Consider the following 72,089-nt stretch of genomic DNA (forward strand, 5'->3'; position numbering starts at 1 on the left):
TATGCAGAGGTTATCTTTGGGAAATAGATGTACGAGTGCTGGCAGCATTGCTGCAGAGGTTGAAGGGGTGGGGTGGGGGGTTCAGCCTGTCAGTGCTTAGACTATATGCCGCACACTACATCAAATTGGTCGTCCCAGAAGGAAGCCTCTTCTAAGATGATGCACAAGTTTGCAAACCGTTTGCTGAAGATAAGAAGACTAAGGACATGGATTACTGGAACCATGTCCTGTGGTCTGATGAGACCAAGATAAACTTATTTGGTTCAGATGGTGTCAAGCGTGTGTGGTGGGAGTGTCTTGGTCTGGCCTGCATGAGTGCTGCTGGCACTGGGGGGCTAGAGTTCATTGAGGGAACCATGAATGCCAACATGTGCTGTGACATACTGAAGCAGAGCATGATCCCCTCCCTTCGGAGGCTGACCTGCAAGGCAGTATTCCAACATAACACACCTCCAAGATGACCACTGCCTTGCTAAAGAAGCTGAGGGTAAAGGTGATGGACTGGCTAAGCATGTCTCCAGACCTAAACCCTATTGAGCATCTGTGGGGCGTCCTCAAACGGAAGGTGGGTGAGTGCAAGGTCTCCAACATCCACCAGCTCCGTGATGTCATCATGGAGGAGTGGATGAGGACTCCAGTGGCAACCTGTGAAGCTCTGGTGAACTCCATGCCAAGAGGGTTAAGGCAGTGCTGGAAAATAATGGTGGCCGCACAAAATATTGACATGTTTTGCGCCAGATTTGGACATTTCCACTTAGGGGTGTACTCACTTCTTGTGTTGTGTGTTGAGTTATATTTGAGGGGACAGCAAATTTACACTATATACAGTGTTATATAGTTTCTACTTAAGCTTCCTAAGGTAAAGATAAATAAGACATATCAAAAGAGCTTGGTGGTGTACTAGCTGTTAACTGATTTATTTAAGGAATTATAAGCGGGAGTAGTCCCAGAAATTTGCGAATGCTGTGCCCATTTACAAGAAATTAATGGAAACTATGTTAAAGGGATAGGGTTGTTGAACATTAAAAGTCTAGATAGGTGATGTTATGTGTATTTTTAGTTTGGAAGAATGTATATTTAGGTACTTAATAACAGCGTAAAATAATAAACTGCCACATTAAACTTCCTTGCATGAGGCCTCCAAAAAACAGGAGCTCTGTATATCTACCTGTAGCTTTCCTTGTTCCTGTAGGACAGCTCAGAGATTTGGGATCTAAATCCCACCACCTTGGGTAATAATCTTATGTCTACCACACATACTGCATATAAGAAATGGAAGCTTGAAGTGATTATGGGTATGAATATAATTAGTAAGATTTTAGTGTCTGTGAGACCCCAAGTAATTGTTTATGTATCTAACCCGTTTTAAGCACTAACTGCTATTGCAGTTCTATTGATAGAACCTCAGATCATGCAAGTATTTGTGCATACAAGCTGTAGATATGCTCCTGGCCCTCCCTCTATTATTATGTGAGTTAGTAACTGTCAGCTGATGGCTGCTTGCTCCAATTTATAACCGAAAATAGAAGAGAAAGCAGCGCTGCCATTGGTTGGCCCTTATGCTGCAGATCCAGGTGGCACGGACAGCTCCATGTCACATGGTGGCTCTGCCTGCTTCACCACATTGTTTCACAGTGTCATTGAACGCAGGCATCCTGCTGCTCCCAAGAATGTCACCCAGGAAGGTGTGGAATTAACAACCAGGACTGATTTATAGCAAAAGGCATCTTCATTTTGCAGCCTCTCTGCCCCCCTTCACATTGATCAACTTGACACTTTGTGGCCCAGGAGATGCATGGTCACAGTTGTCAGGAGAGTATAGTCAGGTGATATGATACTTATTTAAGAAGGGATCAAAACTCTGCTGGTGCACAGCACTGTCATCACAGAGCACAGGCTTTAGCTTACTGTTGGATAAATCACCAACCTTTAGAAGGAAAGGGCTGTTTGCAGACTCTCAAGAGTCCGCTTTGGTTAAATGGATCCCTGTACAAAAGTACAGCTTTTGCCCCTGGCACATGAAATGCTTAAAGTGGCTATTCTGGTCTGGATTGCATTGAGCACTTTGAAACACAGCCTGGACAGAGTATTGTTCAGATTACAGCTCCTCATGCATCACCTGACAACCTTGTGGTTTCAGCTGAGCATGGTTTATTGCTATTTTTAACAACTGGCTGGCAGTCTGCACATTTTGGGTCTCTTTTTTTTTATTTTATTTTTTATTATTTATTATTTCTGGAAAAAGTGGAGCTGCAGATCAAACCAGGATGCAGTCCAGGTACCGTACAAGAACTTTTGATTTATTTTTAAATCGCTGAAAGCATATGTAATAAACTTTAATAGGTTAAATTATTATTTAAAACAAGAGGTCGTTTTTCTTTTTGTAATAACTGTATTTTATATTTTAATATTGTCTTAGGAAATTGGACTTTTTTTTGCACTTTTTGGACTTTTTTTTTGCACTTTAACTAGGTATGCCATAAACCCCCCTGATATGCCATAGTGCACTCATAGATTTACAGACTCATTCACAGACACAATACTTTTATAAATAAATACAGGGTTAATCTTCACTGCCCCCAGGATTTAGATTCCCCTCAGTTTGCTCCCCTTTCCCTCTAACTGCACCTTAAGTAAACCTTATTAAATTAATTAAATTAACCCTCAGTCCTCAGCATTAAATTAATCCTGAAGAGAAGACCCCATTAACCATAACTGCCCCTAAATTAATCCTGAAGACCCCATCAACCACAACTGCCTCTAAATTAACCCTATACACCCCATTAACCTTAACTGCCCCTAAATTAACCCTAAACACCCCATTAACTATAACTGCCCCTAATTTAGCCCCCACCTCCACTAACTTTCAGCAGCCCAAATATTAATTTTATACTCAGATGAGTTCCTGAGCCATCTGGACGCTATAGGAAATGGGCAGGGCCAAACATCAATTTGGCCCCACCCCTTTATTTCTCTCGGTCCCCCTTGCAGCCAATCGGCAGTGACTGCAGGGAGGGACTGGTAAGTAGGAACTGCTGTGAGTCACACTGAAACGGATTATAAAACGAGGGGTATTTTTCAGAGCGTTTGCGCTGAAAAAACCCTTTTATAATCGATTCAACTAATCGATAATGAAATTGGCAACAATTTTCATTATCGATTTTATCGATTAGTTGTTGCAGCCCTACTAACATCAGGCTTTTTAATGGTGATGTAAATGACCCCTGTGCAAAGTGGCGTGCTGCTTTGTCATAAGCCATGTGACAGACACACCTAGCTTACTCCTGACCCTAGGTAATTGTAACACTACATGTTTGCAGGGACATATCAGTAAAACTGTGAACAGTCAGTCAGTAGGATCCCTTAATGCCATTTGATAACTAGTAAATAAATCTACTTTTGGCTAGATATTTTACTTTTGTATTTTTCTTTTGTAAGAACCTTATATAACAGGTGTATGTTACCTGTGTTTTGTTTTCTCTTTTTTAATATTTTACATATTTTCAGTAGGTTTGCAAAGGTGACAGTTGCAATTCTAAACCTAGCCACTAGGGGTTACTGTGTTTCAGCACACACTTTTTAGGCCTGGCAGGAAGCTGCTTCGGAAAATAAGTTTGTGATGTTTGCAAGAAGAGCCCCTTTGGTAATAGTGAATACTAAAGCAGTGTTTATAACACACTCACACATTGTATTGCTGAAGTTTCAGAGATAAGCCAGCTCTGTTTTTCATTTTGATACATTGGTTATAGATGTGACTGCTGGTGTCCGTATTCAGGCTATTTTAAGCAAGGTCTATACTGTCACGAAAACTGTACTTATCTAGCTTTCGATAATGTATACTCCAGATAAGCAGTAAGTCCTTCACTTTTCTCAATGGCTGTTTGCCACATTAGGTAAACACAACACAATGTGCAGTACCATATGAGAAAAAAAGTAATCCTCTTCAAAATATCTTCCAACATGGCCACTTATGAGACACAAATTGTGGTTTAGCACATTCTTGCCACCCAGTGATTGCAAAAACATTGCCTTTAGTGGGTTTTTTCCACCCCGTGGCCACCACACATAGTTTTGGCTTTATTTTATACTTTATTTCCTATGTCTATATGTGGAACAATTGTTTAGATACATAGTGTTATGTAAATTGATTTTACCAGGCTAAGGCAAAGGGGTATTCTGTGAAGTTTTTATATGGTAGGTGAGCAGGGGAACCATGGCCGGGGGGACATATTTGAAATATACACATCATACTTTTATATAGTAGCCCATTTTCTGTGTTAGTGTACAACTTTATATAAAGACCTGTACTTAATATATACTATTAACATAAAGAAATGTCACATGGGTTCTTCTGCGGCTGTAAATTTATGTTTTGTATATTTAAATGGGAGTATGCATAGTGCAAGTCATTCCTGTCGGGTCATAGTCGGCAACAGCGTATACCTTAATCAAGTTTCCTTTAAAGTATGAAATAAGAAACTTATATTTAACTCTTGGATCAGCGCTATCATGTTTTCAAAATTTATTTGGATTCATCTTGTGTAAAGATTGCCATGCCAGATAAGCAGTCCTGTCTTTATTTCCACAGTTGGCCTTCCCATGAATTTGATCCAAGCCAAATCCGCCTGATTGTTTATCAGGACTGTGAAAAACGAGGACGAAATGTCTTGTTTGACTCCAGTTCCAAACGCAAGACAGATGATCTTTCTGTGTCGGTAAGTTGTGTTTTAAGTAAAAATATATTAGAACTACTTCACTAGTATATAAAAAAAATGCAGGAGTACAAATTGGAGATCTGCTCTACCAAAAAGTGATTTTTTTTCTTTAGCGGTAACAATTGTGAATGATCATTACCTAGCGAAGAAAGTATCTTCATAAATTCTAAATAAGGCTACTCAGAGTCCCTTGGTGGGGTACACCCCATTCACCTGCCTAGGTGCAGCTCTGGTTGGAGATACGGTTATGGCTGCAGCTCTCATACTACTGCAGATCTCAAGTTAAATTTTTAGGGTAGTGTTGTAGAAAAATACAAAGTGTGTGTTGCTATTTTTTTTATTTTGTTTCTTTACAAATATGGTCATTTTCGCAGCTGTGCATTTTTTTTTGTTTTTTTTACTGTTTTTTAAATTTTTGTTTATAAAAGCATAAAACTAATGGGACTTTGGCACATAATGCTTTGCCTCTCAGTCACATGCTACTTGTTTCTTGCCAGCACTCTGCATTTTAGGGTGATTTGTTACTTGAAAGTCGCTGACATGTGGTATCCAGAATATGCTGACAGCAGTTCTGCTGGGGTTCAAATATTTACACTAAAGATCATGTGCATGGTGTAGGAGGAGCAGTTAAGTGGTTTATGCACTGACCTCGTAAGTGGCAGATCACACCTTGTGACCTTGTCAAGACATATGATCTTCTCCCTGACTAGACTAAATCTGTTTTTAAAAACGTATTTATAACCCAGACTTAACTTCCAGATATTCACAGTTCCTGGTAGCCAGTTCCATGCTGGCCATTTTTAATTACACACAGAAACACACACATGCAAAATGGGCAAGTTTCACATAAATTAAATATGAAATTAGTTGGCACATGTAAAGACATCTCAAATAGGGTAAAGTGGTTTGCTCACTCCACAGGCATTGCAAGAGTGGATGAAAAAGTGTTTTCATTATTTGTAATTATTTTCTTTTCTTTTGGAATTATCTCCTAACAGTTATCTAGTGAAAATGTTTTCCATGTGGAAAAACATGGTGTGATGTATAAAAAAAAACAACTATATTCTCAGTGTTTTCACAACAGTTCTGCAGACATTATTCAAGAGCACTCATTTGTGCTCTTTGATTTAGTGCCTTTGTCACTCTGCCTATTCTTAGGTCAATTTTAGGAGCCAGGTAAAAAATTTCTTGGAGTCTGATTTCTTAGACAGTGGGGATAGAGATCTCAATTGACATCAATATGAAATAGTATGGACATTTTAACATCAGCAGTAGGGTTTTTGGATCCTTTGCTGCCTAGTTCCAGGGATTTGTCCGACCAGTCCCTTGATTTTTTTCATTGGCTGTTTACTATGACCTTACCCTTAAATGAAAGCTCCTATGCTGCATTAATATATTCCGTGTATCTGTGCTTATTCTTATTTAAAGATATAGCATAAACAATAGGTATGTGTTTAATATTTATATATAATCTAGGGCTGCAACTAACGATTATTTTAATAATCGATTAGTTGGCCGATTATTTTTTCGATTAATCGGATAAAAAAATTTAAATTTTTTTCAATTTAAAATAATGTAATAAAAAACGTACAATTTACACTTTCATCTCTTTATCACAATGGCCTCTCTCTATTCACCTTCTTATTTTACTGACATAATAATAAAAGCTACAAGAACCCAAACACAGTGTTTCTCAAACTAGGTTTTAATACAGTTATTAGTAAATATTAATTCATATGTTAACTATTTTTCATATTTAATAAAAACTATGAGAAAAAAGCCTTGTTTATATTTTCTTTTATTTACCAAACTGCCCACAGTTATGCACATCTGACCCCCATCTTGCCACTCTGCCCCCATATATGCCTTATACCTCTTATATGCCAGTGATATGCAACTGAGCCCCCTGATATACCTTTTACCCCCTGATATGCCTAATATCGATATGCCTTATACCCCCTATATGCCCTGAAATTCATAATACCCCCCAAACACCACTCTGGCTCCTCCCCCTCCCATACACCACTCTGGCTCCTCCCCCTCCCATACACCACCCTGGCTCCTCCCCCCCATACACCACTCTGGCTCCTCCCCCTCCCATACACCACTCTGGCTCCTCCCCCATACATCACTTTGGCTCCTCCCCCTCCCATACTCCACTCTGCCTCCTCCCCCTCCCATATACCACTTTGCCCCCTCCCATACTCCACTCTGGCTCCTCCCCCTCCCATACATCACTTTGCCTCCTCCCCCCTCCCATACTCCACTCTGCCTCCTCCCCCCTCCCATACTCCACTCTGCCTCCTGTCAGCCACGGAGGTTCACAAGACACCAGGGACCCGAGTGGAGAGGCAGAGTGCCGTATGGGAGGGGGAGGAGCCAGGGTGGTGTATGGGAGGGTGGCTCCCATACACCCCTCTGACTCTGCCTCTCTACCCGGCTCCGTTACTGACAGGAACTTTCACTGCAGCTTCATAGAAGCCTCAGCGTAAGTGAAGGTGAGTAACGGAGGCTGTCTGTGCGATGCAGACCCCCACCGGCTGACAGAGAGGATGATCCTCTGTCAGCCGGTGGGGGTCTAAACGATGCGCACAGACAGCCTCCGTTACTGCCCTTCACTTACGCTGAGGCTTCTATGAAGTCCGTAACGGAGCCTGGTAGAGAGGCAGAGTGATGTATGGGAGGGGGGAGGAGTCAGAGGGGTGTATGGGAGGGGGAGAGAGACGGAAGTGAGAGACCGGCCGACAGTGAGGGGAATCCAGGTCCCCTGCAGCGTTGCGGGGGATCTGGATTCTAGTGTTATAATCCGATCTCTGTTTGAGGTCGGATTATAATTTTTATAATCGATAAAAATCGATACGATTAATCGATAATGAAAATCGTTGACAACGATTTTCATTATCAATTTTATCGATTAGTTGTTTCAGCCCTAATATAATCTCTTTAAAATGTTGGTTGGTTTTGAGTTTTTTCAAGATCATCCATGTTTGTTGTCTGATGTAATTCGTACACGCCATAATTAATACAACCCTTTGCTAAAAAGGGCAACCAAATTAAATAGTCCCCAAACCGTGCTGTCTTTCAAGTTAAAATTATTGTACTAAAAAATAAAAAATAAATTTTATAGCTTAAATAAAATAATCCTTCTTTAAATGGCTTTTGGGGTTTGCTTTTTTGGCAAAATGATACATTTGTACGTCTCAGAATGTGCCGTGAGACAGACAGAATGTGCAGGATAGACAGACCATGTATGTATCTGATCTCCCATTCACAGGTCTCTTGTACACATACACACTCAGTTATTTATGGTGGTTATATGGTACTCTGGTTCATTCTTCATTAAAAAAAAGGTTACCAGTTTTTTGTTTTTTTTTATATCTAACAGTAAGCGTAATTATAGTTAGGAGGTAAATATGAAAAAAGTCCATAGTGTTCATCATGGAATATATTCATGATCTAGACTTGAGGAACAGGGCTATTTAAAGGTTACATGCTCATGAAAGAAAAGTTGCGCAGGGTAATGACTGAGAAGCTCAGCATGCTTTATTAAGTCCCTAGGGTTACAAGTAAGCAGTTGTCCAAAAGAAGGCAGAAGCAGAGGGACTGACTTTGGACACATGGTGTGTGTGGTTTTGCATGTAAGAGTTGTTGGTTGCCGGCCGAGTCAGTCACATGCTTGGTGCGCATAGCCTGGAACTTTGTTGGGTCAGAGATAAATTGCAATTGTAGCTCACGAGTTTCAGCTGAGATATGAATTTCTTACAAGGACTCCACCCTTGTGTCTGACAAAAAAATTATGAAGATGGAAGAGCATTTTCTTGTATATTGGTTTGAGAGTTTTTAACTTCTTTAAGTTACTTTATTCATCTAAATTGCTTCATAAACGAGAAAAATACTGCAGTTATGCAGAATAAAGATGTGCTCCCTGCTTTAGAGAAGTTTTTTGAGTTTGTGCGTAACTTCATATTTGCGTTGAAATGGGTCCACTAAGGACTGAATTTAACACAGAACTAAAGTGGCAGCTGCTTACGGCACAATCACTTTGTAGGGCCCTAAAACATTTAAGTCTTTTGTTGTTCCAGTGAATGGAAAAACTCTGCACAGCTTTATCCAGACTTTTAAAACACAGCCCTGTGAATCACTTTATATGTGAAACTGGCAGTCAGACCGAACTCAATCCTTTTTTTTTTTTTTTTTTAAACCTTAGTTGTTTTTTTTTAATCTAAATCCCTCCATGCTTTTCCTTGAGCAGGGATGTCATACCAGGAGTTTTTGGACTCCACTAACATTTTATTAACCAGTCAGCCTTGGCATTATGTGAAAACCTATTTCTATGAAAGCCAAAGGAAAGAAAATAAATGTTTGTGTTTTTGCATTGCTAGGTTTGATCCTAAGTGTCCTGGCCAAATGGTGTCCAGATTCGCATTAAGCAGCTGCCAGATATCTCGTGACACAGCCGGGAAAACATTTAGAGAGACGTTTATTAGATGTCTAACCCATTGAAGGACAAGTAGTAAAAAAACCCAAAACATACCTGTTTACCTGTGGTTTGTATCAGGTATTGGCAAAATATGGGTGAAACAATTCTCCCAGTGGCCAAATTCAGAGCTGAACTATTAAATCATTACATTTTATTTTAAAAAAAAATATTTTAGATGATAAATGTTTAACTTTGAACGCAGAAGCAAGTCCTTAAGGACCAGGACAGTTATGAATACTCTTTTCCACAACAAAGTGTGGACATTTCCAAAATGGGGTAGAGGGCAAAGGGATTTTTTCCCCAATGTACCATGTGGTTTTTAGGGAGAAAAAAAACCAACAAATCTGCCAACCATCAGAGACCACTTATGAATGCATTTAAGCATGTTACATTGATAAAATAAATATTCAGAATTATTTGCTAATGTTGCCAAGATCGACCAGACTGTAACCTTGGAGCAGTTGTGTGAATTCTCCAGCACATCTTTTGTAAACTGAATCTTCACTGTGATGTTGCTGTGCAGGATCCATCTTACAGAGCTAATTATGGAAACTGCGTGTATAAACGTATGCGTGTACATTTAGACATTTCATCTACAGCATACTAGAAAGTTAATTTAAAGTGCACCTGTTCCTTTTTATAGGGGTTGCAGGCACCAATTGCGCACAAAAACTTTTTGACCCTCATTTGTGACAGCGTTTTTCACGTAAAATCTCATGTGACACACTAAAAATGCATGGGTTTGGAAACACCTGAACTGAAAATGTAATCTGAATTAAAAAAAAAAAAAAAAAAATTTACTTTATGGTTGCTGATTCCCCCTACCCCATCTTTGAGAGGAAGAGAAAAAAACATAAAAATTAAAAATGTTATAAATTGCGAGTTACTATCTTATCCATTCAATACCAAGAAAGTGTGCTATTTCAGTTGCTTTCAAAGGCTTATTTAGTCGCATAATTTTTATTAGGGATGTAAGAAGAGCCTAGACAGTATCAACGGTATCCAAGGCCTATTGATCTTAAAAACGAGACAGTAGAAACAGAATTTGGCTACTCAGTGACTAGAGGAGATATTGACTTTTGTGGTGCAAACAGCGTAGCTTCATTCTTAAGTGTGTATGTACAGTATGTTTATATACAGAATAGTGTGTGATATACATAACATACATACAAGGGACGTTCAAAACTTTTCTACATAGTCACTTTCCTTTGCGATACAATTTTCCCAACGTTGTACTTTTTCCCAGAAGATGGTTGTGACGGCCCCGGGTGAATCGGTACCGTCTGTGATAGTTCTTGTTTGTGATACCTGCATTTCCCGGTATATGTTGTAATTATGGTGTGTGCTTTTGTTCCCCTTGTTTGCTACCCTGTCCAGGTACCACATGTCCTGCCCCCTCCCTCCTTACACAGACTACAGTAGAGACCCCCTACTGGGCTGAGTGCTAATACTCAGTCATATGCAAAGGAGGGCAGGATGTAATTCCCTTGTGTCTATTGGATGCAATTCCCTTGTGTCTATTGGACGCAATTCCCTTGTGTGTCTATTGGACGTAACTCAATCCCTTGTACTGTTTAAATACCCCTGTGTTCCCAAATAAAGGGAGTTCCTGTTTTCACCTCAACATGAGTGTTGCCTGATGCTTGGGGTGGGCTGATATGATCCTGTATTGTCCTTTTCAGGACAATAACCACGCTGTGTAGCTAAGCTTCGGCTAGCCACAGCGCCAAGGTAGCTCCGGTGCAGCGAAGCCCACCCTTCTATCTACACCGCTGGTTCTGCCTGGCGCTGAAGGGGTTAATTGTCGGTGTCCCGGCAAGAGGAAGCAACGTTTGGCGGGAGTACCCAGTCGGGGTACAGGTCGGTCTCGTCACATTGGTGGCAGTGGTGGGATGCTTCCTCAGAACCGGGAGATCCAAACCACCAACGGGAATCCACTCCAGTGAATGGAGCGTCGTTACGAGGGCTTGAAGAGGCAGACGCTGAAAGACTTATTGGAAGCCCGTGGGCAGACGGCCAGCAACAAGTCAAAGGCTACCTTGATCGCGGAGCTAATGGAGGGAGACCGGAACAGCCTCGCCTCATCGGAGGGCACTGAAACTTCAGAGCTCCAGCGAGAAATCCGGTGGCGTATCAGCCTCCTGGGATCAGAACCGCCACAGGCGCTCATCGCCCAGATAGTCAGCGAGGCCACCCAGCTTCGCATCACAGAGCTCCAGAGAGATAAAGAACGGGCGCCCACGACAGATCGGAGCGGCCCCTCGAACAAAGCTAAACTACCCTACGACGCCATTCCCCGATTTCAAGATGGCGTGGATGAGATAGATAGATACCTTCAGATCTTTGAGCGACAATGCGAGTTGCAGGGCGTGGAAGCGGCAGACTGGGTGACACTACTGGTGAGTCGGCTGTCGGGACGAGCCTTGGAGGCTTATGAGGCCACCCCAGATGCGGACAGTACCAATTACTATCGGGTAAAGGAACGCTTACTAGCTCGATATGGTATCACCCCCGAGGCCCACAGACTGAAATTTCGGAGCCTCCGACGTGCAGATGGGCAGCCCTTCACCGAGTGGGTGCATCGCATGACCCGGGCAGCCGAAGGGTGGATCCACGGGTGCCAAGCCTCCTCCGTCATAAATGTCCTCCAGCTGATCATACTGGAGCAATTCTATGACTTGACCCCCCCTGCAGTAAGAGACTGGGTACGTGACCGACGACCCCACACAGCAGACCAGGCAGCAGTTCTAGCTGACCAGTATATTGACTCCCGGAGGTCTACCCCACTGGAGCACCGATCAGGGGCCCGCTATGTACCACCCCCACTTCGGCCACCTCAGGCTCACCGCACCGCACCTCGACCCCCGGCACAACAGCGGCCCACTACCTTCCGGGACAGTCGACCTTCGGGTGTCCGGTGCTTCGGATGCAATCGAGTCGGACACATACATAGGGAATGCACCGCTAACCACGCTGCTAGACCGGGAGGGCGCCCACCAGCTGGGCCCATCCGGGCAGCTGCTAATTGCCTGGAGGCTCCATCATCCTCCCCACACCACGACTGGGTCGAAGAGGATTTCGGGGTACTATACGAGGCCGACCCGGTGCAGGCCGCCGCCTCGGACAATCGACATCATCACCGACAAGTCGTATGGCTTAACGGTCGCCCTGCTCAAGGATTACGGGACAGTGGGGCTACCATTACCTTGGTACAGCCACAGATGGTCGCCGCGACCGAGCAGACCAGCCACTCGGTCGCTGTACGGGTGGCGGGAGGAAAGGTGCTCCGAATCCCAACCGCCCGGGTGCATTTGGATTGGGGAGCTGGCGCTCGCGAAGTAGTAGTAGGTGTCATGAAGAACCTACCCGCGGAAGTTCTACTGGGCAACGATCTGGGTCACCTAACTACCGCGTTTCACCCGGATGACACCGCCGAGCAGTGTGGAGCCATCACTCGCCAGCAGGCACGGAAGGCGGACCACGCCCTCGAGGACGAGACCCGGGTGAGTACTGTTAACCCTGACATCCCTCCCGACTATTCCCCGACGGCCCCTACTTTGCCCTGGGCCTCCCCCGCTGACTTTGCCCAGGAGACCTTACATGACCCGACCTTACAGGGCTATAGGGACCGGGCAGGGGCGGATTCGGGTGGGGACAAGGAAGACAGAATTGAATGGAGCCAGGGGCTATTATACCGACTTACGGATGGGCAGGGAGAGACCCGTGTGCCCAAACGCCAGCTGGTCGTGCCGCAAAAGTATCGGCAAGAGATCATGCGTATTGGACACGACATTCCCCTGGCAGGCCATTTGGGGAGGCGACGGACCCATCACCGAGTCACCCGGTCCTTTTTCTGGCCAGGGCTGTCCAAGGATATCCAGCAGTACTGTAGCACCTGCGACACCTGCCAGCGAATAGGGAAGGGGCGTGGCCAGACGAAAGCCACATTACGCCCGCTACCCATCATAGATGAACCCTTCAGCCGGATAGCGGTGGATATAGTAGGGCCCCTACCCCGGCCTAGCCCTTCGGGGAAAAGGTACATACTGACCGTGGTAGATTATGCTACCCGGTATCCCGAGGCCGTCCCCCTGTCCAATATACATGCGGAGACTGTAGCCGATGCCCTACTTCGGGTCTTTGCCAGGGTAGGCTTTCCACAGGAGATAATTTCCGACCAGGGGACCCAATTTACCGCGGAGATTACCCAGCAGCTGTGGAGGTTGTGTGGGATAAAGCCTGTGTATAGCGCCCCTTACCACCCCCAGACGAACGGGTTATGCGAGAGGTTCAATGGAACACTGAAGCAACTGCTTCGGACGTTCGCTACCTCTCACCGGGACTGGGAAAAGTACCTACCACACCTCCTGTTCGCGTACCGGGAGGTGCCCCAAGAGTCCACCGGGTATTCTCCCTTCGAGTTGGTGTACGGGAGGCAGGTACGGGGCCCCTTAGAGTTGATCCGGAGCCATTGGGAGGGGGGAGTAACCACCGAGGGCACCCCGGTTATACAGTATGTCTTAAAGTTCCGGGAGCGGCTGAAGGCACTCGCCGGAATGGTTCGGGAGAACCTTCAAGCCGCGCAGGGGCGGCAAAAACGGTGGTACGATCGCACCGCCCGAGACCGCACTCTGCAAGTTGGGCAAAAAGTTCTTGTCCTCAAGCCGGCTAAGTCTGATAAATTACAAGCTGCCTGGCAGGGTCCCTACCAGGTAGTGAAACAACTGTGTGACACTACCTACCTGGTAACCAAATGCTCCGATAGGAGGATTCAACGAGCCTTCCATGTAAACATGCTTAAGGCTTACCAGGAACGGCCCGACGAGGTGGCCGCTATCTGTGCCCCTGCCGCAGAGGATTCAGAGGATCTTCCGCTACCAGAGTTACCCCAACGGGGCATAGAGGCTATCCGAATTGCGGATCAATTAGGGGCGACCCAGCGGGAACAGGCCCGGCATGTACTGTCTAAGCGCCATCAAATGTTCTCCACTGCCCCTGGGTACACTACTGTAGCAGTGCACCAGGTGGAGACCCCGGGGCAGCCTCCCATGCGGCAAGCAGCTTACCGGGTACCCGAGACTGTACGTGAAGGTATGCGGTCCGAAATACGAGAAATGTTAGATCTAGGAGTTATTGAGCCCTCCAGCAGCCCTTGGGCTTCCCCGGTAGTGCTAGTGCCGAAGCGAGACGGCACGACCCGCTTCTGCGTGGACTACCGTAAGTTAAACGACCGGACTACAACCGACGCTTACCCCATGCCCCGAGTAGACGAACTCTTGGACCGCATTGCTAGGGGAAATTTTCTCACTACTCTAGACCTGTGTAAGGGTTACTGGCAGATCCCCCTGGCCCCAGAAGCCATTCCGAAGTCGGCCTTCATCACCCCTTTCGGTTTATACCAGTTTAAGGTTATGCCGTTTGGGATGAAGAACGCCCCGGCGACTTTCCAACGGATGATTGACCGGCTACTTGATGGCCTCCAGGACTTTGCTTGTGCATACCTGGACGACATCGCGATATATAGCGACAACTGGGACGAACACCTCGTTCACCTGGGAGTTGTATTAGATCGCATCAGGTCTGCGGGTCTCACCTTGAAACCAGACAAGTGTACGATAGGGGTTTCCGAGGTATCTTATCTAGGCCACCGGGTGGGCAGCGGGCGACAACGACCTGAACCTGCGAAGATAGAGGCAGTGGCTAACTGGCCCACCCCTACAACCAAGACACAGGTCTTAGCCTTTTTGGGTACAGCGGGTTACTACCGACGGTTCGTCCCCAACTACAGCGCCATTGCCAAACCCCTGACGGACCTAACCAAAAAAAAGTTACCCCGACAGGTCCTGTGGTCTCCAGAGTGCGAAGCCGCCTTCCAGCAGTTAAAGAGTGCCTTGACCTCCGCCCCAGTACTAGCCGCGCCTGACCCGTCCAAGCGTTTTTCTGTCCACACAGATGCCTCCACATTCGGGCTGGGAGCAGTTCTAAGCCAAGTAGGAACTGACGGCAGTGAGCACCCCGTAGCCTACATCAGCCGAAAGCTGCTACCCAGGGAAGTTGGGTACGCCGCCGTGGAAAAAGAGTGCCTAGCGCTGGTGTGGGCTCTAAAGAAACTCCAACCCTACCTGTACGGGCAATCTTTTACAGTGCTTACCGACCACAATCCCCTCATTTGGCTGAACCGTGTCTCCGGGGACAATGGGCGCCTGCTGCAATGGAGCCTAGCCCTACAACCCTACAACTTCACGGTTCAGTATCGTCCAGGCAAACAAAACGGGAACGCTGATGGACTCTCACGGCAAACCGATCTCGTGCCCACCTAACTTCCCCGGACAGCCACACTCCAAAGACTGGGAGCAGAGACGACCTAATGCCCACCTATCTTTCCCGGACAGCCCCAAGCCGACCCGTTAAGGGTCTAGCCGGGTCTGCTGGACTATGGGTCGGGGGGGGAGATGTGACGGCCCCGGGTGAATCGGTACCGTCTGTGATAGTTCTTGTTTGTGATACCTGCATTTCCCGGTATATGTTGTAATTATGGTGTGTGCTTTTGTTCCCCTTGTTTGCTACCCTGTCCAGGTACCACATGTCCTGCCCCCTCCCTCCTTACACAGACTACAGTAGAGACCCCCTACTGGGCTGAGTGCTAATACTCAGTCATATGCAAAGGAGGGCAGGATGTAATTCCCTTGTGTCTATTGGATGCAATTCCCTTGTGTCTATTGGACGCAATTCCCTTGTGTGTCTATTGGACGTAACTCAATCCCTTGTACTGTTTAAATACCCCTGTGTTCCCAAATAAAGGGAGTTCCTGTTTTCACCTCAACATGAGTGTTGCCTGATGCTTGGGGTGGGCTGATATGATCCTGTATTGTCCTTTTCAGGACAATAACCACGCTGTGTAGCTAAGCTTCGGCTAGCCACAGCGCCAAGGTAGCTCCGGTGCAGCGAAGCCCACCCTTCTATCTACACCGCTGGTTCTGCCTGGCGCTGAAGGGGTTAATTATCGGTGTCCCGGCAAGAGGAAGCAACGTTTGGCGGGAGTACCCAGTCGGGGTACAGGTCGGTCTCGTCACAATGGTCAACATCAACATTCCTGTCAGTGGTTGCGTCTTGAATTTCTTTGCTACAGGAGATGATGGATGCTTCCACTGCATACTCTGCGGCATGCTTTAGGGCTTGTAATGGTGAACCCACATTTCATCACCAGTGGATATGTTCTGCAGAAAATCATCACCTTCTTCACGATAACGGGCCATGTGTTGGGAATAAACGTCTATCCGCTTGCGCTGTTAGCTGCTTAGGCACTCACCTGGCACACACTTTACTGAACTTAAGGCTCTCATGAATCAGGGCATAGGCAGATCCAACACTCACATCCAGCTTTGCTGCAACTTCTTCAACTTTTATTTTTCTGTTTTCCCAGCACTTCTCTCACCCAAAAAAAGTGTATGACAGAACTCTGTTCCTCTTTGGTGCAACTTATAAGTTTTGCAGCCATCTTCACCCCAGGGTGAAAACTCTTATATTAAACTGCAAGGGCAGCCTGCTTGCCAGACAGAACTAGTCACATAACACAGTAAGACACAACCAATTGCTACTCTTCCCGCCTTCACCATTTCCAATGAAAATTTAAAAGCGTGGAAAATTTTTCGAACGTCCCTCATATATGAATACTAAATGCACCAATAAAAATATTATTCTGTCAAGTGTCTGAACCTTTTACTGAAATAATTGTTTAGTCATGTAAAATTTTGCTTTCAGGCACAAGAGTTGTTGCCAGAGAATTTTTTTATTTTTTTTTAATGATTTAACATTTTTAATATGTTTATTTTTTAAACTAAACCGATAAATTTAATCCAGATTTTTTTTTGTATCTGCAGAAACTTGTAAGTGATGCCCCGGTTAGGGTGTTCGGAAAATGCTGTCAGCTTAGACCAGGAGGGGACAGCTCCACTTCTCTGGACAGCTCATCAAATTGTCTGGCTTCCGACACGAAAGAGCAATGTTCAAAACTCCAGGTGCTTTACGTTTTCCTTCTATCAGTGTATGTATATGTAACATTTTTAATTTGAAATCCTCAGTGACCTTCCTTCTTTTGTGCCCTTGGGCTGTCTCTTGTCTAGTTACCAGATTTGTCATGAACCTTGCATTTTGTCATATGTTTCCTCCTTCCCATCAGCAAAAAAGAGCAAGTACATGTGATTCTAAAATTCCACTAAGTGTTGTACTGGGATCTCCTCGCTTGGATTGAGTTAAGTTTTCTTGCTCTCAAAGAAACATAAATAGTATATAGGCCTTGGCTCCAGCAAACATACCAAGTAAACCAGAATTTTATTTCTTTATTATGCTACAGATTATTGAAGAATCGCTAGCAAACTTAATATTTTAAAGTGATTTATCTTATACATTATATAATTATAAAGGTTCCTTTTTTCTTTTCCCTCTTAAAAAGTGTGCATAGTACTATTAGCAGATATCTGCTCTAAATGATATGACAAAGCGATGTTCTGAAAACATGATTAAAACAAAACAGGACTCAGAACTGGTACAGGCAGACACATTTATGTAGAAGGAGCCATACAGACATGTTTAGTAGACTACACATCCATAGTGATCGATATAAACCAGCAGAGCAATTTAGAATTGTCATTGATACCGGTACTTGTGGTTTAGTAATTATGGTACATGTGGACTTTAATTCATTTAAAGGGGTTGCTTACTGTGGATACAGGCAATACCATTTACTGTCACTTTGCCCTTCTGCCCAGAATTCTTATAAAAAGTTATGTATGGATGTGGATATGCAAAATAAAGTCATAAAGGTACTCGAAAAGCAGACAATCCTCATCAAAAGTTTATATTTTAACTAAACCACGGCTTAGCAGTGACCTACCACATACCACAACAAACTGTTACATAGGTATTTTAACTGCCTTCTCATTTACTGTGTAATTTTCTTCTTAAGAATTCAGAATTAGCCCAGAGGAATGCTTTATTATGCTTATATAATAAAATACTTAATGACAAAAGTCATCCACCATGGCAAGACTGAGCACAGCAACAAGACACAAGCTAGTTAGACTGCATCAGCAACTGATAAAATGCATTTCTTGTCTTTATTTCCCAACCAGCCCCACCAATTTATGCACATTTGAGCCCAGACATGCCACGCTGCCTCCCACACATGCCACGCTGCCTCCCACACATGCCACGCTGCCTCCCACACATGCCACGCTGCCTCCCACACATGCCACGCTGCCTCCCACACATGCCACGCTGCCTCCCACACATGCCACGCTGCCTCCCACACATGCCACGCTGCCTCCCACACATGCCACGCTGCCTCCCACACATGCCACTCCACGCTGCCTCCCACACATGCCACTCCACGCTGCCTCCCACACATGCCACTATGCCTTATACCCCCTGATACACCACTCCATCCTCCCCAGACATGCCACGCTGCCCTCCCCACATATGCCTTATATACCGTATATGCCTTATACCCCTACCCCCAGATATGTCACACCATCCTCCCCAGATATGCCTTATACCCCCCAGATATCTCATAGTCCCCTCAGAGTCACAGACCTGTTCACAGCACACTGACACCATACTTTTATGAATAAGTACTGGGTTAATCTTCACTGCCCCCAGGATTTAGATTGCCCTTAGTTTGCCCCCCTTTACCTCTAACTGCACCTTAAGTTAACTTTATTAAATTAATTAAATTAACCCTCAGTCCTCATCATTAAATTAACACTAATCACCCCATTAGCCATAACTACACCTAAATTAACTCTAAATACCCCATCAAACACAACTACCCTAAATTAACCCTAAACACCCCATTAACCACAGCATCCCCTAAATTAACCCTAAAGACCCCCATCAACCACAACAGCCCCTAAATTAACCCTAAACACCCCATTAACAACTGCCTCAAATTAACCCCAAACACCCCATTAACCACAGCTGCTCCTATATTAACCCTAAACACCCCATTAACCATAACTGCCCCTAAATTAACCCTAAATACCCCATTAACCATAGCTGCCCCTAAACACCCCATTAACCATAGCTGCCCCTGAACACCCCATTAACCATAACTGCCCCTAAATTAACCCCCACCTCCCCTAACTTTCAGCAGCCCAAATATTAATTTTATACTTACAGTTAGATGAGTGTCACAGCCATGTGGTTCTGGCCTTCTGGGAGAAGGAAGGGGGCGGGGCCAGTTGTCACAGTGATTACAGGGAGGGACTGGAAAGTAGGAGCTGCTGCTGTGAGTCACTGAAACGGATTATATAATGAGGGGTATTTTTCAGAGCGTTTGCTCTGAAAAACCCTCATTTTATAATCGATAAAAATCGATTCAACTTTATCGATTAGTTGTTGCAGCCCTATATTATTGTCTTTTATTTATATAGCGCCAACAATTTACGCAGCGCTTAATACAATACATATTCAAGATGAGAATTGACAAACGGATACATTAGGTGGAGAGAGCCCTGCTCGCAAGTTTACAGTCTTGATATCCTTTTGATGATGATCTATGCATTTTTTTTTTACTTGATGCTTTCTTTAAATTACAAATTAAATTGAGAAGTTGGAATAGTCTTGAACTGTTAGATGCAAAAAAGAATCAAAGAAAAACTGAACTGTAAGGACACCAACCAGAAAATGCAGAAAAAAACTAATGGCTACCTCCTGTATACTGTGTTTCATATTACCCCTGGTTCATAAAATTAGAAATTACATTGTGATAACTTGTGGAGTGTTGCTTAACCAACTTTTTTAGAAGTTACGTTTTCTAATTACCGTATTGGCTCGGATATAGGCCGCGCCCGTATATAGGCCGCACCCTAAAAGTTTGGTGCTTTTTTAAAGAAAATTTTTTTCTTTAAAAAAAAAAAGCACCAAAAAAACATGCTGCCACTCTGTCTCCCTCCCCCGAGATATGCTGCCTCTCCCCCCCCCGAGATATGCGGCCACTGTCCTCCTCCCCCCCCCGAGATATGCTGCCACTGCCCCCACTCCCCGAGATATGCTGCCACTCAGCGGATGTGCCAGCACCGGAAGTTGTATGCGCGTATTGCGTAGATGTCCCCCGGCGGCCCCGCAAGACACCAGAGAGTCTGCTCTGGTAAGTCTTGGGGGCAGAGGTAAAACGCATCGTGCGGACGGTCACCGGCTGCGGCGATGCGGGTAAACAACCTCCGCAGCCGGTTATCGTCCGCACGATGCGCTTAGAAAACCTCCCGTGGAAAGTGCTGGCAGGGGAGGCTGTCTGAGAGTATCAAACAAAAGATAGAGTGCAGCGCTCCGTTTGTAATAACTCTATATTAATAGTGTTATGCAATACTTGAACATATCCGTCCTTACAAAATAACACCCATCGTGCATAATAAATAAATAAAAAAAAAAACAAAAAAAACCCCAAAAACAAAAAAAACAGGTATACTTAGATTCAAATCACATGTGATGTCTTCTATGAGACTCTCAGCAGGTTCACATGAAAAATAAAAGAAACATAGATATTAGTATAATAATATTGTTTATACAAGAGATATTAACCCTCCTATAAGATTGGTACTCACAATCTTTTGAGCAACCAAGTTTGCTCAAACTATAGGGCGTCTGTGTAGGAATATCATAGGATCCAATAGTTTCTGGAAAACAGCAGCTTGTGGTGTTCCACTCAATGTTGTTGTTCCTCAATGAGCATCAGCTCAAGATATACAGGAGGTCAAAATGAAGAGGAGAATTTGAAAGTAAAAATAGCAATTTATTAGTAGTAAAATTCTAAAAAACGATATGCTTGCAACAAGCAAACAAAGTTCCATGCTTTGCCTGTGTAGTTTGTGCTACTTCCAGGTGGGCGTGTTGCCAATTTGCATAACGCGTTTCACCCAATCAGGCTTCCTCAGATGCATACCAGTCCCTCCTCTTCATTATCCTTATATGCTCTGCTGTATTAGATCTGCCAGGTGGAGTCCCTTTATGTGCAGCTGATGTTTAAATCCAATAATATTAGAATGCATTATGTATAAAAGTTTGTCCATATTCAGCACTCATATTTAAGTGTCCATAAAAATATCTATAACAATGTCCATATTGCACAGAGAGAATGAATTAAAAACACACTTAACTATAAAACATTTTAATCATAATAAGTTAGAAATTGGCTCAGAGACCTATCAAACCCATCCATATGGGGCATGTAGTGTTTCTCACATATTAGTAGAATATTTATAAAGATCATGTATAAATACCAATATAAATAGATATACATTACATAATTTAAAACATATAAAAACATATATGAGAAATATATATCTAAAATCACATATACATATATTAATAATAAATTAGTTTCATATTTTATGAGGGAATAATTAGTCTAAAAAATTAAATAGATCAAAATCCTGATTCAATCCCATAGGATGTAGTGTTTTCAATACATAGACCCACTTCATCTCAATCTGACCAACCTTTTTAATAAAATTTCCTCCTCTCCAATTTCTCTGGACTACCTGTATACCTATATATTTAAGGTGCTTAGGGTCGCTGTTGTGACATTCTTTAAAGTGTAGAGGTACAGCTTTGTTTGAGCTCCCCTTATTGCTCTGACATGTTCATCGATTCTTTTATGAAGTGGTCTCACCGTTCTTCCAACATATTGGAGTCCACATGGGCATTCCAATAGATAAATAACATTTTTAGTATGGCATGTTATTACATTTTTTATGTTATATTGTTTGCCTGTTCTATAGCTCTTGAACACTTTAATTGCTGACCTGTTCATACAGTTTGTTCCTTGACATGAGGTGCATTGTCCACATTTATAAAACCCTGTATTATGTATAAATCCATTATCCTTATGTTGAGATTTAATAAAACTAGAAGTTAAACTTAAACTCAAATTTGGAGCCCCCCTATAAATCACTTTAGGGGTTTCAGGGAGGATTTGTTTCAGGTCATCATCCTTTAAAAGTATAGACCAATGACGTTTAACAATTTTTTTTTAACTCGTGATGGCATTTATCATAATTGAAAATTAAAGGTATCATATTATCTTGAACGTCCCTTTTTTTGGATGTTAATAAATGTGTCCGTTCTACCATCTCGGTCTCCCTCATCGCTTTTTGTAATATTGATTCTGGATAACCTTTTTGTATAAATTCATAGTTAACCTTATTAATTTGTTACGTTTTATGCGCATGAACTGTCTCTTAGGGATGTTATTCAGCCATGGACTATAGTGTCCACTATTAGAGAGGATATAACTGTTTGTGTCCACTAATTTAACCCCTTCGTGACAAAGGCTGATTTTACTTTTTGTACCCTTCGTGACAATGGCCGTTTTAACATTTCTGCGCTGCTCGTGTTTAGTTGTAATTTTCTTCTTTCCCGTTTACTGAACCCACACACATTAGATATTGTTTTTTTTTCAGGACAAGAAGGGCTTTCTTTAGATGACATTGTTTTGATTATATCATATTATTTACTATTAAAAAAAGTATAAAATATGGTGAAAAATTTAGAAAAAAATGACTGTTTCTAACTTTTAGTTGAAAACTCTTTTACTCATCTATAAAAGGTAATGAAAAAACCTGCTAAATAGATTCTACTATTTGTCCTGAGTTTAGAAATACCCAATGTTTTTTTGCTTTTTTCTACACATTATGGGGCAAAAAGTACATGTAGCGTTTTGCTATTTCAAAGCCATTTTTTCCAAATCTGGTAATTCTTCCCCCCATGTGCCATTTTGGGTATCTTTGAAGCCGGCCAATGCAATTTACCCCATCAAGTCATATATTTTTGAAAACTAGACAGCCCAGGGTATTCCAAGTGCTAGTATTTTAACCCTTTCCAAGCACTAATTCTACCATCAGCCTTTGTCAAACTTTATGGTAGTCATTTTTTTTGCATTTGTTTTTTCACACACTTTACTTTAGGTATGAATAAACAGGTTCTGGTATATGTCACTATCATAAAACACCCCAATATGTGTTTAGCAACATCTCCTGAGTACAGCGATTCCTCACATGAATGATTTTGCCTGGGTGTTTGGGGGCAAAAGGGCCACATTTGGGGCATGCGCATTTTCAATGTTGAACTTTGGCATTTGGGGGATCCACTGCCCATGCCCTATTTGGCACATCTTTGAGCCGGGCCATTTCAGTATGCCCAATAAAGCCATATATTTTTGAAAACTAGACACCCCAGGGTATTTCAAATGCTAGTATTTTACTTCTCTCCATACACCATATCTACCACCAGTCTTTGTCAAACTTTGTGGTAGTCATTTTTTTGCATTTGTTTTGTCACACACATTTTACTTCAGGTATGAATTAAAAAGTTCTCGTATATGTCACTATCACAAAACACCCCAATATGTGTTCAGCAACATCTCCTGAGCGCGGTGATACCCCACATGAACGATATTGCCTAGCTGTTTGGGGGCAAAAGGGCCACATTTGGGGCATGCGCATTTTCAATGTTGAACTTCGGCATTTGGGGATCCACTGCCCATGCCCTATTTGGTACATCTTTGAGCCGGGCTGTTTCAGTATGCCCAATAAAGCCATATATTTTTGAAAACTAGACACCCCAGGGTATTTTAAATGCTGGTATTTTAACTCTTTGCATGCACACACTTTGCCACCAGCATTTTTTCAAAGTTTGCAGTAGTATTTTTGTGTGTGTATTTTTCCCACACACACCTACTTTATGTATGAATTTACAGCTCCTGGTATATGCCGCTGTCACACGACACCCCAATATGTGTTCAGCAACATCTCCTGAGTACAGTGATACCCCACATGCATGGGTTTGTCATTTTTGGGGGGAACTAAAAGGCCACATTTGGTACGTGTGCATTTTTCTAATTGGAAATTAGATGTGTGGCCATTCTTCCCCCCGTGTTATTTGGGACATTGTTGAATCCGGCCAATTCAATTTACCCCATCAAATCATACATTTTTTAAAAGTAGACCCATGGGCATTTAATATGCCAGTATTTTAACTCTTTCTATGCGAGAATTGTTTTAACCCCTTCGCGACCTTTGCCGGTTCAGGACCGTCATGACATGAAGGTCACTAAATGACCTTTGACGGTCCTGAACCGTCAAAAAGTAAAATAAGCTTAGAAAGTGATCAACGATCACTTTCTTCGCTTAAACGGCGTTACTGTAATGCCTCGATGTCGAGGCATTCAGTAACGCCGAGATCAGCCTCCCCGAGGCGTCAACAGCCGCCATACATTGTATGGCGGCGGACGCCCGTTTTAAAAGCGTTTAGGAGATGATCAACTTAAATGGTGTCGCTGGAATGCCTCGATCAGGAGGCATCCAGCGACACCAAACACTTACCTCTGGGTGGGCTGTGACCGCTCCGGAGAGCGGCCGCAGCTGCCGGTGTTCTTCGCCATCAACAAGATGGCGGCCGCCCTGTAAAAGAAACGAACAAGTTTTTAAAGTTCGCTAGATGGTCTAGAGAACTCTGGCTCCACTTGCAGGTTGAATACAGGTACTGCATTCAACCATGCAAGTCAATGGAGCCCAGCTTTCTAATCACAATGTGATTAGTAAAATATAAAAAAAAAAAAAAAAAATGGAAAATATTAAGTGCTAACATTTAAAAATAATTATGCAGTGATGTCACTAGATGAACCATCCAGCAAAATGTGTAAAAAAAAAATATAAAAAAAAAAGTATTAAAAAAATAAAATAAAAAATAAAGTTTATTATTTTGAGCAAGTGCTAAAATTTCTAAAAAATCTCAACAAAGAGTTAAAATAAAAGCACTTCAAATACCCAAGGGGTGTCTAATATAAAAAAAAATGGCTGATGGGGTAAATTGGAGTGGCTGAGCTCAAAGATAGGGCATAGGTACAGACTTTCCAAAATGGACAAAAAAAGCGCACTTCCCAAATGTGGCATTTTAAATCTCAAACAACACGACAAATCCATGCATGTTGGGTATCACTGCACTCAGGAGATGTTCCTGAACACACATTGGGGTGTTGTTTGACAGTGGCATATACCAGGACCTGTATATCTATAACTAAAGTACAATTTGTGTGAAAAAAAAATTGAAAAAAATTACTATTACAAAGTTTGACAAAGTGTAGTTGTATAATTGGTGCATGGAAAGGGTTAAAATAACAGCATTTGGAATACCCTGGGGTGTCTAGTTTTCAAAAATATATGGTTTGAATGGGTTAAATTCAGTTAACCGGCTTCAAAGATGTTCCAAAGAGGAGATGGAGGCAGAATGACCAGATTTGTTAAAAAAGATTTGGAAATCATAAAACGCTGCTTGTACTTATTGCCCTATAACTTACAAAAAACAGCAAAAAAACATAAAAACATTGGGTATTTCTAAACTCAGGACAAGTAGTAGAATCTATTTAGCTAGTTTGTTTACTTGCTTTTTTAGGTGAGTAAAAGATTTTTCAAATAAAAGTCATAAAATGTGTTTTTTTTCAATTTTTCACCATGTTTTTTTTATTTTTTTTATAGTAAATAAGATGATCAAAATAATGGTATCTGAAGAAAGCCCATCTTGTCCTGAAAAAAACAATATATAACTTATGTGGGTACACTAAATGGGTGAGGAGAAAATTACAGCTGAACACAAGCACCACAAAAGTATTAAAACAGCCTGGGTCCCACAGGGTAAAAAATGAAAAATGAGCCCGGTCCTTAAGGGGTTAAGCTAATGTGCTAATTTTAGGACTTGCTCAGAAAAATATATTTTTGATATATATATTAAATTTTTTTTGCCTTTTTTTTAAAACATTTTTAAGATTTTTTTTCAACTTGAAGGTTCCCCTGATAGTGACATCAGAGGGAAATTATTTTTACATTTTACTGGTTTTTTACTATTTTTTTTCTAATGATTTATTTTATTTTATTTTTAATTTTTTTCTAATCACACTGTGATTAGAAAGCTGAGCTCTATTGACTTGCATGGTTGAATGCAGTACCTGTATTCAACCTGCAAGTGGAGCCAGAGTTCTCTAGAGGGTCAGGAGACCGTCTAGCGAACTTTTTCGTCTTTATTATTTTTTTTCCCGGGTCGCCGCCATCTTGCAGATGGCGAAGATCACCGGCAGCTGCGGCTGCGACCGCTCTCCGGAGCGGTCACAGCCCACCCAGAGGTAAGTGTTTGGTGTCGCTGGATGCCTCCTGATCGAGGCATTCCAGCGACACCATTTAAGTTTAGGAGGTGATCGTTGATCGCCTCCTAAACGCTTTTAAAACGGGCGTCCGCCGCCATACATTGTATGGCGGTTGTTGACGCCCCGGGGAGGGGCCAGAAATGGCCCCTGATTCCGATCATGGCGTTGCTGAATGCCTCGAGGTCGAGGCATTACAGCAACGCTGTTTGGGTAAAAAAAAAAAAAAAAAAAAAAAAAAAAAAAATCGATCACGGATCGATTTTTTTTTTTTTTTACCCGTTTTAACAAATGACGGACCTGGCACGTCATTTGTCGTTAACGACATGTTTTTCCGTGACATGCCCGGACCGGCAATTGTCATCAAGGGGTTAAAGAAAGCTTTTGTGCATAATTTTGATTGTTCAATATATATTAAAAGATCCAGATATGAAATTTGTTGTTTGCTATGTTCTGAGGTTAAATTGATCCCCCACTGATTAGTATTAAGATGCTCCAAAAATGAATACAATCCCAAATACCATCCCAAATAAAAACCAGATCATCTATATAACGACGATAGGCAATAAAATTTTGCCCCCAGCTATGGGAAGAATAGACAAACGTCTCCCCAATATGCCATGAATAGATTGGCATAGCTGGGAGCAAAACGAGTGCCCATCGCCGTTCCTCGTTGTTGTAAATAGAATTGGTCATTAAAGGTCATGTATATCTTGAGCTGATGCTCATTGAGGAACAACAATATTGAGTGGAACACCACAAGCTGCTGTTTTCCAGAAACTATTGGATCCTATGATCTTCCTACACAGACGCCCTATAGTTTGAGCAAACTTGGTTGCTCAAAAGATTGTGAGTACCAATCTTATAGGAGGGTTAATATCTCTTGTATAAACAATATTCTACTATTATCTATATGTTTCTTTTTTTTTTCATGTGAACCTGCTGAGAGTCTCATAGAAGACATCACATGTGATTTTAATCTAAGTATACCTGTTTTTTGGGGTTTTTTTTGTTGTTTTTTTTCTTTCTTTTTTTATTTATTATGCACGATGGGTGTTATTTTGTAAGGACGGATATGTTCAAGTATTGCATAACACTATTAATATAGAGTTATTACAAACGGAGCGCTGCACTCTCTTTTGTTTGTTTTATTGTCATGTAGTGGTTAAGTGTTAAGTGCTGGCAGCTATTTATACTCACTTTATGTATCAAAATATCTATTAGAAGCGCCGTCATTCACTTTATTTTTGTACATTTGTCTGAGAGTATCAGAGAGTAGGATGTAGGTCCCCTGCACCGCTGCGGGGGATCTGTATCCTAACCCCGCTGCCTGCCCGGCGCCCGGGACTCCATGTCCCGGGCGTCGGGCGCTAGTCCCCGAATATAGGCCGGGACATAAAGTGGGGGGAAAAAGTGCGGCCTATATTCGAGCCAATACGGTACTTTATGTTGTGAAAACTACATCCAGCTGTATGCTGTACATTTATGCACACTTATTTGAAGCATCATGAAATAGACAATATACTTGAAACCTGCAGGTGTCTTTCAACTTTAAATTATTTTACTTAGCAGGGTTCTCGATGCTCCTCTGATGCCAACATGCTTGGAGAGATGATGTTTGGATCTGTGGCCATGAGTTACAAGGGGTCAACTCTTAAAATTCACCAGATACGGTAAGCTACATTCTAATCACAACCTGTAACTTTACCATATCATACATTTACAATATATTAATAATGCATTTACTTGAATAGAAGACTTAGTGGAAAGAGTATCCTATGTAGTTTTTTCCTCCCCTTTTGTTTAATTCAGTTGAATCCAGCAGCCTTGGTAAGGGGCGTGAAGAGACAGGAGACATGTTCAGTACAGAGAAGCAATTATGTAGCTCGAGAGACAGACCAAAATATATATGTAACAAATAGTGTTATAATGAGTTATAAACTAAAACTCTTGCAATCAATAAACATGACCACACTAAACGCTGTGTAGGTCTCTACAATCATAGAATTATCTAAATGTATATTAAGCAAACACGTGTGAATATACATGTTTTTAGGAACAAATCACAGGGAGCATAATACCCTTCCCATATTCCTTGTATTTATCTAGATCACCTCCTCAGCTAATGCTTAGCAAAGTATTTACAGCACGGACTGGAAGCAGTATCTATGGAAGTCTTAACACGTGAGTATAAAGTTGTCTTTATATGCCCTGTGAATCAGATTACATTTCCTAGGATTGAGGAGATCTGCTTATTTTTAAAGGGGAACTCTAAATATCTTTAAAACGTATTAAGTTTTAGTTTTTGCATAATATAATGGCAGCTATTTCTTTACTTAGCAGATTCTTTACGGAAACCCTATGTAGAGAGATAAACCAAATGGAAAATGATTTAGGTAAACTGGAAAAATGGTCAGAGCTGTGGCAGCTGACATCTAATGTGGATAAATGCAAAGTAATGCATCTAGGTCATAATGGTTAACACTTCCTCACCTCAACGTGTGAGGAAAAGGATTTAGGGGTAATTATTTCTGAGGATTTAAAGGTAGTTGGACAATGCAGTAGAGCAGTGGGAAGTGCTCATGCCGTTGTACAGATCACTGGTGAGACCTCGCTTGGAGTATTGTGTACAGTACTGGAGACCGTATCTCCAGAAGGATGTAGACACTTTGGAGAAAGTTCAGAGGAGAGCTACTAAATGGTTCATGGATTACAGGATAAAAACCCAGGAAAGGTTAAAGGTTATATATATATATATATATATATATATATATATATATATATATATATATATATATATATATATATATATATATATATATATGGAAGAAAGATGTGACAGGGGGATATGATAGAAACACTTAAATACTTAAAAGGGTAATGGATGCATGGAATAGCCTTCCAGCAGAATTGGTAGATGTTAATACAGTGAAGGCTTTTACGCAAGCTTGGGATAGGCATAAGGCTAAGCTAGATATAAGATAAGGCCAGGGACTAAGGAAAGTATTCAGATGTTAGGCAGACTGCATGGGCTGAATGGCTCTTATCTGCCGTTTCTTTCTATGTTCTAAGTACTCTGTTCCTCCATAGGATTTTATTAGTCAGAGTGTCCAGGTGGGTCATTGAAACTCAACCATTATATTGTTTACTACAGGCAGTGTGATAAGGAGTCATTATGTTTGTCTGGTAGATTGAGCTAAGATTACAGAGCTGTAACGCATACAGATACCTAATAGAGTGAAACTGGAAAAAACTATGCAAAAACATAAACTAAAAAAGTACAATTCAAATTAATCACAGGACAAGTTAATTTGAAAGTCTCTAGGGCTGCAACAACTAATCAAAAAAGTCGATAATCGATAATGAAAATCGTTAACAACGAATTTCATTATCGATTAGCTGAATTGATTTTATCGAATATAAGATGAGGGTTTTTTCAGAGCAAAGGCGGTGGAGGTTGTCTGCACGCGTTGCGAAACATTCGCCCGCTGCCAGGGAGGAGGATGCGCTGCAGGGGACCTGGTTCTTCCCCTCTGGCAGCCGGTGGACGTCTGTGCGATGTGCGCAGACAACCTCCGCTACTGCCGGCACTTCCGCTGGGGCTATGATGGGGCACCGGCGTCACATGACTTTCTGGTGCTCAGTCATAGAAGCTCCAGGGGAAGTGCCGGCCAGCAGCAGAGGTTTGTCTACGCGCATCGGGGGGTAAGTCTAGGGGTGGTGCAGAGTGGCATATCAAGGGGGCAGAGTGGCATATCTGTGAGGCAGTATGGCAAGCCTGGGCTCAAATGGGCATAACTGGGCGGGCAGGTTGGGGAAATGATAACAAGAAATGCATATTTCTCAAAGTTTTTTTTTATTCTGCTGTTTGTTTTTAACATCCAGTTTGTTCACTAAATTATTTTAAATAAACGAAAAATTGACATTATTTTTTGTATCTGATTAATCAAAAAAATTATTGGCCCACTAATCGAATATGAAAATAATCGTTAGTTGCAGCCCTATAAGTCTCGGGAGTCTTTACGTAGACTGGCACACACTGTTATATTAGACTTTGTTAAACTTTTTGACTTTTACAGACTGCAAGATAGCTTGGAGTTCATTAATCATGACAACAACACCTCGAAGCCAGACAACAGCACCATCATGAATGGACTCTTTGGAAACATAGGTATAGTGATTGCATGATATTGTCTATGATTTAATAAATTGAATGTCTGCCTATGGTAACACTGGTCTGGGGACTAAATGCTGCCTAAATGCCCTGAGGCCACATTTTTGATTCTTTTGAATCAAATGTTTTGTCTCTGGTCCCCGTAGTGTAATGTGTGTGTCTTTTTAAGAATTATAGTCTTAACTATTTCGGTGCAGGTATTGATTTTTTTCTATATCCATTTATTTATTTTTATCTATTTTTCCTGAGTTTCGGATTTTGTGTTGTCGGCTTTATAATTATTTGTTTACAAGAATTGGCTATATATTTCTGAATTCAACTCAATTCTCCTTTTTCCTTGTCACATGAGTAAAAACTACAGTAGCCCAGTAGCTCTCTTGTTGTACATTTAATACCGACTGGGATTTTCTTTCACATAAAAGCATATTCGAAATTGGCAAACCATATAAATCATTGCCAAAATGCATAATTTTCTTTTTTATGTCCAAGAGTACGAGCCTTAATGCATGTAATTGTTGTTACTAAAATTGTAACTAATGTATAATGTCCCCCTAGAAATACATGCACTTTTAGCCCTTAGAAACAAATCTTTTTCCTTAACTGTCAGGTGTAGGACCCAATTCTACTTTCATTAATGGTGAGTTAACTGTGGAGATACCAGTTCTGGCTTATTATACAGCTGCTAAATTAGATAAGCCCACCAACACCCAGTTTAACAAAACTCAAAAACTCCCTAATATTCAAAAAAATCCAAAACAGGCTGCTTTCGCGATTACATGCAGACTTGTAATCTAGATTAAAAGAAGGACCATAATTGCTCTACCATATGCAACCCAAAATAAGCATTCGTCGTGGCAGGACCAGTGAGAGATTACAAGTTTGTCTTTTTTATGAATATTGACAACTATCAGCTGTCAGTCAGCCAGCTACAGTTTAGTGACATTAGTTAAGCAGTATACTTAACCATCAGATCGTGACTATGTCTCCCTATAGGGCATAAAATATTTTAATTAAATTTGTTTTATTGACCTTTATTTGTAAAAAAGGAATTGTTTCAATATTTTTGCTCATACTGTGTTAAAATGTTTTATATTTTTCAATTTATATATATGATCTGAATGAATGAACGAATCGTATGACATACTTCCGTCTTTACATAGTTGAATGTGCTGACAATAAAATCACACAAAAATTCTCAATGGAAATCAAATTTATCAACCCATGGAGGTCTGGAAATGGAGTCACACTCAAAATCAAAATGGAAAACCACACTACAGGCTGATCCAACTTTGATGTAATGTCCTTAAAAAAAAAAAAATAAGTCACAATGAGGCTCAGTAGTGTGTGTGGCCTCCACGTGCCCGTATAACCTCCCTACAACGCCTGGGCATGCTCCTGATGAGGTTGCGGATGGTCTCCTGAGGGATGTCCTCCCAGACCTGGACTAAAGCATCCGCCAACTCCTGGACAGTCTGTGGTGCAATGTGGCGTTGGTGGATGGAGCGAAACATGATGTCCCAGATGTGCTCAATCAGATTCAGGTCTGGGGAACGGGCGGGCCAGTCCATAGCATCAATGCATTCCTCTTGCAGGAACTGCTGACACACTCCAGCCACATGAGGTCTTGCATTAGGAGGAACCCAGGGCCAACCGCACCAGCATATATGGTCTCACAAGGGGTCTGAGGATCTCATTTCGGGTACCTAATGGCAGTCAGGCTACCTCCACCTGTGGACGTCGGGCCCTCATACCACCCTCATGGAGTCTGTTTCTGACCGTTTGAGTGGACACATGCACATTTGTGGCCTGCTGGAGGTCATTTTGCAGGGCTCTGGCAGTGCTCCTCCTTGCACAAAGGCGGAGGCAGCGGTCCTGCTGCTGGGTTGTTGCCCTCCTACGGCCTCCTCCACGTCTCCTGATGTACTGGCCTGTCTCCTGGTAGCGCCTCCATGCTCTGGACACTACGCTGACAGACACAGAAAACCTTCTTGCCACAGCTCGCATTGATGTGCCATCCTGGATGAGCTGCACTACCTGAGCCACTTGTGTGGGTTGTAGACTCCGTCTCATGCTACCACTAGAGTGAAAGCACCGCCAGCATTCAAAAGTGACCAAAACATCAGCCAGGAAGCATAGGAACTGAGAAGTGGTCTGTGGCCACCACCTGCAGAACCACTCCTTTATTGGGGGTGTCTTTCTAATTGCCTATAATTTCCACCTGTTGTCTGTTCCATTTGCACAACAGCATGTGAAATTGATTGTCCATCAGTGTTGCTTCCTGAGTGGACAGTGTGATTTCACAGATGTGTGATTGACTTCGAGTTACGTTGTGTTGTTTAAGTGTTCCCTTTATTATTTTGAGCAGTATATATATATATATATATAACATTTCTGTATCTTGAAAACATGGAGGGGGCACTTTTCTTTTGCGCTGTTCATCTCCTGTTTGTCACACATCAGTTCACATGCTCAAGAATATGACATCCCTTAGTCTGCTGAACAGTAATGTTATTTCAAAACATTTTTGTACAGTTAATGGGTTCTCATTTTAAGAGCAAACTAGATTAATGGGAAAATTTTGCTAAATTGCTGCAATTGTCTTATTTCTATGCTTTTTCCCTCCTGCAGGCTATGTGCAACTCTGCTAACTTTATTGTTTTACATGTATATTGTACGTCTCAACGTGTAGGTCTGTCTCAGCTTTGCAGCCCCAGGCGGGCATTCTCTGAGCAAGGCCCGCTCCGTCTGATCCGGAGTGCCTCTTTCTTTGCAGGTGTGCTGCGTGCCGTGTGCGCTTTAGTGTAGTCCGTGTGTCAAAATGCATGTTAACTAGGAGCTCCGCTGTGGAAATAAGGGGAGCTGGGGGACATTTCTTGGCATTCCATAGTTCTAAAATTTGAAATTCCTTCAGTCTCATTGAAACTTGTCTGTGATAGGGGGTTGGGAAAAGGCAAGATACGATAACATGAAATTATGTTTAGAAAGGATTTTTTATAGTCATAAGAACAAGTTAGGGAAAACAACTGACACAAAATAACTTGCACAAATCTTAAGCCACAAGTCATGTGTATTTAACTTGTGTCTCTACAGGCATTTTCGGCTTTCTTATGTTCAAATGTCTACTCAAAATGCTACAGAGATTTTGAAACCTGTACATTTTTACATTCTTAGTTTTACTAGATAATGTTTATAATCTGATCTTTAAGGTATATGTAGCAATGGCTTCTGTGAACTAACCATACAGTTATTATTTCATTCTTGGTGCAACCTCCACTCCTACTTTTGCCTCAGCTGTCAAGTGGACTTATGGGACAGAAGTTGGAGCAGAGATGGTGAAACTTTGACCCCTAGTGGCGCGAACAACTTTAATCTTGTTTGTTTGGGGGTGGGGGGCATTTACCTTATTTCCAGAGCTGAGCCCAATTTTTGTAAATACAAGGGAAACAATTGCATGACGGTTTCATAATTGGAACAGTTTGAACTCTTGATTTACACACAAGCACATGGACTGTTAATTTAACCCAGCTGAACAAGACCTATTATTGCTTTTAATTCTTCATCCCCCTTGTTACATGAGAACACTGTCATACTGAGTACTAGTGGGGTGCCTTAGTCATCAGTGGCTAACCCAATGGGTCATAGGACCATACTCCTATAGGGTTATTGAGATTAAAGCCAGACAATATTTTTCTGTTGTAATTACAAGAAGCCATGTTCCCTTTAATTGAGTGCTCATGACTTTCCAAGTCAGTGACACTATTCTTATGCTCTTGTTCAGCTGAGGGAAAGCTTTTGGTGATGGTTTGCATGAAGTATTTGCACTTAAAATCTTTGTTTGCCACTTAAGTAATCTACTTTAATTTGTGTTCACTGTAGACTCCAGATCTCTGAGTAATAGTACACTATTAAACCATTGAGTGCCACATCTAGCATGCACTGGGCTAATGAAGGTTTTAATTGTTTTGTAAACAATCTCTAAACATAAAATATGTCATAATGTGATAACATCTAATATTTATGGGTATATTTTGTTGTGTTTCAGTTCACAGTAACCCAATGGATATGCCAGGACGGGGCATCAATGATGACAGAGACAGTGGCATAGCGAGATCTGGTGAGATCACTTTATCAGATTGGTGCTTTATGGCCCGCTAAAGTTTTCCTGTTAGTGGCAATGTGGAGGTTTAGGAAAAGAACCCTTGTTGTTTGGTAACATGCATGGCTCATACTTAACTTTCTTTGCCCACAGCCTCATTGAGCAGCCTGCTTATCACTCCGTTCCCTTCACCAAGTTCTTCCCTCAACAGCAGCTGTGCCAGCAGCTACCAAAGGCGTTGGCGTCGTAGCCAGACAACAAGCTTGGAGAACGGAGTTTTTCCCAGATGGTAAGATTTGTGTCCATGTAGCTTTTATTTTATATATTACATGGGTCAAATAAAGGAGAACCTTGATGGTAGGAATCACAAATAATTTTAAATAACACACATTAACACATACTGGTACATATAGAAAAGAGCTTACAATGTAGTCATTGGTTGAGAAGTGAAGTAGGAGAGGACTGTTTGGATAAAGGTGAGATGATTGAATCAAGGATGATCTGTAGAGGTCGAAAAAGGTGGGTTTTTAAATTCACGTACACGGAAGAAAGTCTAATGCTACAGGCTAGGGAATTCCAGAGAAAGGGTACAGAATGTGTGAAATTTTGTATATGGGACTGGGAAGAGGCAATGACGGTAGAAGAAAGACACAAGTCATGAGAGAACTGATGAAGGCAGTCATGGGTGCATGTAAACAAGTAGGTGGAGATGTAGGGGGTGCAGCGTTGGTAAGGGCTCTGTAGGTCACGGTCGGATAATTTTCTTGTGTGACGAATAAATAGATTACAAGATTTGGTGAGACTTGTTGTGTGGGATGAAGGAGATAATAGAGTCAAGTGCGAGCAAGACAGCTGTCACGGACTGGATCCAAACAGATGACTGAAAGGACCCAGCGTGCCCAAAGATTGTGTGCAGGAGTCACAGTGCAGTAGTGGAGTTAGACAGGGCCTGGTTGCAGGGTGACCACACTCACCCAGGTGTTGAGCACCTAGGGTTGTGCAGCCAAACACCAGCGCCCTGATAAGGCAGCGGATGAAGTCCAGAATGAAGTGAAGTGATATCCTGCAGGCACCCTGGAGAAGGCATGAAGCAGATCACTAGAATCACGTGCAGGATGCTGCAGGCTGGGAGAATGGAAGCTAAGCAAAGGGTATAGCAGAAACATAACAAGCAAGGGAGAGGGAGACCAGGCACGAAACATAACCAGACAAGACATACATGTTACAGGGCACGACAGTGAACCAGACAAGGAATAAACATTACTAGACAAGATATACATGATACAGGGCACAACAAAGGACAAGGAACACAGGGGAAGGAGTGAGGAGCCGGAATCCTCGGACGCTTCTCCTTAAAGCAAGGATAGGCCATATAAACTAGGACATAGGGAGAGGAGAGAGGAACCAGAATCCTCAGATGATACAAGGAAGAAGGGCAAAGGTACATAAGAGACAAACAAACATGAATACAGGAACTAGCTTAGAACTATATGATAACAATTGGAGATTCCGTCACATCATAGTATGCTTAGCCCACCACTACGCCAAAGTACTCCAATGACGGTGGGTCCTAACGCTAATCCCTGCTGGCAGTGGTACGAAACAAACAAAACATGTAAACCAAACACATAGCACTGAGACATACCTTCGACTGAAGACTGAGACAAACAGAACACACAGGTGGGGCACACCTTATAATGGAAACAGAGCTGAAGCAAAGAGCTGAAGCAGAAGCAAGGAATGGAAGATCAGAACAGTGCAAAAGGAAATCCAGGAATGGATCGAAGCAAAACAGGGAAACTGAAACAAGACAGATATGCAGCTCCGCAGCCTGGGCAGAACGTGACAACAGCAAATCTGACCTGTTGGTTGGATAGTGGAGTTGTCAACAACAATAATAATGTCAGACGTTGTGAACAGAGGGAATGACGGAATAACCATAAGCTCAGTCTTGGAAATGTTGAGTCTCTGGTAAAGGAATGCCACGCATGATTCAATTCCAGAAAGACAGTCGATGAGTCGAGATAGAGGAGATGTAGATTAGGGTCGTCTGCATATAGGTGGTATTAGACCGGTTGTCCAAGGGAAGAGGTGTAGATGGAGAAGAGTAGAGGCCCAAGAACTGAGCCCTGAGGAACACCGACAGATAATAGCAAGGGAAAGGAACAAGTTACAACAAAAGAGACTCTAAAGGTACAGTCAGGGTGGCATGATTTGAGCCAGGAAAGAGCTATGTCATAGATAAGGAAGTGGTGGTCGGCTGTTTTAAAGGCAGCTGAGAGGTGCAAGAGTATAAGCAGTGAGAAGTGACGTTTTGTTTTAGCTGCAAGGAGATTGTTTGTTAGTAATTGTAGTGAGTGGTGTCTTGGTGAAATGCTGTGGATGGAAACTTGGTTTGTTGATTATAACTTAATTGTCCTAGAAAGAAGGGAAAGTTGACAGTAGGTTGATGGAATGTGAGATCAAGGAAATATTTCTTTAGGATAGGAGAGATGATTCCCTATCCTTTAATGGGGGATGGGAATACATCAGAGGAAAGAGATATTAAAGAGATTGGTTAGAGTTGGGGATGCCAGAACAAGATGGAAGGAGTTGTGAGGGTGAAGGGGCAGGTGGAAGGATGAGAGGACATCAGAAACCTCAGTACTGGTGACTGTATTAAAGCAGTTAAAGGCTGGCTTGTAACAAGGAAGGGGGTTGAGGTACCATATGATTAACCCCATGAGGCAGGATGTTATGCGTGGTAGTGTATGTTATTCTTAAAATGGCAGCGAGATCTTGGGAAGAGAAGTTGGAAAGTACAGAGAAGGGTGTTAAATATGGAGAACAGATCTTTAAGGTTATGGGAGAGGGAGGAGATTAATGAAATAAAATGGGTTTATGAAGGTGGAGGACTGATGTATAAGAATGGAGCTGGAGGATTCCAACACCTCCTCCCTGTCTGTCTCAAGGTATTGGTGTGTGGCTAAAATGTAGAACACCATAAGTGAGAGCAGCAGGAAAAGTAGTTTCGGAGGGTGTTATCTATGGTTTAGCGAGTGCAAGGAGGTTGAGGTGGTTAGAGATGAAAAGGTTGTGAAGGACAGTGAGTTTTTTTGCACAGAGAGCGTGCATTTCAGATGGCTCCAGAGAAGGGGGGAACCAGGATTACAATGGAGTAGTTTGAGAATGGGAGGATTTAGGTTTTTGTGTTTTTTATTTTTTTTTATGGAAGGAGGAGGTTGGAATTGCAAGGCCTGGTTTTTAATAAATGAGATTGGGATTTTATGAGGATGAGATGCTTTTACGCGACTGGTTAGTAGTGGGAAAGGAAAGAAGGCCATGTGTGTTTAAGTGGGGTGATGCATAAGAGAAGGAAAGACGTGAAGGAAGGGTTGCTTGAAAAAAGGGAAGCAAATGTGTTAAAAAGTAGGGGAGAAGAAAAGTAAAATTAAGTAGGGGGTCATAGTGATCATAAAGATGAATGGGACAAAAGATTAGGTGGGTTACCAGATGATTGCAAAGGCAGTTCCTTGCAGTGTAACTCCAGTGTAGACCACTGCAGCTACATTTTCAAGTGAGGCCTAAGAATTTATAGGACCACTTCACAAGTGGTCACTTAAGATAATTGCATAGAAGAAGCAGATATTTCAAACCTAGTCTTAACAATTGCAAGGAAGACAAGAGGGCTCTAAAGTTAACCCTTTATAATCAGAAGGCTATACCAAGATAGAAGTGAGACATACCAGGGGAAAACAGGGGGTTAAAGCAAGAGACGAGGGTGTCAGGGGTAGATCAGTTGCAATGAAATATTGTACCTGTAAGAGGGGGAGATGTGATGGAGATTTATACAGATAGCCAGCCAGGTGAGGCCACTGTAGCTTCATTCCTAACCAAATGAAACATGCTTGTGACTGCCTGTTTACACTGTAACATGATGTTTACGATAGGTGGTTTGGATCTTTTTTTTTTGGTTTGCACAGGTCTGTAGAAGAAAGCTTTAACATGTCTGATGAAGGATGTGGGGCTAATCTGGGAGTAGCCCGAAAGAAGAAAATAGCCATTGGAGTAATTTTCTCCTTGTCAAAGGAAGAAGATGAAAATAACAAATTCCATGAGTTCTTCTTTTCTCACTTTCCACTCTTTGAGAGTCGCATGAACAAGCTAAAAAGTGCAATAGAGCAGGTAGGGTTGAACAACACAATCAAATGAAACATTATCTGATATACCAAGTCCTATCCTCTTACTCCAAAGCAACCCAACAACGTACTATATTGTTCTACATTTGAAAATGAAAAAAATGTTCCACATTTCTGCTTTGTATTTTAGACCACTTGGCCCAGCTATGCCCAGTTTTAGTCTCGGTTATTACCTTATGTCTAGAATAGCCCAGAAGTCAACCTTACATTCTGTAACCATTTATGTCTATTCTAGTTTATATGTTGAAACCTAGTGATTATACTGAATACGGTCCATATGATTTATTTATTTAAACTTTTTTGTTTTTTTAAAGGCTATGAAGATGAGCCGCCGATCAAATGATGCCAGCCAGAGAAGTTTAGCATACATTAAGATTGTAGATGCCCTAAATGAATTCCGGTAAGTGCTACTGGGATATACTCTTTCCGTATTACTTTCCACTCAAACGGTTATTCCAGGTGTTACCATTGCATTCTTCAATGTGTAAAAAATATATATATTACTTGTAGTGAGTACGTCATGTGGGCACGGCCACCGAACCGCTCCGAGCATTTGCATGGGGACCACATGATTTTACCTTTGCAGATGCTGCTAAGCGCTAGTGGAGTTTAAGGTCTTTTCGTATTTCTAGATCATCACCATTTTCCTTGAGTTTTTGTTCAGCTTGAAAAAGGTTTGTGTTAAAGAGAACAGCCAAGACCAGTCAATGTGTGTGGAAGTTTTTAATACAAGGTCACTTACAGTACATCTTTGTGGGAGTGTGTTTGAGTGTTGGGGAAAGAGATAGATGTGTTTTCTTTCCTTCCAATATTTTTCTTGCTTTTCTCGAGTCACGGGATATAGTAAATATGCAGTCCTAGTCGCGTAGTAACGACATCTGATTTATTAGATTAAAATAGAGTGTAGAGACAAAGAAAACCCCCAGTTATCTTTCCATTACAGCATAACAAAATAATGTTTCTGGTTCAAAGGAGCTCTTCCACATACTCTGCAGAACTTAACAGTTTTATAACTAAAATACAACTTTAAAAATCCTTTCTAGTGTAGTTTAATGTCCAGGACCTACCAAGACATAATTGTTTAGTCATGTAAACTTTTGCATTGTTAATTCTTGCAGGGAATCCTTAAATGTCATGTGCCACAAGTAGGTGATGGGCTGTTATTGAGACCGTAAAAATACTTTATTTGTGGTATTGAATCCTCTACAGTATTATGGGTTTTTCTTCCATGCTTAGCAGGTGCATACATTTCTCAGATTAAATTTACATTCTGTTATGTTGGTAAATGCCAGCCTTGTGGGTTCTGTTTCCCATAATCTGTCTCTAAATTTAAACCAGTTTCATGTATGACCTCTAGTGAGAAAATAGTGATCTCAAACTAGCTTAGCTTTTTGGCATTCTGTTTGCATGGTCAAGGTCATTGAACCCTGGCAACAGACTGAGCAAGAAATGCCCCTAACAGGAGATAGGAGGTGGATGCTTGATGTTCTGGGGCATACACACCTCAGCAGTAATTTGACCACATAGAGCTCAATTCCAGATAAACACTTTCTTACAAGGTGTTTGAATGCCCATTTTTCTTTACCAAAATGTATAAACAGGCACATCCTAAAGGAGCTAATAAGCTGAGGTACCCTCAGGGAGTTAATTTAATAGCTGGGAGCTACAGTTACAGTCATCCCATTTGGCCCATTGCCAGACTGTGATAACGCAGGGATTTATATCCAGACTTTTTTTTTTTTGTTTACCGCACGTTTATGTCATCAATATATTTATATTTTTGTAAAAAGGGACACTAGGATTATGATCCCTCCATTTTGATTTTGAACAGTAATCAGCTGTTTACACTTATGTGTAATTTAAGTCCTACTTCCTGTAAAAACTATGTTCTGTCATCTGTTTTAAATATAATTGTGAAAAATGAATTCTTTTCCTGATATTTTTTATTACGTTTTTCCAGTTTCTGTAGCGTAATAGGGGTTAACACTCTGATTGAAGAAAGGGGGATTGAAATGAGGCGTGTGAGCTTGTATACCCCTAGCTGCGTGCCTTGGATTGCCATTAATACTCTTATTTGTGGTATGGAGGGTTCCCTTTATTGCAGTCACATGTCTGCTGGAAGACAGCCATTGGAATCTGATCTCTCTTGGAGGAAACACTATCAGGCATGAAGTGAGCCAGGAGCTACCAGAATAGTAAATAATGTATCACAAGACCCAGTCTATCTGCTCAGGGCAAACATATTTTAACACCTTCTGGAAAGGAAAAGCTTTAACCTGTTGTGTGCCTGTTGTGCACATGCAGCTGTTTAGAAGAATTGACTTCCACGCCAGACAGGAACACCCCACCTATCCATTAAATGGAATCATGGATTAACCCCTTCGTGACAATAGCTGATTTCGTGCCCAGACTGTGAATTGTCATTAAGGGGTTAAGACAGATCGGTGCACTGTATAGTTACCCATCGCCGGATCTCTCAACCTGCACATGTGCACACTGGTAGAACATGTGCATTGTTATTACTCGTAAAATGCACAGATGTGGAGGGGGGGGGAGTAGTGATTTCATCCCGAATTTAATCAGGAAAATACCACTCTATGTTAATGGCATTATTCCATTCTATAATTTAACACTTTGGTAACTTAATGCAGCATTAGAAACATAGTTTTAAGTAATGATGTAATCTTTACGGATTCTTTTTTTTAATTTTTTTTTCCCAAGTAACTTTTTTTTGTCCGGTGATTCACATTGTTGCTATAGAAACTGAAAAGGCTTCTCATGTGATTTAATTTTCATATGAAAGAATGCGATGGCAGATCTGCAAAACATTATTTGCTTGGTGCATTGCCCATATTGTTATGTCTAAGTGGAACAGCACCTTTAATTTATTTCTGCACATATACATTTACTATAATAGATATTTAGAACAACAAACAGGTTACTTCCCGCTTCTTGTTTTCTTCCTTTGCAATATTAGGCTGTTCTATACGAAACTGAGATTTATAGTGTCACAATGGGAAAATGTGTATATTTGAGGATGCATGTAAACAGAATATAATGTTATAGCTTTCTTTTGATGTAGTAACAAAGGGCATATAACGTAATTTCAATATTGCAGGACAACAATCTGTAACTTGTACACCATGCCAAGGATTTCTGAGCCCGTTTGGCTTACCATGATGTCTGGAGCACCAGAGAAAAATAACCTCTGTCACCGCTTTATGAAGGAGTTTGCCTTCCTGATGGAATACACATCCAAGAGCCAGTAATGTATCCATTTCCTTATATCCTTATGTAGCAACCAGTGATGTGGCATCTAGGTGTAATACTGATAACTGACAATGTGTTATTGTTGGTTTTGTTTGTTTCCCAAACATATAATTACTTGAACCATATTTTTTTCTTTATCAGTGGTATTACTTAATCAGTAAAATAACATGGTGACTGAAGTTCACGCAAAGTATCTACAAAAACACCCTTGTATTGGACATTTCCAGTTTCTTCAAAGTAGAGTAAAGAAAAATCTATTTTTTTGGGGCTCAAATAACATTAAAGCACAAGGTCCTTGACACAATCTCTGTAGCTTGCCTACGGGCAATATAAAGCCTGTGCATTGGATTTCTCTTTTGCCTCTGTTAGAAGCAGTTCGAATGTGCTTTAGCATAGCAGTTACTGCTTGCATACTAAAAAATACTTTGCATGTGGTCAGTTTGGACTTTGTACAGTAAACATCTGTGCTTAAGCATATGACAGGAATTCTTACAAATTAACATAAACATATAGTAATGCAAACATTATTCCATCAACCTTTAACTTCCCTTACTCCATTGCATCAAATTTTTATTAATAAATATATCATACATAAAATTCAAAAAGTTGCTTTATCATCATAGCAACACAACGGCATTATCCAAATCCATTGGGACAATCTGTTGGTTGCTGTGCTGATGTCACCACCTAAACCACGCATCAGAATTGTTCATTTTAAACTAACTAGGTCACACTAACTAGGGCGTCTAGCCACAGATAAAATTGTCTACTTATTTAGGTAAAACCATTCTTTGCAACCCAGCATTATAGATTTTCAGGGTATTGTTCAGAAACACCAATTCCTCCACCTGTCCACTAGTTAATTCTGCACCCTTGCTAGTTTTGCATGAGGTGCCCTTTAAATGAACAAATTCTGTCAAAATTGTCTCAAACGAGAATATTTTTAGATATGGGAGTAATTCCAACATTGGAGGATTCACAAATGTTCAACGTGGTAAATGCAAACCAAAGTCCAGAGTACTTTGTCCAGCCATTGTGACCTTAAATTATTTTAAAAAATAAATAAAAGTCCAAAACCCACTATGTGAATGACATTTTAAAATGTAATAGTGACCATCATATCATTTATATGATTACCAATTGGAACTTCTCATACCCACAGGTGATCCATGGCAATGCTCATGGGTGCACCATGTTTGTGTGCCACTTTAACAGGGCGCATGTGCGCTAGCATTCTTCAGAACTGCGTTCAGCTGCTGTGTTTGAAAAATGGGACCCCAGCGAGACAAGTCAAAGCCAGAAGGCTGCATTTTCAACTAAACTCCCCCAATTTGGGAACACATAACACTTATTAAATAGGAAATATAATGATTTAAAGCACAGGGCTCCTTCTCAACTACAAGACTTCGTAGTTGGACAGTCACATTTTGTAAGTAGCTGGTCCATAATGGCATAGCCCTCTGTAACGGGTCGGGCAGAGGAACAGGGAAGAAGCTGGTTTGGTTGTGGTGTTGGTAGCTGTAGTCTCTGTTTAATATTATATTGCAATAGAGATCTTTGGTAAGCATCATTTTGAGGGGTCACTCAACACACTATAACTAATAATATTTGCTGCCAATGGTAACATTGTTTTAAAAGAACAATAATGGCTGCCAACATTAAAGTGCTTCAGATTGTAAAGCCCAAAAGCCAGTAGAGCAAACGCTAAAGTGGCACCGTTTGGACTTAGTCTGTCAGTTCGAGTTCTGTCATACCCTTGGAATGTACGTATTGTTAAAATTGCTGCATAAGTTGTTGGTTCTATATAAATAAAATATTAGCTGTTTTATTCCATTTTTGAATGTTATGGAAAATCTAGAAAACTAACCGGTAATATCTTGAAACAACGTATCTGTGCAAAATGCCTCTATATAGTATGGCATAACAAAAAACAACTCGAAAAGCTGTTTATGTTATCCTGGAGCTTGCATGCCACTCAACATCGTAATCAAAAGGCACAGTCATGGGAGCTGTGAAGTGATGAAGAATTCTGTGGGATATATAAATAAGCTTACTGTCAGTGTCACATGCACTGTGTTTACAGAGTACCTGCTTCCCAATTTAGACATATAAATGTATCAGATATAATCCAGATTGCTGCTGGCCCAGTTATGCCATCATGGGGCTTGTGATTTGGATCATCTGACATACTTTAAAAAGTAACACACATTAAGTATGTTTTACAGTAAAACCACCATTGGAGTAATTCCATGATCAGGGACATTGACCTGTCAATCAAATACTTAAGTACAAAAATGCCTGTCCTCTTGCCCACTTGCAGGTGCAGGAGTTGTCATCTCTATGGAGTATTGTATTATTTAGTACCCGCTGTTGAAAGTGACCAAACAAATGTGTATTTTTTGTGGCACATTAAATAGCAGGAAAATCTGAAAACTCATTAACAGTTTTATTTCACGTGTATGTGCCATGCTTCATCTACTATTTTTGCTTAATATTTTTCTCCTTTACGCCCATAATGCGCTTTCATAAGGTAATCCATTTGTTAACAGTACTAAATGTAGCCTGGCGTGCCTGTTAGCCAAATATTAACTAATTGTGTGCTTTGTTTTTGGCTAAATGTATTTAACACATTAATCGGAAGGAGCTGTTTTTTTGTTTTTTTTTTTAAACCAAATATATATTACACACAATTGGCAAATTATTTATTTTACACCATTTATTAGCTACACAATGACTTGCATGGTTAGCTTTTCTTTGGGTAACCGCACAAATAATATTTTTTGTAAATATTTCATAAATGAAAACTTTATGCTGCAGAGAGCGGTCTGTCTGTAAAGTCAAGCAGCAGGTCTTACCTTCCACTTTATGGTGAGGTTTGGTGTGTGACTTAAACTCCTTCTGAAGGTTAACTCCCTTAAGAACTACCCACTGATGTCTTTTTGTACTACAGGTTTCTTCCAGCTCTTCTTACCGCTGTTCTCACAAATCACTTGGCTTGGGTCCCTACAGTTATGCCCAATGGACAACCACCCATTAAAATCTTCTTGGAGAAGCATTCATCACAAAGTGTGGACATGCTGGCAAAGACTCACCCGTATAACCCTCTCTGGGCACAACTGGGTAAGAGAATCCATGTTCTCTCATATACAGTAAAGCCTGAGGCCACACAGAAGTGTATGTGCGTGCATTCGCAAACATGGTACATATGCATTGCACATAATCTGGAAGTGCTGGTATGTAAAAGAAAAAAAATATATATATTTTTTTTCTTTTATTTGATGTTTACAATTTTCTGGTACCCTCTAACTTGGGGGGGGGGGCTTGCTGGCAGCAGATGGGGGAGGTTATAATGCATAGTGAAGTTGCGGTGGTTCATCTCACAGCAGTTTACCCGCAAACTCTCCTTCCAGTGCCCATTTTAGTGTTAGTATTCATGTTAGCACAGGCATTTTTCTGTACGGTCCTTGGGTAACTTCACAGATGTTGAGGTGCTATAACTTCCATGACACTCAGCACATCAGCTGTACAGTATTTGGGTTGTTACCTGTTTCTACCTTTGCTAAGGGGGGTAGCATGATGGTTAACAGCAGCCCATTTCTCCCAAAACTGGCACAAGTAGTGCGAGGGCCTAGTGGTTAACTATTGCGAGGGCCTAGTGATTAACTATTGCGAGGGCCTAGTGGTTAATTGAGCGGAACAGCCTGTATTGACACAGGGATATACTGAAAGCCAGAATTGCGTCCTGGCAAACATTCTTAAACGCTAAAATTTTTAGCCTTTTTTTTTTTTTAAATATGCTCCAACTTATAATGTGGGGTTTTGTCTACATGCATCTATCTTTTGGTTTTATAATGAAGTATGGCTTTATGATATGCATCATTTTAACTAACTTGACACTTAGGTTATAAGTTACAGATGAGTAAGTTTTTTGGGGTGTGGCAGGATGATTTGCATCCATGTAGATTTGCTGCCACCTATTGTAAATTATGGAGAATGAACAAAACTGAGAACTAAACATAACCGCGTTGTTCGAATAGCATTGTAATAGCTATATAGAAAGCAAACATTAATACAATTTGTGTTTGATCACATCCGTGTAGTTGCCATCATTTTAACTTATATCTATTATTATAGGTGACCTATATGGAGCAATTGGATCTCCTGTTCGGTCAGCACGAACAGTGGTCATTGGCAAACGGCAAGATCTTGTACAACGGTTACTCTATATTCTTACCTATTTTATACGGTGTTCTGAACTCCAAGAGACACATCTTCTGGAAAGTGGAGAAGATGAGGCCATTGTTATGCCTGGGACAGTCATCACCACTATGCTTCAGAAAGGAGAGATAGAGGAATCTGACTATGTACTCATAACAATGCACAAAAACAAGGCATGTTTGCTAAACAGGGACGTGGATGAAACACAGACTTGTGGAAATACATGCCAGTGTTGTCATTGCCCACTTACGGATACACAAAATAGCAAAACTTCAGTACCAGAAAATATTGATGTGCAAAGCACATCTAAAGAATTTACAGAAGCACTTTTATCGGAAGAAAGTCAGATGCCTCCTCTTGCACTTTATCCCGAAGAAACACCGATCACAGAACTGTACAAGAACAAGCCAAGATCTTTCTTGAACCCCAAAATAGAGACAGTGGTTAGCACAGGGGCAGCTCCAGCTGATAAATATGTAATGTCTGTAGCAGGCATTGCGCCAGGAGTAAAAACAGAAAAGGGAGAAGGACTGCTTGGTCTTGAAAGCTTGGCTGTCAAAGGAATGAAATGCAATGAAACATCTGTAGAAAAAAAGCCACCAGACAAGACCCCTTCAGCATCGGTGCCTTGTGGTTCAGGCCATTCTCTGAACAAGGTGACATTTTTGATTGGTGACTCCATGTCACCTGACTCAGATTTAGAGATTAAAAGCCAAGCAGTAGTGAATCAGATTTCTAAGCACAAACTGAACCCAGAGCAAGAACAGAAAATGTTTCCTGTTGCACAACAAGGTGAAATAAAACAAAGTAGCGAGGACCAAAGAAACAGTGATGGGTCAAGTGAAAAACTTCATAGAGTCACAAGCAAATTTCAGAACTGGAACCTGTTCCATACAGAAAACCTTAGCGTGTTTGATGAATATTTTGATGAGTCGATTGAAGCACGGATTATCGAAGATATTCCACAAGAAGATGTCAAAGACAGATCAAATAGTGACAGCAGTTTAGGATTTTCTAATGGGCTGTGCACAAATGATAATACAAGTTTAATTAATTTTGCTCCACCAAATCTATGTAAAAACTGTTTTGCTGAGCAGGACCAAAGAGACAAAGTCTCTGCATCTGTCCCCCATGGGGATAAACAGAGTTCTCAAGCTGCCGTGGGTACTGACTGGGACATTCCACGGAACGAGAGTTCAGACAGTGCCTTGGGTGACAGTGAAAGTGAGGACACGGGCCAAGAGGTCCACAGACCAACCATAAACTATTATGGGGCTGAGCATGAAGATTGGATGGAGGAGGAAGAAGTGGCTTTTCCAGGGTAAGAACATATAATTTATATGTTTGAGTTAGAAAGGTGTGCAGATAAGGAACCAGAAAATGCTGTTTATTGCTCTTAGTCTTTAATTTTATAAATTCACAGTGACTCAATGACAATGTACTAGAAAGAATATAATAAGCAACCTATGAATGCCTCGCTCACAAAAACCCAGCATATCTCAATGGTGCGTGTCGTTCATCACGCTAAGAAAACCACTGCTAGTCTCTACACTGACAGCATAGGGAAAACACTAATGTATATATAACAGGTCAGGAGGCAAGACGGAAGAGACTGAGACATCCATGTGTTTCCGAGAGAAAGCAGAATAAAGAAAGACAAACGTTGCCAAAATACAATCACGGGATCCACGTTCCAATAAGATACAATGTGGTAAATACAATTCTTCATTTATTTGTAGGTTAACAGAAAAAGTGAATTCATGGAGAGCAATACAATTAACATCAGGCACCTGACGCGTCTCCTCCTACATGGACTTAATCGTCGGTGTCTGCTCTCCTTGATTACTTTGTTCACCTTTAAACTACAAATAAAGCAAAGAATTTGATTTTCTACATTGGGTCTGATACAATGTATCTTATAGGAAACCAGATCGGGATTGTATTTTGACAGCGTTTTTGTTTTTCAAATATATATATTAGCTTGTTGCGTCTGCTGTTGATTTGCCTTCGGTTGCTGATTTAATGGGAGACTATCCACTTTAGAGAGATCTGAAAATTAAATAAAAATACAGGACAAATGTATCTTTTCATTTGGCATTAAAGTCCCACTAATCACTTGTGTGTGTATAACATATGTCCTAACATTATTGATCTTGCAGGTCAAAACTGGTTGAAGTGAATGCTGTGAAACCCAACATTGCCAATTTTGGGAGATCATTGTTAGCTGGCTACTGCTCATCCTATGTACCAGACTTTGTTCTGCAAGGGATAGGGAGTGAGGACAAGCTAAGGCAGTGCCTGGTGTCGGATATGTCGCATGCTGTACAGGTACACGAAATTTAATAGAACGGAATTAGAAAAAGGTTTAAATACTATGCTGATAAGCAAGGAAACACTTAATTTACAATACGGTTTTCCAGTTTAATTTTTTAATTTTTATTGCAGAGTTTAAAGAATTTGTTAATATGGCTCGGTATGCTCATTCATTCACTGTTTACATGTTTTTTTGTAAGGCTAGGCTGATATGAGTGTGTTGTGTACGATATTTGCAGATTTTGAAACATCACCATAGCTACCAACAGAATGCTCTTATCAGCAAGGTAATTCCATAGGATGCAATGGCAATACGGACACTTTTAAAGCTTTGCACCAGGATGTCTTTTTATTCACGTTACCACTGAGCTGCAACTCCCAGAACAATATAGTAAATAGTGTTTTTATAGGAATAGAAAACATATAAAAATGAGTAGTTAAATAAATTGGACATAGATTGTTGTACAGTTTCTACCCATACTATTTTTTTTTTGTTTTGTTTTGTTTTAAAGCATCCAGTATTGGATGAGCCCATTGCGGAGGCTGTCTGCATTCTTGCAGATGTGGATAAATGGGCAGTACAAGTGGCCAGTAGCCAGAGACGGACAACAGATAACAAACTTGGCAAGGAGGTGCTGGTATCCAGTCTTGTCTCCAGTTTACTTCATTCCACTCTCCAGCTGTACAGACACAATTTGTCTGCAAACTTTGTGAGTATCCACATAATTTAATGTACCTGAAAAGCTACAGCATTTTGGAGTCCAGTGGTTGTGTGCTTTACACCACTCCAGTCAACATTTGGCATTCGCGTAGTAATCTTCGGCTTGTGCGCAGCTGATCGGGCATGGAAACCCCTAATGAGTGGTGCTTTGCCAGTGCCACATTTCAAGTCACTGAGCTCTTCAGTAGCCAATTTTTGTCTATGGAGGTGGCATTTCTATGAGCTTGGTTTTATATAGTTGTTAGCAATGGGTGTGGCAGAAACGCCTAGACTCTATAATTAGGAGGGGCGTCCATATACCCTTGGTCATATAGTGTACTATAGAACAATAATTCTAGCATCTGAATTGCCCATTAGTGAGTTCAGCCCGATTTAAAAGAGTTTAGGAGGCAATCAACGATCACCTCCTAAACTTCAATGGTGTTGCTGAAATGCCTCGATGGTGAGGCATTTAGCAACACCGAACACCCACCCCAGGACGTGCTGTCACCAACGCCACTGCGAGTGACTTTGCCACTCGCAAGATAGTGGTGCGTTCTTTCAAAAAAAAATGAGTTGGGGAAGTTTCCAAAAGGGTCTCTTCAGACCCTCCTGAGAACTCTGGCTCCACTTGCAGGTTGAATACAGGTACTGCATTCAACCGTGCAAGTCAATGGGGTCCAGCTTTCTAATCACAATGTGATTTAGTAAAATAAATGTGTAAAAAAAAAAATAAAAAAAAATTGTAACATGTATAAATAAATACAGGCGATCCTTCCAGTTCCAAAAAATGTTAAAATATATAAATGTAAAAAAAAATAAAAAAATATATATATACATATATATATATATATATATATATATATATATATATATATATATATATATATATATATACACACCATATTTACTCGATTATAAGACTTTTTTTTCAAATAGAGGTCTGATTACAAGACTAAGATCTAGTTCCCCCGCAGCGCTGCAGGGGACCCGGATCCTCCTGAGTGATCGCCAGCATCTCATGACCTTTCAGTGCTCCACCATAAAAGCCCCAGCGGAGGTGCCAGCAGCAGCGGAGGTTGTCTGTGCGCATCCTTCAGCCGGTGAACGTTTGTGGGATGTGCACAGACAACCTCCGCTCCTGCCAGCACCTCTGCCGGGGCTTCCATGGTGCAGCACCGGAAGGTCGTGTGATGCCAGTGCTATGTCATAGAAGCCCCAGTGAAAGTACTGGCCACCAGCAGCGGAGATCTGTATCGCACAGACCTCCACCAGCTGCCCCACTAGATACCAGGGAGTCTGAAGATCACAAGTAAAGGGATGCACTGGTAAGTCAGGGGGGGTAAGAGTGGCATGGGGGTGGGGTTCAATGGTTTTCTGGAGGCAGAGTGGCATATAGGTATATAAGGGGGTATAAGGCATATATGTGGGGCAGATGTGCATAACTGGGGCAAATAAAAAGAAATAAAAACAAAAAAATATATTTTTTTTAATCATAGTTTTTATTAAATATGAAAAAATAGTTTACATGTGAATTAATATTTACTAGTTAAACTTTTTTCCTAGTCTTATATTCAGGCCTTTTTTTCCTAAATTAATATTCAAATCGTCTTATAATCGAGCAAATATGAAATATATATATTTTTTTATGAGCAACTCTTAAAACTAGCACATTATTTTAAAACAATTCTTGCATGGAAAGAGTTAAAATACTGGCATGTTAAATGCCAATAGGTTGTTTACTTCTTTTAAAAAAAAAATTATTATGATTTGATGGGGTAAATTGAATTGGCCGGGTTCCACAATGTCCCAATTAACACAGGGGGGAGGATGACCACATGTCTAATTTCCAATTAGAAAAGTGCACACATCCCAGATGTGGCCTTTTAGCCCCCAAATAACCCGACAATGCATGTACTCAGGAGATGTTGTTGAACACATATTGTGTGACATATACCAGGAGCTATTAATTTAAACCTAAAGTATAATGTGTGTGGGGAAAAATACAAATACGTACCAAATAGGGCATGGGCAGTGGATCACCAAATAAAGTAGGGCTGAAACGTTGCGTGCAGACCCCCACCGGCTGACAGAGGATCATCCTCTCTGTCAGCTGGTGGGGGTCTGCATCGCACAGACAGCCTCCGTTACTCACCTTCACTTACGCTGAGGCTTCTATGAAGCTGCAGTGAAAGTTCCTGTCAGTAACGGAGCCGGGTAGAGAGGCAGAGCGGTGTATGGGAGGGGGGAGGAGTCAGAGGGGTGTATGGGAGCCACCCTCCCATACACCCCTCTGGCTCCTCCCCCTCCCATACGGCACTCTGCCTCTCCACTCGGGTCCCTGGTGTCTTGTGAACCTCCGTTGCTGACAGGAGGCAGAGTGGAGTATGGGAGGAGGGAGGAGGCAGAGTGGAGTATGGGAGGGGGGAGGAGGCAGAGTGGAGTATGGGAGGGGGGAGGAGGCAGAGTGGAGTATGGGAGGGGGGAGGAGGCAGAGTGGCGTATGGGAGGGGGGAGGAGGCAGAGTGGAGTATGGGAGGGGAGAGGAGCCAGAGTGGTGTATGGGAGGGTGTGACAGGGCCAGGCTAGCTGGCTCATGTGTCATATGAAGTTTAGCCGGGTCACGGAGCACTTTTGTGTCCGGTTCTGTATACTGTGACCCGGTAATATATTATATTGTGTTTATTGTGTAACCGGCCCAGAGACTGATGTGGATTCAGCCCCAGCCTTCAAAGAGACAATCCTATAATCTGGCTGGGGCTCTTAATCAGCCAACACAGCCCTGTCTGCCCAGACGGCACCCGCACTACAGGGGGATAACACAGGTGGGGGAACCCATTGTATTCTGTAATCCCCTCACCTGATACATCCCCTGTATACTGATGGGATTTGTGATGGGATGTGGCTGATGGGATTGGGGGTTGGGTTCGGTACACATTGCATTGAGATTGTATAAAGTTCTGTGTGTTTGTAATAAAGAGAGTTCTTCTTTGTTTACTACGAATGGTGGTCTGGATGATCCGTGGATAGCTGAGTGCTATCCGTATGAGGGACTGACTGGGGATTCCTCAGCCCTCAAACAGGGGTACCCAGCCTTGGGTACGGTGACCCTGTAACATTGGTGGCAGCGGTGGGAAGAATCCCACGACTTGGGTGAAATCCAAACCACCAACTGGGATTGCAGACGAGAGACACCAAGAGAGCTCCTGGAGGTTTGTAGCAAAGGAAAGGCTACTCTGATTGCGGACTGCAGAGAGATGGACCGGCACCAGGATGCCCCAGAGGAGAGCCTCGGACTGAGTGCTCTACAAAAGAACATTCTATGGCACTTATCCCTGTACCCAGGAGGGGCTTCATCGGAGCAAGTGATGACGGTGATTGAAATGTGTCACCAGGAACTGAGCCAGAGTGGGTCTGTATCTCCCAGACTAGGGGAACAGAACACCAAAATATTGCACCAGGATATCCAATCCTTCCGAGAACCCGAGGATGAGACAGACCGGGTTACAGCCGAGGTGTGTGAGCTGGAACACCAGCAATGGCAGTTAGAGTCTGCGCCTGCAGACTGGAGGGATGATTTCTCCCATCCCCACTTTGAAACGTACTGGGGACAGTACTGGACAATGTGGGATCTACGAGTTCCACTCCTGGGGGAGAACCCGTTGCCGGAGTGGGAAGACGAATTGAGGGGTCTCATATATGCAGAGCTCGACCTCCAGAGCCGCTACCAGGGATTCTCCCAGCAGTTAGCAGGTGAAGACCACAGCGACCCTCTGATGCTGTATAGCCCCGTCGACCCAGGACTGATATATGATGCCTTCCAATTTGACTCATCCTTCGGAAGCCCGTGCCAGTACCGCAGGGATACAATCTGGGACAACCGTGCAGAAGTCCTGGTTTATGCTGTTCCCCCCGAGCTGGAGGCTGTTATGGATTGCCTGGTCCAAGAGGAATGGCAGCTCGAGAGGGACTATAAAGAATTGCTGCGGAGAGTGGAGCTCCAGGAGTTACAAGGAGACTGGGAGCATGGTACTACTACTTGCAGGAGTGGGACCGAGGTCCTCTTCACCTACTCCGCGGCCCCTGCCCTGGCAAGAAGAACCGAGGTCCTCGCCAGCAAGAAGAAGCGGAGGAGGAAGCCAAAAGCTCCGACCCATGTCCTCACCAACAACCCTGGCTGCTCTACCCCGGCAGAAGAGATGACTGTCCCCACCGCCCGAGTAAGTGGCACAATCCCCCTCACCAAACCCCTAGCTATTCCCGTAGAAGCCAGTGCCCCAGACTGGCCCCCTGATTTCCCGAGTGTCCTGGGAGAAGCCCGGGTCACTGCCCCAGAGGTTCCCACTGAAGTCCCCGGTGACCCGGTAGAGGCACCATTCCCTAACCTAGCGAGGACGCCAGAGGGGCTGCCGAGTTCCCTGGGTCCTCTCAGTAGCCTGGCGCAGGCCCTGGTTCCTATCCCTGTGTTCTCCGAAGTGATCCCTGGTTCCCCACGTGTCCTCCTAGAAGCTCAGGTCACTGTCCCAGAGTGTTCCTCTGACTCTCTCCGTGCCCAGGCAGAGGCACCTGTCCCAGAGAGGAAGATCGAGGGTCTGCTTAACCCTCCCGGTGGTCCAGTATTGGCACCTGTCCCTGCCCCGGAGTATTCCCCTGGGTCCCCTGAGTACCCCGCAGTGCTGCTTAGCTCGCCTAATAACCCCGTAAGGGCACCCGTTCCTGTCCCAGAGTGTCCCCTAGGTCACTCCAGTGTCCCGGTAGAGGCCCCTCTTACTACCTCTACGTGTTTCCCTGGTTCCCTGAGTAACCCCGGCCCGATCAGCAGGGTTTTCCTTCCATGCAACCACCCTGGCCTGGCAGCTGCCCCAGACTCAGTTCCCAAGACTAGGGAGCAGGAGTCTCCACATGCCCCTGTTACCCCGGTGAGGGGGATAGCCATGTGCCCCCGGCTGAGCTGGGACCGTCCTCCAATTCACAGAGGACTACTGACTATCCTTTTGGGCAACCAGGGCCCTGGCCCACCTTCAATGGATGATTCTGACAAAGGGGGCCATGAACTAAGGCCTGCACCTTTGAACTTTGTCCACTCGGACAGCCTGCAGCAGACCCGTGTGGATCTGCCTGGTCTGCCGGACCGTTGGTCAAGGGGGAGATCTGTGACAGGGCCAGGCTAGCTGGCTCATGTGTCATATGAAGTTTAGCCGGGTCACGGAGCACTTTTGTGTCCGGTTCTGTATACTGTGACCCGGTAATATATTATATTGTGTTTATTGTGTAACCGGCCCAGAGACTGATGTGGATTCAGCCCCAGCCTTCAAAGAGACAATCCTATAATCTGGCTGGGGCTCTTAATCAGCCAACACAGCCCTGTCTGCCCAGACGGCACCCGCACTACAGGGGGATAACACAGGTGGGGGAACCCATTGTATTCTGTAATCCCCTCACCTGATACATCCCCTGTATACTGATGGGATTTGTGATGGGATGTGGCTGATGGGATTGGGGGTTGGGTTCGGTACACATTGCATTGAGATTGTATAAAGTTCTGTGTGTTTGTAATAAAGAGAGTTCTTCTTTGTTTACTACGAATGGTGGTCTGGATGATCCGTGGATAGCTGAGTGCTATCCGTATGAGGGACTGACTGGGGATTCCTCAGCCCTCAAACAGGGGTACCCAGCCTTGGGTACGGTGACCCTGTAACAGAGGGGGAGGAGCCAGAGTGGTGTATGGGAGGGGGAGGAGCCAGAGTGGAGTATGGGAGGGGGAGGAGCCAGAGTGGTATATGGGTGAGTTATAGTGGTGTATGGGGGTATTATGAATTTCAGGGCATATAGGGGGTATAAGGCATATCGATATTAGGCATATCAGGGGGGCATAAAACATATCTGGGGGTAAAAGGTATATCAGGGGGCTCAGTTGCATATCACTGGCATATAAGAGGTATAAGGCATATATGGGGGCAGAGTGGCAAGATGGGGGTCAGATGTGTATAACTGTGGGCAGTTTGGTAAATAAAAGAAAATATAAACAAGGCTTTTTTCTCATAGTTTTTATTAAATATGAAAAATAGTTAACATATGAATTAATATTTACTAATAACTTTGTATTAAAACCTAGTTTGAGAAACACTGTGTTTGGGTTCTTGTAGCTTTTATTATTATGTCAGTAAAATAAGAAGGTGAATAGAGAGAGGCCATTGCAATAAAGAGATGAAAGTGTAAATTGTACGTTTTTATTACATTATTTTAAATTGAAAAAAAATTGCATTTTTTATCCGATTAATGGAAAAAATAATCGTCCAACTAATCGATTATTAAAATAATCGTTAGTTGCAGCCCTAAAATAAAGTTCAACACTGAAAAATGTGCATGCCCCAAATGTGGCTTTTTTGCCTCAAAACAGCCTGGCAAACCCTTGCATGGGTGGTATCCCTGTACTCAGGGATGTACTGAACACATATTGGGGTTTTGTGTGTCATATACCAGGAACTGTAAATTCATACCTGAAGTAAAATGTGTGTGGAAAAAAATGACTACCACAAAGTTTGACAAAGACTGGTGGTAGCATTAGTGCATGGAAAGAGTTAAAATACTAGCATTTGAAATACCCTGGGGTATCTAGTCTTGTACTTATTGCCGCATAACGTGCCAAAAAAGCAAAAGAAACATAAAAACATTGGGTATTTCTAAACTCAGGACAAATAGTAGAATCTATTTAGCAGGTTTTTTCATTAGTAAAAGTCAGGAAAAAGTCATTTTTTTCCCCTGAATTTTTCACCATATTTTATACTTTTTTTTTATAGTAAATTATATGATACAATCAAAATAATAAATAAAGGCTCCAGGCACTCAAGGGTTCCAGCTCAGGCAGATTTATTAAAGGACAACACCAACAACGTTTCGACCTCACAATGAGGTCTTTATCAAGTTACAATCAAAATAACGACATCTAAAGTAAGCCCTTATTGTCCTGAAAAAAATCAATATATATAACTTGTATGGGTTCAGTAAACTGGAAAGAAGTTTACAGCACCGCAGAAATGTTAAAACAGCCCTTGTCATGAAGGGTACAAAAAATAAAATCAGCCGTTGTCACGAAGGGGTTAATACTTATTATTTAAAACTAAAAAGATAAAAAATGGTTTAGACTTCATGTTTCAGAATTGACAGTGCTTTCCTTTTCCCCTAGTGCATCATGCATTTGGAAGATCGGCTGCAGGAACTCTACTTTAAAAGCAAAATGTTGTCAGAATATCTTAAAGGGCAGACCAGAGTACACGTCAAGGAGCTCAGTGAGGTTCTGGGGTAAGAGCACTAATCGTTCTATTGTTTACTCCATATTAACTGTTCTGATGTCTAGAAGTCAGTTCCCCTAGTGAAGGGTTTTATTAAAAACTTGCCACTAGTTATGAATAGTGCAACTTTATTTGTATAACCATTTTCAGTAAAATGATTGGCAAAGTTCATTTCGACTGACGTTTTTATGTCTTGATTTTTTTTTCCAGAATTGAATCGAGTGATCTTCCTTTGTTGGCTGCCGTTGCAAGCACCCACTCTCCATATGTTGCCCAAATTCTTCTGTAAAGGGAATGGGGTAAAAAAAAAAAAAAATAGAAAAATGTAAAAAGTGTACATTGCATTTATGTATCAAACCTCTACCGCCACTTTTCTGAAGCAAAGTAGTACTATATCTTCAAGGTTTCTATTCCCCATCGCAGAGATTTTTAAATAAGATAATCACAAAAGAAACATCTACAAGTTGTCTTTGTATGGAACTAAGAAGATGAAAGAAGACTCCACAAAAAAAATATACATATTAATTAAAGATTTGTCGCACCATCCCTTTTGATCCTGGAGAATTTGGAGATTTTTTTTTGTCTTTGTTTTGTTTTTTTGTAATTAGCAGTGTATGGGGAAAAATAACAAATATGTCAATGTTGGCTGTGTATCTACATCATGCTTGGTGAAACTTACTAATCAGACTTAAACAATGTAACTTTTTTTTTTTTTTTTACATTGCTGGATTTTACCGTTTCAAAAGAAGTTATAATAGCAAACATTTCAGAAGCAATATGAAAAATGCAGCAAAACAAAATCTTGAGGGCTAAATCCAGGCCAGAGGCCTCAAGCTGGACAACCACGTTCTTTCTTTAATCATTTTTAAAAAGTGCTCATTTTATGCAAGCTGAACAGTTAAAACTCTGCTTCACAATAAAATATTTGCTTTGGCTTGATTCACGTCAGTGGGAGGCTAAGTGTAACATGCTTTGAAGTTTGAAGGTACTGAGGATAGTATATGGTGACCAGGAGCAGCTAGTAGGAGGATGTAGGTTTCACTATTGGTTATTAAGCAGAAAGAAAAATACTGGGTAATACCCTCACTGAAACCATGGATGTCAGACTCATGGGACATTTTTTGTTGATACAAAGAAAAAACCTGGAAAAAGTTTAAATCAGAACTTTAAATATATGCTGTGTTGCAGAAATCAGAGCTGCATGATTTTATTAAAATGCAGACCGTTTACACAGAAGTCTAACAAGCATGCAACGGTGTTCGTTTTCTATTTTGCATTGATATGAATATACCCGAAACTTTTGTACAAAATTGTAAATACTGCGCTATAACAAATGAAGGAAACCGATATTTTGGTTTTTATTTCATTGCAGAATCCAATGGAGTAAGCAACTGTATTTTATATATTAAAGGCACTGCATATTTAAACATTTTCTACAGTCTGTTAGAACACTATTAACAGATTTTCAAGCTAATTTGTGACTACCCCTTACTTCGCGTTTTATCATAAATTTTAACAAAATTTAGAAAAAAAGTGTAAAAAAAATCTGTCGACATGTGCTGTATTACAGATGAAAAAAACAACAAACAAAAAAACCTGGTGAGGCATAGGATTTTCTGTAGACCAGACATAAGGTTAGGCTTCTAATTTACATACAGTAAAGCAAATACGTTGCTTCGCTTTTTTTATTTGTGACTCACAATGTATTTTAAACGCCAATTCTAAATCTACTTTTACAAAAACAGGAAAAAAAGTGTGTTAGACCAAAGTTGTGATATCAAACCATTATATGTCTTAAATATCTGTCTCAAAACATAAACTGAAACCATGTGGGTTTTTTTCTGATCTTCCTGGTTTGCTGTGGAAAAAGATGTTTGTTCTGTATTTTAAATTATTTAGCTGAGTTCTATAATAATATGTAGATCAGTCTTCCGCATTGTTTTGTAAATAATTTTTCCATAACATGCACTGTACTATATTAACCATTCCCAATTTTACAGGGAACCTTTCGTGCAATAAATTCTGTCAGTCAATATATTTGCCTTTTTTTTCTCTTTTCTTTAATACTGTACAAAATTAGATATATAGATGGAACATGTCAGTAGGAAACCATTTTGCTGACAACATCTAATTGAATTATATGCTGTCTGGGGTTTAATGAAGAGCTCTCATGACATGGAAAATGTAATCTGTCCTGGTATGTGTAGATGTATTTATTTAAAAAATAATTAAAAAATTAACCATTTTTGGATTGTTCTTGGTATTGGGTAAGGCTGGTGGGTGCAGTAGAAAACCCTTGGGGGGGAAAAAGTATCTCTTCTAAGCAATGGTGGGGTCATCATCCTCAGAATACTAAGATAGACCTACTATAGGTTGAGCACTGATACTACCACACTGCACCATACTCGGACTACACCGGGATGTCCCACCACCTGCAGAAAACTAAAGTGCCATAAAAGTGACTTGTTTTAACAGGTTCCACCATTCCAGTGCTTGATAGATTCTCCCAGAAGGGAGTGCGCACACTGAACCAGAGCCCTAATTTGGCATCTCATTCATGAGTTCTCATGCACTTGTCTTATAATGCACCAAGGACTACTTTCCTGCATCTAATTAATCATCCGCATACTAAAAATTATCCCTAAACGGTAAGAGTAATTTAACTGTAGCTGAATAAATGATGGTCTCAGGTAATCCCAATGACTAATACCTAATAGAATATAGCAACAATGGTGGAGTAGATTCCCAAACAGTCTTATAAGAGGGGTACAGATATTTTCTGTTAATATTCTATGTGGTTTTACAATTTCCCCTTTTTGTCTCACTTTGTTCTTTATCATAAACTGGCCTGACAAACACTAATACGGTAAGTTGCCTGTTCTGTACCACAGACATCATTAGAATGTCTTGTTTGGTGTGATTTGAGATGTTGCGACTATTTACACAATGCAAATCACACCAGCATCATACATCCTTTAGCTTCAGCACACAGGTAAAATAGATGTAATAAATGAATAGCCAAAAAAAAAAAAAATCTACCTGAACAGAATGAGTACCTGAATTAATGAACAGATATGTAAGCTCCTTTGAGCAGGGCCCTCCTCACCTGTGGTGTCTGTAAGTCAATTTGTTATGTTACATGCTACTTGTTATGTCCTGTCTACCCATTGTACAGCGCTCCGGAATTTGATGGCGCTATATAAAACAATAAATAATAATGATTCCTGCATTAACGTTCACATCACATAAAATGTGAAAGTGAAATCTGCAATGTAAGTAAATTTCTCCAAGATAAACTGTAGCACATATTTATGCATCTGAACAGAATCCTGATTAGCAATATACGTAATAACTCTTCCTTATCTGGTATAGGAGATATATCACCTTTGGTATGAAACTAAGGCCACCTGAACCCCAAAGCAATTTACCAGCTCCATTAAATCCAATGAACATGACTGTTCCTCAGATCTGCAAATAAAAATATTGTTTCAAAGTAAAGAAATTGTTACCGTATTTGCTCGTCTTCTAATCGGGGGCGTCTTATAATCAGGCCTCAAATAGGTCTGACTATGAAACTAAGATCCAGATCCCCTGCAGCGATGCAGGGGACCTGGATCCTCCTGTGTATGCCCCCCCCCCCAACTTACCGGTACTTCTGAGTCCCCGGTGCTTAGTCCGGGCAGCGTGTAGAGCACACGCTGCCCGGACTAAGCACCAGGGGACTCAGAAGCACCGGTAAGTTTGGTGGAGGGAGTGTTAAATGGGGGGCATAAGGCATTTCTGGAGGCAGAGTGCTCTGTGAAATGCCTTTTAACCCCCTTAATGCCACTCTGCCTCCAGAAATGCCTTTTAACCCTCTATACGCCACTCTGCCTCTTGAAATGCCCTATACCTCCCTATATGCCACTCTGCCCCATAATATGCCTTTTAACCCCCTAAATGCCAGAGTGGCATATAGGGGTATAAGGCATTTCTGGAGGTAGAGTGGCACATAGGGGGTCAAAAGGCGTATCATGGGGCACAATGGCATTTAGAGGGTTAAAAGGCATATCATGGGGCACAGTGGTATATATGGGGTATAAGGCATTTCTAGGGCAGAGTAGCAAGCCTGGGGGCAGATGTGCATAACTGGGGGGGCAGGTTGAAAAAAAAGAAATAAAAACAAAATATTTTTCTCAATCGTAGCTTTTATTAACAAACAATTGTTCACATAGTTTACATTAATTAACATTTACTGGTAAAACTTTTTTCCTATAGGGTCGTCTTATATTCAGGCTTTTTCTTTTTTTTTATAAATTAATATTCAGATTTTGGGGGGTCGGCTTATAATCAGGGTCGTCTTATAATCGAGCAAATACGGTACTATGCATCATCTTACAAAGTATCAGTATAAATTCAGTATGCTTTTATATTTAGGACCTTGTTGTTCCAAGAGATATCTATCATTTTCATGAGAACCTGATGAATTAAAGTATCTGACATTATTTGAGGACAAGAAGATGTCCTCCTCCGTATCCCCTCAATATGTTTCTAAACATCACTTGTGTTCAGGGCCGGCCCGACAATGGAGCCGAGTGGGGCAGCCGCTCCAGGCGGCACTTTTGAAGGGGCGGCACTTCGCCGCTCCAAGTCCTTTTTTTTTTTTCTCTCTTTCTAAAGCGAAAGAGAGAGAAAGGGGCGCCGAGTGGTTTTCGCTTACCAAGCTGTCAGTACCCGCTCGGCGCCCCTCTCTCTCTCCTCTGCGGCGAGTCTTCCTGTTCAGTCTCGGTGCCGGCTTGTAATGCTGAGTGCCGGAAGATTTCCGGCGCTCAGCATTACAAGCCGGCACCGAGACTGAACAGGGAGATTCACCACAGGACTGCTGAAAGGTAAGTACAAGGGGGGGAGGAAGGGTAGATAATATGGGGGGGGCGGCAGGGACGGAGGGAGAGGAAGGGTAAAAAAAGGGGGGGGGCGGCATTTTAAAATTCGCCCCAGGCGGCATTTTGCCTTGGGCCGGCCCTGCTTGTGTTATAGACGTATAATAGCTAGGGCTGCAACTTACGATTATTTTAATAATCGATTAGTTGGCCGATAATTTTTCGATTAATCGATTAATCGGATAAAAAAAAATATGCAAATTTTTCGTTTATTTAAAATAATTTAATGAACTGGATGTTAAAAAACAACTTAAAATTTACATTAACATTCTTATTTTGTTATGATGTAATAAAAAACAATATTTTCAAAGTACAAGAACCCAAACACAATATTTATGAAACAAAATAACCCCAAACATTCTGAAAAGAGGTGGACTATTACTGTTCAAGAAACTTTGCCCCAGCCCTGGCACTTTGCACCCAGCACTTTGCCCCAGCCCTGGCACTTTGCACCCAGCACTCAGCACTTTGCCCCAGCCCTGGCACTTTGCACCCAGCACTTTGCACCCAGCCCTGGCACTTTGCCCCCAGAACTTTGCACCCAGCCCTGGCACTTTGCGCCCAGCCCTGGCACTTTGCACCCAGCACTTTGCACCCAGCCCTGGCACTTTGCACCCAGCCCTGGCACTTTGCACCCAGCCCTGGCACTTTGCACCCAGCACTTTGCACTGTGCCCCTGCACCCAGTCTCCAACTCTGCCCTGCACCCAGCCCTGCCCCCACACTCACACCCTGCACCCACTCTGCCCTGCACCCACACTCACACCCTGCCCTGCACCCAGTCTCCCACTCTGCCCTGCACCCACACTCACACCCTGCATCCCCACCCCCACTCTGCCCTGCACCCAGTCTCCTGCCCTGCCCCCACACTCACACCCTGCCCTGCATCCCCACCCCCACTCTGCCCTGCACCCACACCCTGCATCCCCTGAAACCCCACCCCCGCGAATGGAGCCACTCGCACAGAGCGAACCGCTCTGTGAGAATGGAGCCACTCGCACAGAGCGAATCGCTCTGTGCGAATGGAGCCACTCGCACAGACATGAAGAATACTTACCTCACGTAACTAAAAGAAGGCGGAGACTGCAGAAGCGGGGAACGCTCGTGGAGGTAAGTAAACAACGAATCGATCACTCGATTAATCGATAACGGAAATCGTCGACAACGATTCCATTATCGATTATTATCGATTTTATCGATTCGTTGTTTCAGCCCTAATAATAGCAATTTACATAGAAAGGAGTGTAAAATAAACATTCAACATAGTTACAGACAGAATACTTTCTAAAGTGAGCTTCTGATCCATAATTGAGTGATAAATGAATGACCCCTGGATGGGTTATGTAGTGTAAAACCCAAAGTGGTTTGCCATGAAAGCTGCAGTAAAGCCTTTTCCTAGTCTATAGTTCTTATCGCTGTGTGATCTTAAAACATTATTACAAAAAATAGACACATGATGGCACCATTATCAATACAGTAGGAATACAACCAAATAAAGTCAGCATTACTTTCAGGCAAAAAAACCCCCATAAAACATATAACTCCTTCAATGACAGAGAGGATGCACAAACGAGTCACGTTTTATTGACTACTTTTATTTAAACAGATTTCTAATTAATTATAAACTTTATCCTTTAGATCCAGGTTAAATACCAAGTACTGGACAGATGACCGCACTTACCTCAATTGATCACAAAAATGGAAAGTTCAGTATAAACAGCAATCTAGCGGGACGGAAAGATAACAATATTGCAAAACAAGACTGTAGCTAGGATTTCATATTCTCTTTCCTCTCTCTCCACCGTTTGCCTTCAAAACATCTGGCACTGGCACTACTAAAGCAGGGATATTATACGCATATACCGTATTTGCTTGATTATAAGACGACCCCCCAAATCGGAATATTAATTTAGGAAAAAAAGAAAAAGCCTGAATATAAGACGACCCTATAGGAAAAAAGTTTTACCAGTAAATGTTAATTCATGTAAACTATTTTTTTTAATAAAAGCTATGATTGAGAAATATATTTTGGTTTAATTTCCTTCTATTTTCCAACCTGCTCCCCCAGTTATGCACATCTGCCCCAGAAATGCCTTATACCCCCTATATGCCACTGTGCCCCATGATATGCCTTTTAACCCTCTAAATGCCACTGTGCCCCATGATATGCCTTTTAACCCTATATGCCACTGTGCCCCATGATATGCCTTTTGACCCCCTATGTGCCACTCTGCCTCCAGAAATGCCTTATACCCCTATATGCCACTCTGGCATTAAGGGGGTTAAAAGGCATATTATGGGGCAGAGTGGCATATAGGGAGGTGTAAGGCATTTCATAGAGCACTCTGCCTCCAGAAATGCCTTATGCCCCCCATTTAACACAACCGCCCCCCCCCCAAACTTACCGGTGCTTCTGACTCCCCTGTTATGTAGCCGGGGCGGCGTGTAGATGTCTATGTCATGTAGATGTCAGGGGAGTCAGAAGCACCGGTAAGTTTGGAGGAGGGAGGGGGAGTGTTAAATGGGGGGCATAAGGCATTTCTGGGGGCAGAGTGTTCTATGAAATGCCTTTTAACCCCCTTAATGCCACTCTGCCTCCAGAAATGCCTTTTTAACTCTCTATACGCCACTCTGCCTCCTGAAATGCCTTAAACCTCCCTATATGCCACTCTGCCCCATAATATGCCTTTTAACCCCCTTAATGCCAGAGTGGCATATAGGGGTATAAGGCATTTCTGGAGGCAGAGTGGCACATAGGGGGTCAAAAGGCATATCTTGGGGCACAGTGGCATATAGGGTTAAAAGGCATATCATGGGGCACAGTGGCATATAGGGGGGTATAAGGCATTTCTGGTGCAGATGTGCATAACTGTGCATGTGCATAGCAGGTTGGAAAACAGAAGGAAATAAAACCAAAACATTTTTCTCAATCATAGCTTTTATTAAAAAAAAATAGTTTACATGAATTAACGTTTACTGGTAAAACTTGTTTCCTATAGGTTCGTCTTATATTCAGGCTTTTTCTTTTTTCCTAAATTAATATTCAGATTTGGGGGGTCGTCTTATAATCAAATACAGTAATAGTGTGAGTGTGGTATAATAAATAGCACCAACATTTTGCATAGTTAATAAAATATTGATTTTAAATATTATCTCATACGACTGCTTCTATAGTACCAAGTACCAAAACCATGGGCTCTATGACTGACTATGCCAACACTTCTTGCCACTGGTTAGCTGCTGGATAGATTAAGCAGACAATCAGTGGCAGAAAAGCATTCACTAAAGCCAGCGATGGAGCTGTCCAGTGGTGAGTGCGTTTCGTGCAGGGAGATGCATTTGGCCAAGCGGTGGGGAAAGGCACTTGAGGGTATTCTCCATTTGCGTCCAGACAAAAATTGAAAGGGCTCATGCACCTATCACATGCGTTAACGTTCATATGATTGCTAGAGTGTCCCTTTAAATGTGTTTGGTAATAAAATAAAACTAATAATATTCAGTCTCAAAGATTTTTTCTTCTTTTCCGCTGGTGGATGCATCCGCCAGTGAGACTGTGATTCACCCTAGAATAATGATTCCTTGTACACCAAGATCTTGTTACATATATGAGTGGGGAGGAGTGAGTTTGATAAAAGATATGTACTTTATGACATTACACTTGAGAGAACATAATAATGGAGTTCTTTTTCTATGCATTAACTAAAAAAACATAATGTGTCTTACAAACAATAAAAGGCAGTTCATTTGGAAGAGGTGAGATATATTTGTTAGCTTAAAGGTGGTGGACACTATTTTATTGTTGGTGGTTCTGCTCGTTATTTTGACAGTGATATACACACACATTTATGGACAAAAGTATTGAAACACCTGACCATTACACCAACAGGGACCTTTATGACATTGCATTCTAAAAATATAGATATTAATATGTAGTTGGTCCCCTCTTTTGCAGCTTTAACAGCTTCCACTCTCTTGAGAGTGTTATTATCCGACCTCTGTCAGGGACTGACTGGAGGCATAAATACACAAATGGGGGCTGGGAGAGCCTGTCCTTGTGTATGTGCTTGGGTGTCAGAGCCTGCCCTGGTGCGTGTGTTTGGGTGTTGATGTGGCAGAGCCTCCCCTGGTGTGTGTTTGGGTGTCTGTGCAGCACAGCCTGTCCTGGTATGTGCGTGTCTGTGTTTGGGTGTGGCAGAGCCTGTCCTGGTGTGTGTGTGCGCTTGGGTGTCAGAGCCTGTCCTGGTATGTGTGTGTTTGGGTGTGGCAGCGCCTGTCCTGGTGTGTGCTTGGGTTGCAGAGCCTGTTCTGGTGTGAGTGTTTGGGTTTATGTGTGTTTGGATGTCTGTATGACATAGTCTGTTCTGGTATGTGTGTTTGGGTGTCGGTGTGGCAAAACCTGTCCTGGTGTGTGTGCTTGGGTGTCTGTATGGCAGAACCTGTCCTGTGTGTTTGGTCATCCGTTTCCTGGCATTTTACTTACTGAACTATTTAATTTTTACTTCTCCAGAGATAAAACTCTGCAGTGCTTACACCCACATACAGAAACAGAATCTAACATAAGAACCATTCGGTGCATCTATTATGCCCATTTTGTCTGCTGTAAAAACCTTAAACTATATCTGGTGTTTGGCCTTGTGTAATGTTCAGCATTGCCTTATGGCAGGGCTCAACAAACCCCACGTGCCAGATAAGAATTTCTTATTCTTTCTGGAAGCTAGGGTTTCACTGGCTAGACATGTTAACCAGTTCTTATACATAGCCAGTGAGATCGGCAGCCAGGGCAACCGGGATTACAAGAGCCTTGCTGCTTTCCTGTGGGAGGGTCTTTTGTACTGCACATAGGAAGCAGAACCCAGCAGAGTCACGTGAATGTATGTGACATCACATGACTCTGCTCCATTCCTCCTTCCTCTGTGCAGTACAAGAGAACGCAGAGGGAGGCCCCATCCCCTGCTGAAGTCTGTGAGCGGCATCTAGAGAGCTGCAGAGCCCAGGTAAGGGGTGGGGGAGGGTGTTTGAAGGAGTATGCATGATTGAGGGAATAAATCTGTGAATGAATGAGTGTGTGTGTGATAGCATGGATGTGTAAGTGGGGGGGCATGGTACAGGGTAGCTGTAAGTGATGTGCAGACCCCATACTGCTGGCAGCATCAATACACAAGGGGGGCAGCTAGCCAGGTTTCAGCATGTACTGGCTGACTTGGCATGATAGGAGTGTGATTGCTAACAGAAATCACAGTCCCATCATGCCTAGGTTCCAGCATTTACTGGTTGCCTGGGTATGATAGGAGTGTGATTGATCATGCGAAGTCATATTGTTGAATTTTTTTTGTCCAATTGTGGTGTGTTACTTACTTTTAATAAGTGTGGTTAATTGGAAAAAAAACCCCACAATAACAATATTAATTTATATATGATTGTTGACAGCAATCACACTCCTATCATGCTCAGCCAACCAGTACATGCTGGAATCTGGGTATGCCTGAGATTGCTGTTATCATAATATATATATACAAATTTTTTTACAATTTTGGTGTGTAACTTTTTTTTTTTTTTAAGTGTGGGATTTTTTATTATTTTTAAATGTGGGGGGTAATTTTCAGTTTCGGCTAGGTGAACCCTGAATTTTCGGTTTTGGTCCAGAATTTTCATTTTGATGCATACCTAGAATAAATAGAACTATTTTACTTATCCAGAATCCTGAATTTGTAGTTTCAAAACGTTCTAGGCCCAGAAATCAGTGAGAGGAAAAGTAAAGGTTTTGTGTCATTTACTTTATTTTAATCTGCATATTTTATTAAAGGCCATATTTTCCCACAGTGAAAAATTAGTGAGGCCCTCGCACATATACAATTCTGATGAAGTGGCCCACCACAGAAAAAACTTGGTCACCCCTGCTCTATACAGTGCTGCCTCCTTTCTATGTGCTGCCTGCTGGCAGACACTCAGCAGCATACCCACAACGTCTCAAGTGTCCAAACTGGAACACTTGTCATGGAGTATCGCCAGGTGGCCATGTGTAAACTACAATTGAGGTCTGTCCTGCAGCTACCTGGGCAGGAGATCCTTGATTCTCGCCAGTGATCCCCACTGCAGAACAGTGTCAGAGAGGCAACTGGGCAGGACAATGGCCATAAATTGGGATTGTCACAAGGGAAAAAGGACAGTTTGGAATAATGCAGCCAGGTCACATGGCTTTGGCTCCTGCTTACACGAGCAGAGCTTTTGTCCTGCCTTGTACTCCATTTGTTTTCCCTCGCTGTATTAACCCCTACTACCTTTTTCTTGGCGACTGTTTCGCTTATCTAGGTCCTTCTCAGTGAAGTCAAATGAATGTGAGGAACTTTTGTGTAATGATATCAAACATCACGTTATGCCTCGAATCATAGCCAGACAGCAACTGCACAATGCACATTAACAAACATGTAAACATAACTGGATGCCCATATCTGAGCATGAATTCCGTCTACTATCCGCCATGGCTGGGCATTAGTCCCTAAAGGAACTTCTGCCCCAGCTCCCTCTAACGTATCCCTAGGAACTTCATACCTGCCTGCATTTACCATAACTCTCCCTCTCCTACTACCCCGCTACGCGCAAGTCTAGTCGATTGCCGCTAGAATCGCTTCCGGTTCAGTGCACACGCATAGTTAGCGACCTAACGGGAAGTGACGCAGCCGGCAGCAGTTCTGTTGTGCAAACTCTTATAACATGAGAGCGGCACAGATGAATCTGCCAATGCTCTGTCACTGAGAGAAACCTGCACCAGCGAGGTATTTTGGACAAATGTGTTTTCTTTAACCTAAAACGTTGTGATTCTCGCTTTCATTAAGTTTTTGCAAACGAAACCAAAGCAGCAGGTCAACCTTTAATAACGTCATTCATTTCAAGTCCCGTAACCCGCTCTTATCGATCACAGCAGAAAAATCTACCTGATATAAAAATAGAAAATTAGAAATTAGAATATTTTGAAATGAAAACCCAAGTCGTCAATGGTTTCCTCTCTGTTCTTTAGCATTGTTATGGCACTCCGTGTGATTACTCATATATCATCCTCTATGGGATCACGATGGATTTTTCCAAAGATAAATAGTGGGATGCGATACTTTATTCTCAGTGCTCTTACTCCATTCTGTGTATAAAGTGTTGTTTCCTTTGAATGCAAAGATAACATCAGCAAAAAAAGTGCCAATGCACACAAAAGGCTGCTGTCACCTCTCTCGCATAACCAATGGTGTTTCCTGGAGCATTAGGTGCCCCTGGCATAGTTTGAAGCACTTATGTTTACTTAATCAGACCTGGAGGGGTCGCATAAATCCTGGGAATACAAAACGTCAAATTATGCAAATACAAAATATTCGATATGCCAAGTGCAGACCCTGGTACCTGTGCTTTTCAAGATAGTAAATTGGCATCATGATACACGGCCTGTTTATTTGCCTGAATTACCAAACCTTTATATATTTTTTTTTAACAGCAAGCATGAATGAATATGAGTATGAATGAGTGTGTGTGTTAACATGGATGTGTAGTGTGGGGGGCAAAGATAAATCGTATGCATCCAATCTGAGTGCTGGGCAGGTCCTATGGAACTATTTGGTACCTCAAAGCCTGGTATGTCGGTTCAGCGATTATTCTCCTTTCCTGTGAATAGTGTACCCATATAAACTATATATTGTTTTTTCAAGGAGAGAATGAGCTTTCTTTTGATACCATAGTTAGATGATTAGCTGAGAATTTAGGATGAGAAATTTAGTAAAAACTAGCAAAAAAATTAGAAAAAATAACCCCTAATTTATATATTAAACTCTGAATCCAAACAAAATTAGGTAAAGTGATTTTATCAATTCAGGTATCCTGATTTCAGAAATACCTCATTTAAATAGATTTTCCAGACTTTCCCAGCACTTATTAGGGAACATACTATAAGGTGTACATTATTTGTAGAATTTTTATGCTTATGGCTTTAACGGGTTTGGGGGTTGTGAACGGGGGCAGGAGGGTTATACTTTTTAGATGTTGTGTTAAGGCAATGGGATGTACGGGTTTTTTCTTTTCTTTTTTAAATGTACTGTTATCAGTGCAGTATGGTTAGAAGTTCCCTTAGGGACCTCTTGAACATGTTATTAATGCCAGTGATGTCACAATGACTTCACTTAGCTCACGTTATTGTTTTTCTTAAATTATTATTTATTGTATTTTTTCCCCCCAATCACTAACAATTTTTTTTTCTTCGTTTCCTTTTTCAGCATGGGAGAAGAGTGAGAACCATGGTTTCTCACTCTCCTCCCTGCACCGATCACCCTGTGATCTCTATGCAGTGTTTGTGATCTGTGTCTAATCGGAGCGATCAGATATCCCAGCAGGGTCTGCACAGTACCCAATGTTTTTATGTGTTTTTCTTCAAGTTATTGGGCAATAAGTACAAGTATCATTTTGCTATTTCATAACCATTTTTTTTCCAAATCTGGTAATTTTTCCCCATGTGCTATTTTTTTGGTATCTTTGAAGGGGTCCTCATCAAACCATATATTTTTGAAAACTAGGCACCCCAAGGTATTTCAAGTGCGGGTATTTTAACTTTCCATGCACTAATTCTACTACCACTCTTTGTCAAACTTTGTAATAATTTATTTTGTGTTTTTATCACACAAATTTAGGGCTGCAACAACTAATCGATATAATCGATAATGAAAATCTTTGCCATCAAATTTCATTATCGATTAGTTGAATCGATTTTTATCAAATATAAAATGAGGGTTTTTTCAGAGCAAATGCTCTGAAAAATACCCGTCGTTTTATAATCCGTTTCATTCAGTGTGACTCACAGCAGTTAGTACTTACAGTTCCTCCCTGAAGTCACTATGACAATTGGCCACGCCCCTTCCAGTCTCTCCCTGCAGTCACACTCAAGATTGGCCCCGCCCATTTCCTATAGCGTCCACATGGCTCGGGAACTCATCTAACTGTGAGTATAAAATTAATATTTGGGTTTCTGAAAGTCAGGGGAGGTGGGGGTTAACTTAGGGGCAGTTATGGTTGATGGGGTAATTAGGGTTAATTTAGGGGCAGATATGGATGATGGGGTAATTAGGGTTAATTTAGGGGCAGCTATGGTTGATGGGGTCTTTAGGGTTAATTAAGGGGCAGCTATGGTTTATGGGGTTCTTAGGGTTAATATAGGGGCAGCTATGGTTGATGGGGTCTTTAGGGTTAATTTAATGCGGAGGACTGAGGGTTAATTTCATTAATTTAATTAGAGGGAATTGGGGATAGTGTGTTTTAGAAATCGGGTAGGTAGGTGTCGTGTTCAATGGCGCAACGTGTCTTCAGCGCTGAGGAGGCTTATGACTTCCTCACTCAGTCTGATGACGAAGCCACTCTGACTGCGTCAGACGACGATGCCACTCTGACTGCATCAGATATTGATCCAATATGTGATGAATCTAGCTGGTCCTATTCAAGGGTAGACTGAACTTCAAACAGTATATCCCGTCCAAGCGCTTGAGGTACGGTGTAAAGTTATATTAACTTTGCGAGAGTGGGATGGGATATACTGTTTCCTTCAGAATCTACGAAGGGGAGGACAGTCACCTTGATCCCCCTGACTGCCCACAATCTGTGGGTACTAGTGGGAAGATAGTGTGGGACCTGCTGTCCCGCTATTTGAATAAGGGCCACCACCTCTGGGTGGATAACTTTTATACCAGCCCAGATTTGTTTCGTTTTTTATTTTTACAGCAGACCCCAGCATGTGGCACTGTTAGGCCAACCCGCAAGGGTTATCCTAAAAACCTTACATACCCAAAGCAGAGGCGCGGCACTACCAGTGCTCTGCGCAGTCAGGAGCTGTTGGCCCTCAGGTACACTGACAGGAAGGATGTGTATATCCTCTCCACTATACACAACGAGAAGGTGGTACCTGTCAGTGTACGTGGGGAAGGTGATGCTCAGGGGCTCAAGCCTCAGTGCATCACCGATTACAACAAGAACATGGGGGGTGTAGATCTTTCTGACCGGTGTCTGCAGCCGTACCTGGTGCTGCGTAAGACCAAGACCTGGTACAAAAAGGTGGCCGTTTACCTCACCCAGGTTGCCATGTACAACACATATGTGTTGTACAAGAAATGTGCCACTGGGAAGATCTACACCTTCCTAGAGTTCCAGCTGAAAATCCTGAGGGATATCCTCTTTGAGCAGCCAATCCCTAATGTGCAGGATGAGAATGTCCTGCGTCTTACCGGCAGACATTTTCTTTCTACAATCCCCACCACTGGTTGGGATCAGAAGCCTCAGAAAAGATGCTGTCACGATCTCTCCCTCGGGTGCTCGCCTACGTAGGACCGCTCGCGAGCAGCCGCTACCGGGGGTGACGGGTATCCCTCTCGACGCGGGCGGTCGAGTCCTCGATCGCCGGCGTCGAGGAGTCTTGGTCTCTTCCCCGGTGACGAGTGCTCGCGGGCGGAGGACCACTTGTGAGCGCCCGGCTCCGGGGGTTATGATTGTCTCCCACGATGCTGACGATCGGGTTTCCGATTGTCGGCATC

The 72,089-nt window shown here is 42.1% G+C and overlaps 1 protein-coding gene across 1 annotated transcript; it reads left to right on the top strand.

The window, feature by feature from the left end:
- The first annotated feature begins 3,832 nt into the window (after nucleotides 1–3,832).
- Nucleotides 3,833–56,913, top strand: LOC149285883 (folliculin-interacting protein 1-like). Its single transcript, XM_089494773.1, has 18 exons — nucleotides 3,833–3,852; nucleotides 4,589–4,715; nucleotides 17,076–17,213; nucleotides 27,956–28,056; nucleotides 28,493–28,567; nucleotides 30,463–30,554; nucleotides 33,247–33,330; nucleotides 34,600–34,671; nucleotides 34,807–34,942; nucleotides 38,616–38,817; nucleotides 39,146–39,231; nucleotides 41,950–42,096; nucleotides 45,052–45,221; nucleotides 46,236–47,640; nucleotides 48,479–48,647; nucleotides 49,145–49,342; nucleotides 56,519–56,634; nucleotides 56,835–56,913. Exons 1-18 carry the CDS (start codon nucleotides 3,833–3,835, stop codon nucleotides 56,911–56,913), a joined length of 3,417 nt encoding a protein of 1,138 aa, XP_089350899.1.
- Nucleotides 56,914–72,089: the final 15,176 nt, after the last annotated feature.

The sequence above is a fragment of the Sceloporus occidentalis genome, unplaced genomic scaffold, assembly GCF_023333645.1.
Source record: "Sceloporus occidentalis isolate IW3139 unplaced genomic scaffold, rSceOcc1.0.p SCAF_75, whole genome shotgun sequence".
Lineage (NCBI taxonomy): Eukaryota > Metazoa > Chordata > Lepidosauria > Squamata > Phrynosomatidae > Sceloporus > Sceloporus occidentalis.

Excerpts from the sequence above, each read along its gene's own strand:
- LOC149285883 (XM_089494773.1), top strand. The coding sequence starts at position 3,833 with ATGTATACTCCAGATAAGCA. Across the intron at positions 28,057-28,492 it reads CTTAAAATTCACCAGATACG|ATCACCTCCTCAGCTAATGC; the intron begins GTAAGCTACATT and ends GTATTTATCTAG. Across the intron at positions 38,818-39,145 it reads TAAAAAGTGCAATAGAGCAG|GCTATGAAGATGAGCCGCCG; the intron begins GTAGGGTTGAAC and ends GTTTTTTTAAAG.